The sequence below is a fragment of the Physcomitrium patens genome, chromosome 19 (assembly GCF_059467195.1).
Source record: "Physcomitrium patens ecotype Gransden chromosome 19, ASM5946719v1, whole genome shotgun sequence".
NCBI lineage: Eukaryota > Viridiplantae > Streptophyta > Bryopsida > Funariales > Funariaceae > Physcomitrium > Physcomitrium patens.
This window is the reverse complement of record NC_143428.1, coordinates 14,024,128-14,094,326: the sequence shown is the minus strand read 5'-3', so window position 1 is coordinate 14,094,326 and position 70,199 is coordinate 14,024,128. Positions and strand designations below refer to the sequence as shown.

The window sequence follows — 70,199 nt, the reverse complement described above, 5'->3', positions numbered from 1 at the left end:
GTGGAACCAATCCTTTGTGCAACCACCAGGAGTTCCACCGTCTAAGGAGATTCAGAAGCTAGCTGCCATCCTGGACCAGATTTAACCCCTGGCCAAATATTGGACCTGGCTTACTCCAGTTGAGTATTTGCGTGCATGCATGACCACAATGACCTGCTCGAGTGGTTTCGTGCCATGGCTCCGCATCTGCTCTGCAAAAGCTGTGCTTGGCCTGCTCTGGTCTATCGGAAGCGACATATTTCAGCAGGCGACAGCACTGCGTCTTGCTTGGGAGTGATGATCCACAGGCTTTACAGCATGCGATGCGATGCTGGAGATTGATGATCTAATGCTGTTGTGCTGGCTCCATGTCTGTTGTCCGAGTGAATGTCAACATGGCAGGATCATAGCGTAAATTTGCTCGATCGTCATGGCTTCATTCTCGAAGTGCACATGACTGCAATCGCTGTCAAGAACACCCAAGCGCAAGGTTCCTCAACGAAATTCAGTGCACCCTTTTAAAGCTGCTTCAAATATACTGACATCTCTGCACACTCTGATGGGCACTACATCTCCTCTACAGACTAGCGCTACAATTCCTAGCCACCTAATTCCGACGAGGATGTGAAAAACTAGCTGCCTTGTGTACAGATTCAAGTCCAGCTTCAAGACGGATTCAACTGTTTTTACCGATGTATTACAAGCTGCCTGCGATATCGTCGACTGGCCTTCTACTGTACAGATAAAGTGGTTGTTCCGATATTTGTACTAGTTTCGGTGGACTGTTATTTTGGATCATATTTTCTAGATATTTGGCTTGTGATTAGAACGGGGGTGTCGTTTCGACTGCATTATGACCAAGTTACATGTGGTACGAATAAAAATCAGGTCTGTCTCGAATTGTGGTATTACGTTTCTCAAGCTTTGTTGCTTATTTTTGCTCGTTTTCTCTCTTAAATTATCAAGTTTGTAAATAGTTTCAGAAACCTGATGGTCCCATAAACTGGGTTGTTTCAGATCCTCAGCCGCAATTCAAACCCCTGTGGTGGTTCATTGTTCCTTTCAGCAGAAGTTTCGAAACCTGAAATGTACATTTTGAATCATATTCCATGTATGGTGATGGAAATAGTGTGACTTTGTTAATCATATTTGCCGAAAGCTTCTTTTGCTAGGGTTTGGACATTGGTGCAAAATTTTTGATTAGACTTGGGTAAGATTTTTTGATTTTAGATATTAAACATCAACAACAAATCTCATCAAATGTGATGAGAATGTTTATTGGTGCATGTAGTGGTCAAAACATTGTTTAGAGATAAAAATATTTAGTGTATAAATCAAAGTTATGTTAATGTTAGTGTGTTTAAAGATTATAGCCTCTCACCTTATCGATTAAGTTTAAAGACCTTTTCAGAGAGGCTTCTCAATTTCAACCAATCACAAACTTAAAGAGCTGTTGTTACTTAACTTCTCTCTATGCCTAAAAAAATCCTTACATTAAAAAAATATCTTGATATAATTAGGTGTAGGTGTAACTATAGCATAAAATCATTAATAAGAATTGTTGAAATTCATAAAAACATTTAATTTTTTTGTATTAATGATAATAAGGTTATTTTAACTATTATTATTTTAATATTATTTTATAAATTATATCCTATTTTCAGTCTATAAAATTTTATTCTTGTATGAAAATAAAATTTTAAAATTAAAAATAGAAAATTAATTTTTGAATAAAATACTATTAAATATAAATATAAATAGTAATAATATTAATGATACTAAGTTTTTTATCTTTATGAACAAGAAATTTAAATGGTATTTTATATTTAAATTTAAATAATATTTTTAGTTGTATATATATGTATAATAGATTGAGTTTTAGTTTTAATTTTTTTCATACATACAATGAGAAGTAAAGAAATTAATTAATCTTAGCATTTAAAGATTTGTAACAAATTAAAATAATTACTAAAAATTTACCTTATAAATTTTAAGATAGTGTATATATATATATATATATATCAAATTTTAAATAGAATAAAAACTTAAATAAAACCAATAATAGTTTTATGATTCTAAAAATGTATTGTATAAAATAAGTAATCTAATACGTTATAAAGGAGATGTTCTTTCTTTGATTTATAAGAGTAATATTATTATTATGTTCAGTAAACCATGACCTATTTCTAAAGTATTCAGATACAAAATATATATATATATATATATATATATATATCCTTTTATACTTATAAAATGCTTTTTAAAATAATTTATATAATTTATAATACTAGATAGTTCCACAAAAAAATATTATGCAAAATATTGCATATTATATGATTACATAGTAACTTTTATTACACTAAAAATTAAATTAATATATTAGTTTTAATGGCACCTATATCATGCATAAATAAAAACACTACTATTTATTTTTAAATTTGGATATATATATATATATATATATATATATATATAATTTTTTAAAATACATAATAATTATGCAAATGTTTTTTTAAATGCTATATGGTTAATAACTAAGTCACACTATTTCATCATTGGTTTTGAAGAGAATAGTCTATCATGCTTCTAATATAAGATCTAATAGCAATGAAGAATGGAATAATGAGGCCATATCTTATATCTGTTGGAATGTACAATAATGAATTTATCTATGTTGTGTATTTTATGGATTGAGCCACCCAAAGCAAGAATAAGTTATCTTTTAAAAATTCATTAGTAACATATTAATATGTTTTAATTATGAGTCATGTGCTTGGCAGCTATTGATTCAACAATCAATTTAAATATTTTAAAAAAATTATGACCAAATTTTTTTTGTTGTATCATTGAATATTATTGGTTTTCTTTTTCTTTTTACTTTTTTCTTTTTTTTTTCCATATTAAGAGTTTATCATAATTTTCTAATAAAATATGGCTATAAGCATGTTATCTTCTTTAGCACCAAATCAAACTTCTAAATAATTATAATAACAAGCAAATTAATACAATCTCTTCAGATTCCATAGTTTGAAATCAAGAATTATAATGTGGAATTCATTATGCATGAAGTAATGGTGATGTTTACTACAGACTGGTGAAATTTGCATTTGAACAACTGGTTGAACTTGCAGGAAAACACTTACAAAATGGGTGAAATCATCTAAATTATTTGTTGATTACCCCATTTTTGGTGGTCCAAAAAACCAGAAAATATTTCTAAAAAGAAATTAGTAACTTTAAAGAAATCATTATGGAATTTTAAGGTACACTTTAAGAAGTAAGATTTAGAAAATTTTGTGTGTAAAATATAATTTCAAAATTTTGTAATTGAAAGGGATGAAATTAATTGTGCTTTAGGATTATAATAAGCATTATCACTATCTTTGTTATAATAAATATTTCATCTACCATAATCTGCTAAAAAAACAATATCCCAATTTTTTTGAAAAGTTAAGAAGTTTGAAATGTTCACGGTTTCTACATGTCAACAATATGATCATATTCAAATCTTTAGAATAATTAAAAGTTTAAACTATTGCACATTCTAATAGCATGTAGAAATATACTTAATTTTTTTTTTTTGAATGCACAGAATTCTCATCAATAAAATATGATTTACAAAGGAAATTAAAAGAAGAAAAAAAATGAAAAAGAAGGAGACAAAAAATTTTAAAAAATAAAAATAAAAATAAAATCTTATTCAGAAATCAATCTGGTTTCGAAATTTTAGTAGAAAGATTGAATGTTTTCAAGGGCTGATTGAAAACGTTTTAAAATGAAACTTTGATTTTTTAAAGAAATGATTACAACAGCTTACATAAACATCATTAAATACTGGTTCAAGAAAAATATGAATGAATTTAAATGAGTTTAAATTATATATTCTATAGAGACCTTGATGTTCAACTCATACTAAACGAATAAATTTATATTTTTCAAAAATGTCTTTAGAATTTAAATAAATATCTACATGAATCTTCTTGGATATTATAACAAGTAATTCATTCAAAAACCTCAAACTAAAAGATTCAAATATTCCGCAATATAGAAATCTACAATTTCAATATTTTTAATCCAAAATTTAACATATGTCTTGATTTTCAGCTGGTTGTATTTAGCCAAAGTAGAATTTTAACACACAATTTATTTTTAGTATGTATTGTTGAAATATTTGCCTTCAAACGAAAAGCATTGTAAAAAAAAATCTTACGAATGCATAAACATAAAATTAGCATTCACACAATGCATGTTTTTAAGAAACATAGTGTAGTCAAAGTTCATGGATGAATGTGATTACCCACTTGAAGGGTATTGCAATGTCCATCCAAACGTACTTTGGGAGACACGGTGCATGCAAATCTCAAGTCATTCATCCATCACAGATATTTCCGAATTGGATGATTACGGCGACATCCATGGATGGAGACGATCATTCATCTTTATCCCCCTCCAGCTCAGGAGTGGGCACCGTTTCCCGACCAGCAGCACCGCTCAATGGACACCCGGACACGGATCGTGAGATCTAGAGGTCCTAAGTCCGCGTGCGATGGACGGCCCGATCCACACAAAGTAAAAGTCCCGTGCTGTAACTTGTGGCTCCGTCCCATGGACGATAAATTACGAACGAACAACAAACGAGGCACGGATATCGTCGTCGCCATGGGACGAGATGCATCCTCGGGACGAATCGATGGAGAGCGTCGACCATCGGATGAACAAGAACGAGAGATCGGGACCGTCGGTTGATGAATGAGGACGAGCGTTGCGGTTTTGGCGATGGCTGGAAGAAAGCTTCCGTGCGGGGAGAAAAGGTAGGCTTTGCTTTGGTCTCGTGGGGAATGTGCGTGTATGTTCGCACCGATCAGCGCAGACTTCAGCTGCAATCGAGCGTGCGAGGAGCTCTAGCCCAGGCAATTTGTGCAAACTGTGGAGGTTGTCTGTGTCTCTGTATTGGTTTTTTGGAAAAAACTTGACAGGTTTTTTCGCTGGAAGGTAGCGTAGGGTTTTGGTGAATTTTTTAGTGTTGGAGGGAACGGGAGGAAGAGCCAGAATCAGAGCCAGAGCCATGGCGACAGTCGATGTTGCGAGGGCAGAGATCGCCTTCCTGGTTATGTACCTCAACAAGGCGGAGACAAGAGATAAAATCTGTCGCGCGATCCAGTACGGGTCCAAGTTTATCAGCGCTGGTGAGCCTGGCGTTGCGTCGCAAGTCGATAAGACTACCAGCTTGGCACGCAAGGTTTTCCGTTTGGCCAAGGTGAGTTCACATTTCGGTGCCAGAACCTTTGGTCCATGGACCGTAGCTTTTCAAATTTTCCGTTCATTCTTAGAAGTGATGGTGATTTTCGTAGTGGATTTCATTGTATTCTTCTTTCTATTTTGCAATTTAATTTTCCTTCCTGATTTCATATTCTTTTGGTGGAGACCGTAGTTTTAGTGCAGCTATTAAATGCCTGTTTCATAAGACCTTGAAAGTATATTTAAATATATGTAGAGCTAGACATGGAGGATGTCTGCGGAGAAATTTTTGTACGTTTTTCTGGCCGACATGCCAAAGAGTATAAAACATAAATGACTTCTGACAAATATCGAAGTAGCATATTGATATGGAGCGTTTAAACTGAAGGGGTTTTATTATTATTTGGAGTTCTTTTAGTATACATTTGGGGGTTACGAACGTTTTACGGATGATATTGAGATTCTGTAATCTGCAAGTGTACCGCATTTAAGGACTACGACTTGGTGATTCCTTCTGGTCTTCTAGGGGCTCTATTGTTGGGAATAGTGTTTGGAGAAATGTGGCAGCTTTTTTTAAGGAAAAGAGAATGTCAATTTTACAAATTCAACTCCGAGAGTTGTATTCCAGGTGTCATTTGGCGATTGACTCAGTAGTGTTGAATGGTTGCTGCCTTAATAGACGTTGAATGAATTGCAAGCGCTGCTAACTCCCGCTCCCAAGACAACGCCATTGCCTATCGTCCTACTCGGCAAGGTAAGTGATCACTGAACTTTGTTTGTCCGTCTTTGTTTCATTCTAGGTATGTGTTAGAGTATACGAATTCTAATCTTTTCTTTCCATATAAACGTTTAGTCTTATTTTCTTACAACTCAATTGTGTAATTTTGAGGCTCCTTTTTTGTGGTGGGAAAGCTAGAAGTCAGTTGTGTTTGGGCAACTTTTTTCGTAGTAAATGCTCACTGATGTTATCTTGTTGATAAGGAAGAAAGCGTTGTAGGGAATCTTTTTGGTCTCTATATACTTCTTTTCATCAATCGCTTTACTTCCATCTATGCATGATTGTGTTCTTGTGTTCTCTTGGTTGGCCAGGCCAAAAATGCACTGGTGGGAACGTTCTTGTTTCTCGATCAAATCGTGTGGGCTGGGAGAACTGGCATTTATAAGGTATGATCTAAGCTTGAGCACTTCGTGTTTCATATTTTCCGCTTCTAACTTATGTGATGAGTCGTGGCTTGGTTGCTTAATATGTTGTTTGGTTGCTCAGGACGCGGAACGTCTGAATCTCATCTCGAGGATTTCCCTCTTTTGCTGGATGGCGGGTACAGCATGTACCGCTCTTGCCGAGGTTAGTTGCCTGTCAGAGCATCTTATGACGTTGTGAAATCTAACTACTGAATCGAATGTAATACGTTTTAGGAACTCTTATCTCAGAAATTTTCCACATGTTCTACTCAAGCAAGTAATTGGAATCCTCTGCTGCCGTTTTCTATTTGGTCGACTCGTTAGTATTAGTATTGTCCATCTTTTCATGCTTTTATACGTACGTATTAGGAAGGCCAAACATGTCAGCAGATGATATTTTACTTCAGTTCGTTGCGTCTTTCGAACATGGAAAAACTGTGCCAGAATGATGGATGCACCTTTATTAATATATGAGAGGCTTTTGGCTTCAGATCGCAGAAATCACTCGTTTGGGGACAATTTCAAATAAGGTTCAGAGGGATCTGAAGCTGGCTAGGGGTACTGGCAGTATTGAAGAAGCGAAGCTGGTAAGTCAAGTGCTCTATTGTTGATTAGTGTCCCACTAGCCAATGATGATCGAAACTCTCCTGGTTTTTTGAGGTTTTCGAGGTGACTTTCTACGTTTTGTGCAGAGGGAACAGCGCAGAGAAAACTTGAAAAAGTCGAGGGAAAGATCGCTGAACTTGATCAAGTCATTAATGGATATCGTAGTTGCTGCTGGGTTGCTTCAACTTGCCCCTCGCACCATCACACCGCGTGTCACTGGAGGCTTTGGATTTATCACTTCCGCGATTTCATGCTACCAGGTACTTCTCTCAAGCTAAACTAGATTACGTGCAATTACTACTTGCTTTAATTCATTCCTTGCATTATGCATGGAAGCGCGGTTGTCCTCAAGTTGATCCATTAAAACCTTGTTCCTGTGTTCCGTGTTTGAGCGTATTCTCTTCATGTCTACTCAGACAATCATACTTTGAAGTGACATTCATTCGGTCTAGTGCTCTAGGTGGGATGAACCACCAGTCTGCTGAATGGCTGCCTCATTGGTCGGACAATCTGAGGAGGTTTTTAGGCCAGTAATGATTGGATGTGTCGCTCAACTTGGCGACACAACTTTAACAGTATAGAGTGGAGCTCTTAGCAGTAACTGGCTATGGGGTTGTTCTTTTACTTTTCATTTTTTCTTGATTAAAAGTCTAGGATATAGTTGGCCATATACGTAACACGATTAATTCTGTAACTTCTACTGTGCTGTACACAAATATATGTTCACAAGTTAACCGATATACGTCCTGTGGCTTTTGTTGTGCGCAGTTGTTACCACCTGCATCAACCAAGGCTAAGGAGGTCTGAATGTCGAGTTGAAGAAAAACTTGCTGCATGCAATTTGTCAGAGTGAGTTGGATTCATGTAATTATTGTTAACCTCTTTGTGTTCCGAGCTTTTATGATTGGTAGCTTAGCGAGGTGTTGGTATGATACCAATCCCTGGTTTGCTTGTTCCTAATTGAGTTATGCTTGCACTCAAATCTAGGGGAGCGGTATTTTGGCTCACTCGCAATGCTTTCATGTACCCTTCCCGCATTATGAGTGCCACTTGGCTCCATGGTGTGATATATAAGTTTCTTCAACATTTCTACTGTGACTACCTTATTATGGTTGTGGCGTATTTATTATGTAATATTGCCGAATGTGAACCTGCTATGATGATGGTTTTTTTTCTTTTCTCTGCTCTCTTCATTTTTGGGGTTGTATATTATGACATATGTTCTATGGTACTTGTGCAATAAAAGGTTCAAAATAGATTTGGAATGCAGTTGTGCAGGTAGGTAATAGATGTTGTTGCTATCATGTAGTCAATTTATATTTTCAAAATTATTCTATTCAAAGTTGTTTGGTTAGTTATAAGAGTAATTTGCTTACGTCGTTAACATGTGGAGTACGTTATAAATGTAATGGTCTTTTGGTATTATTTCCATATATACTTAACATCAAAATGTGTATGTCCCTTTCGACTTCGGAATAGAAAACCATGTGGTTAGGTTACAATAAGCTAATTGCTTTTCTTAAAAACTCCATTTCCCAATATCATTTACAAGTTTTCAGGTCAATGCCCACTCGATTTCCTGTCGTATGAGCAAAGCGCACGTTTATAGGCAAGTAAGCATTCGTCCGCTCCACACATAAAAAACAGTTGCACAGAAATAACCAATGTGTAAAAATTCGAAGTACGCGAGGCAGTGATCTACGAGCTAACGGTCACGTTAGCAACAAAGTCTTTAACACGAGGAAGCGCCAGATCTTGGTTTTTGTCATGAAGATGATTAATATCAACAGTCCCTTCGGTGAGAAACCGGAATGTTTCTTGGTACAGACTTTGCCAGAATTGGTTTATACTTCCTTGACTAACCTGCACCAACGGCGAAACACTTGCATGTCAATTAACTCATTTGATCGACACATGGTAGACTATATGTGACTCAAATGAACCAGCGGAATATTTCTTATGGCATACCTCAAGTGGATGGACCATCGGGTGGGGTACTCTTTCGGCAGCAGTGTACAACGTAGAGAAATGTGGCGGCCCATGTGGACCTGCATTTGTATGAGCATTGCACGTTAGATGGAGAAAATTAGCGCATCATCAACAGAGCAACAAAGCTTGCGCAGGATGAGAAATGTCAATAAAAAAATCAATTTCGGGTGAGGCAGAAAGGCACCGCTCCGTTCTTCGATTTCTTTTATAATTCGGAGCCCAACTGTATGGTCAGCTGAATCATCGATTTCCGTCTGAACGATGAGGGTTGGCATCTTGGCCAGAGTGTCCAAATGCTTCTTTTGCCGCACGAAATGGCCATAAATATCCACAGCCACCATGAGACTCAAAGAGAACGGCATATCAGGGTACCAGCCTTTCTCTTTCGCTCCTAGAGGTCCAGTGAGCTTTGAAAACTGGACATTTTTCTCATTGACAATCTGAACAGAGAGACATATCAATTACACGTGCCATTCGTCGGAACATATGAGATATCACATGCATCCGATAGCATGTAGGAAAGTCTCAGATTTCTCTTACTTTTCTTATTATCAGGGAGAGCTTGGTGAATACGACAGCTGGGTACCGATTATAATTACCTTGAGGAGAGGTGCAAATACTGCTGTTCTTGCAACCTTGTCTGGGTGCGTAGCGGCGATTGAGAGTGCGGCAGCTCCACCCATTGACAAACCTACCGTCATGAGAGGACCTGGAAGAGATTCTACCTCCTTCAACCGCTGTTCCGCCTCATGAAAATAGTCGATATGATTAGATTTGTAGAATCTGTAGGCAGGAACGACCGCCAATCTCAGTGAACCCTACGTTACAATGAGATATCTGGAACAAATATTCATTCGACCTCTGGTCTCCTTGAAAGAATAACCATTTGCTGACTTTGAATTCATGATTCAGAATGACATGTACCATCATAGGACTAAATAGTTTACGAAGGTACATTAAGCTTGAGAGAAAAAGTGGAAAGGGTACTTTGAAAACGCAGTTGAGTACTCTTCGTCGCAAATTGCTTCATGCAGTTCTGGATACTCTTTCTCAATACAATTCAATGCCCCAATCGCCTGCAAATCAAGACGTTAGATTAGAGAACGTAAAGGAATTTGCTTCATGCAAGAATGAGACCAGATTGCAATGAAACCTCCTGTAGTCGAAGCGCAGACACATCCTCGTCTATTTTTAGCATGAAGAAGGAATACATGACAAACAAACGAATTTATCTTACATAGTCCGTAGGCAGCCCGGAGATGGATATGAAATTATCAACGTAAGCTTTCAGCTTAGGGTCGTTCAGGAGCTTCTTGACCAAATCCTTTTTGATGTCATCTTTGAAGTCTGCCTGCATGGTCACAGCCATTCTCCTTCAAATTTATTTTTCTAAAAATTGAAGTATATCAGCGATGTCCTGAAGCCATTCTAAAAATTTAATATCCTCTGACCTTTCGGAATTGCAAATATCGGAAACAAGAGTCTTAGAAGTGCACCTTAGGCCAGTATTGGTCTGGTTTATTAAAGTAGTGACCACAAAGAGCCGGCTGGTAAACGTTGAAGCCATTCTCATACAGGTATTGCGCAAGAAGGCTCATCTGAGTAGTCGTGGCCGAAAATCCATGGAAGATTATAACTGTTCCATACACAGAGTCGCCTTCGTTGTGCAGAAGGTAGTATGGTAAAGCATACTCCCGCTTATCCGGATGACCGGGACATTTTTGCACAAATTTGTCCATCTTACTTTTTGCCTGTCGAATTGAAATCACAAATATCGTGTGTGTCACGAATACCGAACTTAACAACAGCTCTTCACCACGAGCCAACCCATTTCTAAATCAAACATATAGTACGCGCATCTCAAGCATCCACAATAGTCAGAAAAATGAACAACGATAACCGACATTGTTCACTCCATAGCCGGATCAAATATTGCGATGCTTGTAACAAGAATACACCTCGACACATCAAACCATACACCCCAAACAATGCAATGAAGAGGCAGATGCTTGAACTAAAAGGTTCGCAGGTTGTTTCTGTCATCGTGATTTCAGTGCCTTCTAGTTCCTCGCAACAACAACCCGGCGACTCTTGGGTATTGTACTCTACAAAGCTTAAGAGAGAAAGCTATGGCGGATAGGAACAAACCTTCTCAATCTGACTCTTGGTGAGAACAACCTTCTCGAGCTTCGGGGGCGTCTTCTTAGCCGCCAAACCCGCCATGACTGTCACTCTCCTCACCCTTGGGAATGACACTCGCGAAGATGATTGTGGCAGCGTGGGATGGAACAACCGAAGTTCTTGTCGTCTGCAAAAACTAAGATCAACACCCTTGCTTGTGCAACTTGAGATCCTCAACGCAGCAGCCATGTTAATCCACTGGTCAAGACTAGCTCCTGATACCTCGACGACCTTTACGCTAGACAGAGATCTTTTCCTACAATGCAGCCTGCGACGACCTCGACGAAAACACTTCCAACAGATGCTTTAAGCATAAGTGAACGGATCGCACACGCGAAGCTCGTGTACCGAATAGATTTTTTCACTACGCGTCGCCCCACCTCTTCTGCTCACTCCCCGACCAGATCCCCATGTCTCATCAGGCATGGGATTGTGCATTGCAATCCAGACAACACTCGTGCGAGCTCAAGGATAGTCATGTCTGAACCTTGCAACCTCGTGCTCAGGCAGACCAGACGACGAAGATTCCCGTACCCAAAAGCAAACTGCCTCCATGAATGAGGAATCAAAAATATCTCCCAATACCCTTGGCCACATCTGGTATCGTCAACCAGACCCCAAACATGTTGCATGTGTTCTGTCCCACTTTTGAGTTCGTTCACCCAGTCAAACGTCTGTAATCACCTCCAGTCAAAATTGTGACACTAATTTACTCCGTTTTCAGGCCCCTGACTTTAGAAATTTGTAATTTGCCTGACAGTCGGCAGTTCGGTGTCACGCGAGGTGTTAAATTGGTACTGTTGTGAGGGGCATTGAGAATGACACAGAGGTTGGTAAATTCGATTGCACTCCGTGACTGCATCAGAACTCCTCTTTCCCTCCCTCTCTTCCTATTGATAACAATGGCGTGCGTGCAGTACTCAGAGCGGCGAGATCAAAATGCGCCGGAGCGTCGGGCGCCTAGACTCCCCATGGCTGCGGCGACGAAGCCATGGCTCGGATGAGGGTATGGGGTCGTGCCGCGCGTGTTTCACAACGCCCTGTTCGCGATTGATTTGCCTGTAGAAGCCTTTGTGCTATTTTATTCCTTTGAAAATGTTGAGAATGTTTAGAAAGATAAAAGAGTAATAGTAAGTAATACTAGTAGTAGTAAGTCATACACACAAGAGGGTTTCTAAGGAGAGAGAGCTTCACACATAAAAATTCTATTGGTCTGGTTGTGTCTTGTATACAAGAAGAGAAAAGGGGAGAGAATAAACAATACTTCTCCATTAGACTCTAAATACTATAGCTACAATATTTACTGTAGTCTACAGTAAATATTATGGAGAGCGCTTGCTACATTTAATGATCTCAACACTCCTCCTTGCTCATCATAATGTTTATATAATATAAAATTTGTATAGATTTATGATCTATACTTTTCTGTGATCTTACAAGATCAATAATTGTTGTCTCATTAAAACCTTATCTAGGAAAACCTTATTGTATTTAAGGACAAAACCATAGATGAAAGAAAAAGAGCACAACATCATTTTCTTTAATTATTTAAAGAACTCATTAACTTTCTTATTTAAGAAAAGCAAGTTGCTGCATATCAATGCCATAAGTAAGTCAACGATGGTTGCACAATGGGAGAGCTTTGGTAAAGAGATCATGAAGCTTATTTGTAGATTCAATTTTCTTAATTATAAGTGTTTGATCAATAATCAAGTTTTTAGGTATAACTAAAATACTTTGGATCAATATGCTTTGTCATGTCGCCTTTAATGAAACTAACTTGCATCTGTACAATACAAACACTGTTATCTTCATGCAAGATAGTTGGAGAATCATCATTTGAAAATCCATAGGTTGTTTGAATGAATTCATCAATTGATTGCAACCAAATACATTCTCGAGATGCTTAATGTAAGGCAATAATTTCTACATGGTTGGATGAAGTTGCAATTATTGTTTGTTTCACTGATTTTCATGATATTGCAGCTCCATGTCTTAAAAATACATATCCTGTTTGAGATTTAGTTGTTGCAATATCAAATTTATATCCTGCATCACAATATCCAACCAATTTTGGATTTACAGATTGTGTGTAGTATAATCCCAAGTCTTCAGTACCTTTTAAATAACGTAATAAATATTTGATGCCATTCCAATGTCGTAGTGTTGGACGTGCACTATCTCTTGCAAGAACACTAATTACAAATGCAATATCTGCTCTTATAGATGTAACTAAATATAAAAGTGCTCCAACCGTTGCAAGGTATGGATATTGATCTCCCAATATTTCCTCCTCCTCCTTGCATAGACGATATGGATCATGATCATCACGACCACGTCCAACCATTGGTGTGGACAATAAATAAGCATCAATCATATTAAATCTTCGCAAGATTTGTTTAATATTCATTAGTTGGTAGAGAAAAATGCTACCATCTGTTAGATGCATAATCTGAAGACTAATGCAGAAAGTTATTTTTCCTAACACTTTTATCTCAAATTCACATATAAGTAGGTTAGTAGCTACAACACATGCAGATGTAGTGCCCACTAGGTTAAGATCATCAATATATACACCAATAATCACAAAACCAATTTTATCTCATTTGATAAACAAACAAGGGATTAGTGGATCACTTATAAAATTATTTGTAATTAAATAATGTCGAAGACATTGATACTACTTGCGTCTGGATTGTTTTAAACCATACAAGGCCTTACATAATTTAATACCACAATATTGTCCTGCAGCGGGTCCATTTGGAGTTCTTATTTCTAAGCCAGGTAGAACTTTCATATAAATATTTGCATCAAGAGAACCATATAGATATGTAGTTACTACATCCATCAGATGCATCTCAAGGGTGGCATGAATTGTCATTCCAATAATATATCGAAATCTAATTGAATCCATGACTGGAAAATATGTGGATTCATAATCAATGCCAAATTATTGAGTAAATCTTTGAGCAACAAGACGAACTTTATAGCGGATTATTTGGCCTTGAGCATCTCGCTTGCATATTAATACCATCTTAGATCCCACAGGGCGAGATGTAAGAGTATCTACAATTGAACCAAAGACTTTCTTCTTATGCAAAGAGGCATACTCCTCCTCAATAGCAGTTTTTGATTTTGACCAATTAGAGCGATGCATCGCCTCCTCAATGGTTTGAGATTCAAGATTGTCTTCCTCACAAAAAAAGACTTTTACAATCATATATGCAAATGATTCATCTACCATAATAGATGGTTTGTCCCAAATATCATTTGTAGCATAATATAGAATAGTTAATTCTTTACTCAACTTATTCTTATTCCTTCCAATTTCAAGATTGTTTTTCATAGGAATTGAAGGTACATTATGCATGGATATATCATCATGAATTAGTAGTCCTGCAAGATGAGTGGTAATTTCTTGAGAAATAATACCAGGATTAGTCAATTTTATAGCTTTCTTCTTATGTGGTTGCTTATCTGGTCCACGAATTCTTTTAGTTGTTGTTGTTGTTATAACTTGAGGTATTGTAATTAATGGCACTGCAATCTGAGCAAGTGCATTCTGAGCCTCATTAATAGGAACTCTTGTAATTCTAGGTGCATCATTGAAGCCATTACGTATTTCATTTGCAATCCGTTTTAGATGCAAAATCTTAGCAACTTGAATTTCTGCCAAAGATGTCCAAGAATCGGAATTCATTACAAACATTTTTGGTGCTTCAAATATGAGTACTTTATTTCTTTGTTGATTGGATACTCCTCTTTCAAGAGATGGAAATACATTTTCTTCAAAACGGAAATTTTACAAATGTCCATATAATAATGTGCCAATTGATGGATCAATAATACGAATAATGCTTGGTGAATCAAAACCAACATATATGCTTCCTTGTTGATGAGTTCCAATAGTACGTCATTGAGGTTTTGGTACTGGAATCCAAGCACGACAACCAAATACTCGTAAGTGAGATACATTTGGAACATGACCCGAAATGAGCTCATGTGGTGAAACAATTTCAAGAAAAGAAGGGCGGAGGCATATTAATGCTATAACATGTAAAATTGCATGACCCCACATAGATGTAGGTAAATTTGCGTGAAGGAGGAGTGGCCGGGTAATGAATTGTATACGCTTTATAAATGACTTTGCAAGTCCATTTTGAGCATGTTCATATAAAACACAATATGTTAACTCAATTCTTGTTGCAGTACAATAGTCTTCAAAAGACTTTAATGTGAATTCTTTTGCATTATCTATACGCAATGTTTTTATAGGATAATCAAGAAAATGTGCCCAAAAATGAATAAGCATAGATATAAGATTGGCAAATACCATGTTTTGAATTGATAATAATCAAATATGTGATTGTTTACCTGATGCATTAACAAGGACTAAAAAATAACGAAATGGTCCTGATATTGGATTAATAGGACTACAAATATTACCATGCAATCTTTCAAGGATTGGTGGTAATTCTTGTAGAAGTTTTCAAATTGAAGGCTGAGTAATCATTTTACCTCGCACACATATATGACATAATTCCATAGAGTCTACCTACGCAAGATAGTATGTATTATTACAGAATCAATGAGTGCATCATTTGATTCATCATTAGAGGTTTTGTCATTCATATAAGCCTCTAAGTTATCAACACTAATTGAATCCATGAACGCATCCATGGTATGAACTTCATGAACCTCAGCTTGTAGTTTCTTATTTTTTTAGAATATTTTAATAAAATATTCTGAAGTACGGCAAGCATGTACTAAATGTCCAATCATTCCACACTTATGGCAAGAACGCATCTCTGATTTTTGTTTTCTACTATAATTAATAGTAGAATATTTGTTCTTTCCATATAGGTAGAAATGGTCATGACTATGACTACCTTGATACTTATAAGCACATTTTCCATGTTTACATAATTTTTTCTTAGATTTTAAAATATTAAGTGCATGAGATTCTGGAACTGTAGTTCCAATAGGACGAGTTTCCGCATTGTACAAGAGTAGCTCATTTTGCTTCTCCGCAAGAAGTAGATAGGACATGAGATCAGAATGACTCTAAAATTTCATGTTTCTATATTGTTGTGCAAGCACAGTAGATATAAGAAGAAATGTAGAAAGAATTTTCTCAATCATTTCTTCTTCAGAGATATTTTGTCCACATAATCATAATTGTGAGACAATACTATATATTTCACTATTGAAAGCATTTAAATTTGGAAAATCCAAGATACGTAAATGTGTCCAATTATGACATGTGTGTGGAAGGAAAATAGTCTTTTGATGATCAAACCTAGATTTAAGATTCTTCCAAAGTTCTGTAGGATCTTCCATTTCCAAGTATTGATGTTGTAATGTAGGTATAAGATGACAACGAAGGAGAAGAAGTGCTTTCCAACGAATAGCAAGACAAATAAAAATACTTATTATAAGAAATTCTTCAAATATAATGACATCCAAGAGTTGTTCTGCAAATAAATTTGCTTTTGCCATTTTTGCCTATAATAGATAATTTTTTCCATCCACATTCAATAGTAGAAATAATAGAGCTTAAAAATATTGGAATATACTAGTAATAATTAGAACCATAGTAGAAGTAGTTGAAGATGTTGAAACACTCATTATAAATAAATCTGTAAAGAAAATATAAAATCAAGTAGAAAAGTTGAGTAAAATATACCTTAAAATATAAAGTCAAATAAAATAATAAACTTGAATTTGCAAAACAAAATTATTATCATTATTATTATTATAAAGAGAGATTGTGGATTAAGGCAGAAGAACAGCAATAGGACTTCGGCAGGAGGCAGCCGCAATAAAAAGGGAGCGGCGGGCAACAGCGATAGCGACGGCATAGTAGGCGGCAGCAGCAACATCAGTGGCGGCAACATTAGCAGCAACAAGGTAGGTGGCAGCAATAGGGTGGGCGGTAGCAGTAGTGTCAAGAGGGGCAGAGTGGGTAGCAGCAGTAGCGTTGGCATCAACGACGACAGGATAAGCAATAGTGGTAAAGTCAGCGGCGGCAAGATGGACAGTAGGGTGGGCGGCAGTGGCAGCGTGGCAGTAGTTTGGCGGTAGTTTGGCGGCTAGCACGGGACGGAGGAGGAGTAACATGAAGCTGAGCTGGATCAAATATTCTAAGCAAACATGGTAGAGAGTGGAAGAAGTGCTCTAAGCAAGTAGCTAATGTGTAAGGGGCTAGCGAGAAGATTAGCAAGATCATGAGGCAGACACTGAGCAAGAATAGCAAGAAAAGTCAAGACTAGAGCAAAAAAAATTGTGATAGTATGTAGAAGAGAGTCGTGCTCATAACATGTTGAGAATGTTTAGAAAGATACAAGAATAATAATAAGTAATACACACATACAAGAGTAGTAGTAAGTCATATATAGAAGAGGGTTTTTAAGGAGAGAGAGCTTCTCACATAAAAATTCTATTGATCCACTTGTGTCTCATATACAAGAAGAGAAAAGAGGAGATGATAAATAGTACTTCTCTATTAGGCTCTAAATATTGTAGCTATAATATTTATTATAGTCTATAGTAAATATTATGGAGAACGCCAACTAAATTTAATGATCTCAATAGAAAACAAGCAAAACAATGTGGGATTGCTTGACATAGCATCAATAAATTTTTACTATTTCTTTTTTTTTCTTATCTTTATAGTTTTATTATAGGGGAATGTTAAATAGACCCATGTTTTTATTGACATGCTTTTACTGAGTAATAAAATGATTGAAAATATAGTAATTATGATAAATGTGGTTGGTTTATTTGGTTACAGATTTAGATATAGGAGAATATTAAATATGATGAATGTGGTTGATTTTTTTGGTCATAGATTCATATATAATAGAATGTCAAACAAACCCAAGTTTTTACTAAATTGATCTAATCATTATGAAAAATAAAAATAACCTCTAGATTCATTTCTCTACTAATGAATCCAAAACCAATCAAAATCAACCACATTCAACATGATTACCGTATTCTTCATCATGGATAGATCAATTTTGTTATAAATTTTTTCCTAATATGAGTAGGGTTTATCTCTTTGTTGTTGAATTACATCTTTTAAGTCAACATTGAGATTGAATAAGGAAATAAGATATGCACATCTTTGAGATTGATAACTATTCTACATAATATTATTTTTTTATTTTTATAATATCTAGTATTTAAATTTTTATAAATATTTATGTAAAAAAGAAACTAAGTATGAATATAATAATTTTATTTTTAATTTTTTTATTCTAAAAAAATAAATTAATACTTAGAAAAAAAACTTGAAATAAAAAACCTTGGCTTATTTGATGATTTGAATTGAGGTTGAAAAAATAAAAATTTAAAATAGTTGTTTATTTTTTATAAAGAAGAATTATCCGCTTTTTTTAAGAAAGATATAAGTATTAGAAAACTAAATAGTTTATTTAAAGGTGGATAATGTGTAACCTTTAAAATACAATAATAAAAGTGAGATAATTTAATTACTTCTAAAAAAAATTAAAACAATAAATTTATATTCTTATCAAATTATCAAGGACATAAACCTTATATCACGGACATATATTTATTGTAATTGTTACCTAGGTGATATGAATAGGTAGTAGTAAATAAAAGTAGATTAATTTCATAATATCTTCTAGAAAAGCTTCCTAGAAGCTTTATAGATGTTGCTTTGACTTTACATATGTTAATACTTGATTGATAGGTTAGAAACTTGGTCAACAAGTTAACCACGTGCCACACATATTGGTAGCTTGTGCAACAAGCTAATTATGTGGTGCCCACATAGAAAACTTACCTTAAAAGTTAAGATATGTGTTGTACAAAGTCAACATATTTTTGGAGGTCCTATAGAATGTCACCACCTAGCTCCTAGGTAGATAGTATTTAGAGAAGAAAGAGTGAAGCCTTCTTCACTCTTGTCAACTCTTTTCTTGCTTCTTATCTAATTTTAAGGGTCTCTAGTTTTCTTGTCTTTTGGCAATAGCCATTCCAATTTCTTTTTTAATATACATATTTAGTTATTTCTATTTTTTCATCTTTCTTTGAGAAAAGTCTCACTTGTTTATTTATTTCTATCAAATTCTTATCCTTGATAGATTGAGAAGAGTGCACTTACAATATCAGAGCTTTGTCTAATCTTGATTAAAAAAGGATTACCCTTTTTTCTTCATAAGACATAAGCATATTAGAAGTTGCGGATCATCCTCTTCTAAACTGATATTGTTCTTAGTATTTTCTTTGTTCTCAAGTCTTCTCTTCTATTTATTTTAGGTGATATTAGACATCTTCTCTTTCTAGGTATTATCATCGTAGAACTTGCTGAAATAAAGAGTATAATGGCACAAATGCAAGAGCAATTGATAGAGTTAATACTTATGATGCATCAACTCAATTTACGACCACAAGGAGCAACAAGATTGGCAAGAAGTGAAGATATAGAAATGATTGGAGCTACTTCAACATCTACACCAAATGATGTCCCTTCTCCTATGGTAGAACATCCTTTCAGTGTTTGTGAACCAAGAATTGCCCTACTCGAGAAGTTTGATGGCACCAGATCAAAATTTAGAGAATTTATCAATCAAGTACAACTTCTGATTGAACTTCAATACCAAAGCTATCCAACTCTAGAATTGCAAGTTAGATTCATTCGTATGCTTCTTTTAGGTTCAGTATCATCATGATTTTCATCTTTTTTTGAATCACAAGATCCAATATTAGATAATTTGGAGACTTTTTTGTTAGTGTTTTGATCCATATATAGAAAATATGATGTTATTAGCCAATTTTTCTATAGATTTTAATATGAGATAAAAAAATTAATACTCAACTTACCTAATCTTCAAATATTGAGTCAAAGAATTGACTTTGTTGTGAAGTGCGACAATTGTCTTTTTGAATTTTGATCTGAGAAGCATACAAGTGAACCTCAACATTACTATAATTCAATAGCAATAATAACATCTCTTCAATTCATGAATTTGCAAGTAGAGGATATGCAAATTGATATGGTATGTTTTAAACTACTTATTAAGCAAGAAAAGACTCATTGTAATAAAAAAAGATTGTGCTTATATTGTGGAGAACCTAAGTATACTATTCAACATTATCCAAAGAAGTGACTCAACCATAAAATGAGAGGTACAGCTATCAAAAAAGATAGTATGTCGAAAAATAAGTTTGTCCAACTATAATAGGGACCATACCGTTGAAACCTTGTACAACATCTAATGAAGGTCTTATTCTCTCCTCAGAATCTTCTCCTTCTTTTATGATAAATGTTATTTTAGGACCTAAACATTACAAAGCCTCTATCTTATTAGATTTAAGAGCCTCAGTATGTTTCTTAGATGAAGAATTTGTTAAAAGATATAGTATACTTTTAGTGAAGAAAACTAAAATTATTCATGTAGAAGTCATAGATGGTCATCCGTTATCTTCAAGAGATGTCATTCATGAAACTCTTCCTATAGAAGTAGCAACTAATGGTCATAGTAACTTTGTAATATTTAATATCATTAAATCTCCCTCTAATCCAATCATTTTAGGTTTATCATGGCTAAAAATATATAATCCTAAAATAAATTGGACTTCTCGTAGTCTTGACTTTTCTAAAAGTATAACTAAAAACATAGTTAATCAAGTAGAAAGTCATAAGTCTAGTATAATTAAACATGTATTTGTAGGTGCAAGAGCTTTTTTATATGTTGAAAAAGAAGGACCATCTTGTATTATTTATATTACACCTGTTTCTACTGGTAGAAATACTTTAAGTGGCATTCCAAGCCAATATCAAGATTTTCAAGATGTATTTGAGAACAAGAATGTGGATACTTTTTCAAAACATCATTCCTATGAGTGCTCAATTGACCTTTAAAAAAAAGCATAATTACCATTTGGATCAATTTACAATTTATCACAAAATGAATTGGCTAAACTTAAGGAATATATTAAAGAGAATTTGGCCAAGAACTTCATACGCTATTCCAAATCTCCAGCAGCAGCTCCAATTTTATTTGTGAAGAAAAAAGATGGATCATTGCGGATGTGTATCGATTATAAAGGACTCAACAAAATCACCATCAAGAATAGGTACCTGCTACTTTTGATATATGGATTCTTTGGTCAGTTGAATCAAGGTAAGATCTATACAAAAATAGATCTACAAAGAGCATAAAATCTAGTACACATCAAAGAACGAGATGAATGGAAGACTATGTTTTGAACAAGGTATGGATATTTTGAATATAACGTCATGCGTTTTGGACTTACAAATGTACCAGCAACATTCCAACATCTAATGAATGATATCTTTTAAGAGTTTTTAAATGATTTTATTGTTTGTTATCTAGACAACATCTTAATCTATTCTAAGAACACATAAGAACATGAATTTCATGTTTGTCGTGTATTACAAAAATTAAGAGATACGGGACTCTATGCCAAGATAGAAAAGTATGTATTTCACACTACTCAAGTCGACTTCTTAGGATACATCATTTCAAATGATGGACTTATGATAGATCCTAAGAAGTTCAAGCTATTATGGATTGGAAGATCCCAAAAACAATAAGAGTTGTCCAATATTTTTTGAGATTTGCCAACTACTATCGGATCTTCATCAAAGACTTCTCTTAAGTTGCAGCTCCACTTACATATTTGACTTGTAAAGACAAACTTCAATAGAATCAAGAAGCGGAAGTAGCATTTGGAGCTTTAAAGATAACCTTTGTTTTTGCACAAATCTTGTATTGCATTGATTTTTCTAAGCCATTTTTTATAGAAATAAATGCATTAGACTTTGCCTTAGGTGCCATATTATCTTAAATGGAAACAAATGATAAACTTCATTGAGTAGCTTTTCATTCCAAAAATATTTCTGCAATCGAGATCAACTACAAGATCCATGACAAAGAACTTTTTACAATCGTGGATTCATTTCAAAAATGGGGCCATTAACTAGAAGGTACTCCTAATCCAATCATTGTGTATATAGATCACAAGAACTTTAAATATTTTATGCCAGCACATGTTTTGAATCATCGCCAAGCCTGTTGGAGTATGTTTTTGTTAAGATTCGAATTCAAGATTACTTATCACTTGAAAAAACAACAAGGCTTGTCAGATGCATTCTTTAGACAACCTTACCTTGCACCAAAGAAAAAAGATGTTGCTTTTGATCAACAACAAACATTCTCTTGAAGCTAGAGCATCTTCATCTTTGAGTAATGAAATCAACAATAATTATTGATTCAACTTTCATTAAATAAATTCAATCAAATATGTCTTCTGATCTTCTTATTTGTGATATTAAGGAAAATCCTTTCAAAATCTCATGATACTTTCAAGTTTGAATTCAAGAACAATGTACTACATTTGAAAGGACGCCTATATATTCCAAAAGATGAATCTCAATTATCTGTTTTTCAAGCTCATCATGACTTTCCAGTAGTAGGACATTTTGGGTACAATAAAACTTTGGAACTAATATCTAGGGATTTTTGGTGGCCTCAAATGTGGAAGGCATTCAAAGTTTTTGTACAATCTTGCAATCTTATGATATTTTCTCAAGATCAAAAACTCCTCGTTATCGACCTTACAAACTTCTTCAGCCATTACTCATTCCAGAATAACCATAGTCTTTTGTCTCTATGGATTTCATCATGGATCTTCCAATCGCAAGTTCTTATGACTCTATATTCATGATAGTAGATCATTTTACCAAGATGGCATATTTTTTACCACATACAAAATATATCACAAGTGAAGAAATAAATAAGTTCTTTCTTGTCAATATCTATTGCTATCATGGATTATTCAAGGATATTATATCAAATAAGAAAATTCAATTTGTATCAAGATTTTTGAAGAATCTTTTTAAGATTCTAAAAGTGGATATAAAACTATCTTTGATATTCTATCTTCAAACTAATGGATAAACAAAGCATATTAATCAAATTTTAGAACAATATTTAAGACGTAATATCAACTACCAACAAGATGATTGGACAACTCTTTTGGCATTGGCAGAGTTTGCTTATAATAACACGATACATACTTCTACAAAACAAACACCTTTCTTTGGCAATTATGGTTATCATCTACGACTTAATACTTTTGACTTTTCAAAACTTAATAATCATGCTACAAAAGATTTGACAATTCATTTGTCAAAGCTACATACAATAATCAAGGCGTACTTAAAAGAAGCTCAAGAACAACAAAAGTTTAATGCAGATGTCTATCGAAAGGAACAACCACCATTTTATATGGGTGACAAGGTATGGTAACTTTGTCGCAATATCAAGACCACTCGTCCTTATAACAAGTTGGACTATCGAAGGCTTGGACTATTTTTTATTTCTGCACAAATCAATCTAGTTGCATATCATTTATACCTATCGGAGTCAATAAAAATCCATGCAGTATTCCATGTGTCTCTTTTTGAACCATACAAGATAGTAGACATACCAAAAAGAAGACAAGCTCCACCTCTTTCTATAAAAGTGGACAATAATAAAGAGTTCGAAGTGGAAGAAGTCTTAGATTCAAGGTGGTGCCAAAATAAATTGAAATATCTTGTCCAGTGGCACAGATACAATATTAGTGAATGCACATGGAAGCTAGTAAAGAATCTTGTAAATGCAGCAAAGGCAGTGGAGGCTTTTTTTTGACGACATCCATCAAAATCAAGATGAAAACCTTCCTTATAAAAGAAACAAGATCTAAGCAAGATAACATTCTACTTTCAATCTTTGTTTGTAGCTTCTTTGTAGTTGTGATATTGAAGAGATGGAAAATCAACAATCAGCGGATTTGACTTAAGAGCCTTCATTTGTTGACTTGTCGGATGAGACATTACGATTGTCACAACCTTTAAGACAATACAATCAAGATGAAGATCTTCAAAAATGACATGTTCTTCCTCGAATAGATGGCGAGATACAATGTATTTGATATCACGACCTTGGACGAAAATCTCAATGTTTGGTGATTTTACTAGAGGTAGCAACAACTCCTGAGAGTATTCCAAATGTTTTATTTGAAGGAAGTTATGAAGGCCTCAACAACGATCAAATAACTGGGTGGTCTTTTCGTCTTAGTATGGGACACTAACAATAGTTGAGAGGCCCTATCAATCATCTTCAAAGAGAATAAAGATCAAAGTATGTGGCAAATATAATTTGCTGCATCTTAGACTTCCTCGACATGTGATCACCGCTCCTCATGGAACTTGTCCCTAGAAGCGGGGATAATGTCACAGACATATATTTACTGTAATTATTACCTAGGTAATATGAATAGGTAGAAATAAGTAAAAGTAGATTAATTTCATAATATATTCTAGAGAAGCTTTCTAAAATTTTATAGGCACCGTTTTGACTTTATATATGTTTATACTTCATTTGTAGCTTAGAAACTTGATCAACAAGTTAACCATGCACCACACATGTTGGTAGTTTGTAGAACAAGTTAATTATGTGGCGCCCATCGTCATATGGCATGACTTCCTATCTAGGAATATACTAGCTATCTAGCTATAGAGAGTGTAGGTTAAACCTTTATATGAATCTTGTCTTAGCTTCCAAAACTCCTTTATTTTGCATAAAACTCAAAATATAACAAAATCCCTTCAAAACATATTTTTCTCTCGAAGTGTATTCTCTTTCCAAAATTTAGAAATTCATAACTCTTGATCTAAATATTTAATTTATCTCAAATTTATAGAATAAATAGAATTCATCCTTGACTTTTATCAAAAAAAAAAATAACTACAAATTCACTTCCGATCTTTTGGAATCTAAGAAATCCTAGCAGATGCTCTAAACCCTAATTTATAAATACCTGAGCACTATTTTCTTAATATCTTATAAACTCAATATTCAAATGTCATCAAACTAATGTACAAAGTTTATTAAAATGAATGTATACATTCTCTGAAATTTTGAGCCAAAACCTTGTCAAATTGCTCAAGATATGGTTCAAGACACAACCACTAGTAAATTGGGTCACTTACTACCCTTAGATTGCATGTGCTAACTTCAATCTTCTTTTATTTTAACTTGGAAACCAGCAAGCACTATACAAAAAGTGTAGCCGAAAAAGTGCTCTCTCTATTAGCAATTGCCGATTTTCAATTGCTATCCATATGCGTGCATTATGCCAAAAAGACTGACAGTAGCTTCCAAATCAATACCTTAACTTTGAGCGCCTATATCTCCTTCATATAAACTCCAAATCATACAAAATTTGCACCAAAACCATAGCCAAAAACCTAAACTTGCTGATCTTAGCCTTCAAAGGTCAAATGGTCTAGAGAAACTAACCCTAATCCCTAATACGGCCTCAGACGGCCTTCTCAAAGTCCATTGGTCATGATTTTTGACCAATAGGAATGGAGATTTTCATCATCTATCTCCATTATCTATATTGGTGCCCTAATTACTCCGTTTGCTATCAATATCCTTCTTCAATCTTTTTTCTTATAAGATTTACATAATTTATGCTCTAAACACCAAATAAAAAAACCAAAATAAGTTTCAAATGACACCAATGTCTAACAAAGGTGACTCTAAATATTTAGAAGTTACTATCAACCAAAACCAAACTTAAAATCTACTATCAAAAAGGCAATTAAAGTTATACAAATTCCATAGTAATCTTTTTAAACAACCTCTTTTCAAGGTAATAATCAAATTATATTCTACAACCAATTAAGATCTACTAACATGGCTCTTACTATATTATTTAGTAAATTATATATTAAGTACATAATTATATTATTTTCATATAGTAGCTGAACCACAACATGACACTACATAAAAAACTTGCCTTATAAATTAAGATATATGTTGTGCAAAGTCAATACGTTTTTGGAAGTCCTATAGAACATCGCCACATAGCTTCTAGATAGATAGTATATATAGAGGGAAGAATGAAGCCTTCTTCACTCTTTTCAACTCCTTTCTTGCTTCTAGTCTAGTTTCAAGGGTCTCTAGTTTTCTTGTCCTTTGGCAATAGCCATTCCAATTTCTTTTTAATATTCATATTTAGTTATTTCTATTTTGTCATCTTTTTTTGAAAAAAGTTTCACTTGTTTATTTTTTTTATCAAGTTCTTGTCCTTGACACCTTAAATAATTAAAAGATCAATACACTCTTTTGTTACTCAAAAAGACTAAAAAATCAATCAACGATGATATAGTATTAAATTAGATTAACTATTTTTAAAGACAAAAAGACTAAAAAGTCTTAAAACAAGATTAAATACTAAAAAGGCATTGACAAGAATGAAGAAGGCTTCATTCTTGCCTCCATATATACTATCTAATTAAAAACTATGTGGTGATATTCTACATGACCTCTAAAACGTGTTGACTTTGTAAGACATGTGTCTTAATTTGCAAAGCAAGTTTTTTACATGTACACCACATAGTTAGCTTATTTTATAAGCTATCAATACGTGGTTAAATTTTTGACCAACTTTTTAACCTATCAATTAACTATAAAAATATATAAAGTCAAAGAAGCATCTATGAAGCTTTAAAGAAGCTTTTCTAAAAAATATTATGAAATTAATCTACTTTTATCTACTTCTATTTAAATATATAGATAAATATTAAAGTAAATATATATATATATATATATATATATATATATACATCCGTGATAGTTGGTATTTAGCTTTCAACAAAGATAGCTACTTTTTGGTTATTGCATCAAGTAGTATCTTTAAGAAAGATGAAAAAATTTAAAAAAAAAATAAATTTTTATTTATAGTGATTTTTTATTTTCACATTTTAATATTTAATTTAATTGCAACTTGAATGTCATAGTAGTCATGAACTAGATAAATATTCAACTTCTTATAAAATATTTGACTCCCTTAAATCCATTTGATTTGATATTATATTTATCCAAGAATAATCTTATAAAACTATTTGTGCAAAGTGTTTGCAAAATAAAATTGAAACTTATAAAGAAAAGGGCACAATAAAGGTGTGTATATTATAGAATAAGTAAAGAAGTTTTCTAGCTTCTAAATATTAGTTAACACAACTTTGAGTTCTAGACAAGATCTAATTGCAAAGACTTTTCTATTATGATACATTCAAATTTCAAAAAAAATAGTATTTTAGAGAGGAACAAATCTTCAAAACTTGTTCTTTTATATTTTTATAAATTGTTACTTCTAAAATAATGATTTCTTATAAAATCAATAAAATTTAGAAATTCTTGTTATAAAATTATTTTATTAAAAAAAAGATTCTATAGAATTAAGAAGATTTTTTAAAAGTCACTCAAAGTATTATATTATATACAATCTATTGTAAGAAATATAAACATATAAAATATAGTTTGCATTATAGGTTTTGAGTCTTTAAATGTTACTTATGTATTTTTCTACATTTTTTTTAGTATATATTTTATTGAAATTTGAGATTGTTGACATGTTTGTGCATGTATCTTAAATATGATATTTGCAAAAATGATGCAACTTTGGCATGCTTTTTTATTGATTAAGAAAACATTGTTGTAACTTAACATAGATTGAATTAGAATTGATGGATTTGATGCTAGAAAGAAAGCTATGAAAAATAATTATGAAATTATTTATGAAATCATTAAGAAAAAATATGGATGAAGAAGATGTAATTGTGAAGTTTACCTCATACTATTTACTTGAAAACTATAATTACAATAATTGCTTCTTATATCAGCTTTCGTCATTGTTCTTGACATGCATATGTTTTAGACTATTATTGAAAATTGTCATGTAACTCCTAAAATCATATTAATGCACAACCAAATAAACATAAGAAGAGATGCATTAAAAGAAGAATATGTAGAATAGATTTTTTATCTATTCAATGTTTTATGATTTTGTTTTAAATGCAATATTTTAAATATCAATATTTTTTAACAATAATATCACAAGCAATGTGCAACTATAGTGAAAGGAGATGGAAATTTTAAAGTAATTTTATTTTTAATATTTTGGTACAATTTCTTATATCAAATGAATTTAAAATGAACAAAAAATTTAGATTACGAAAAACCAAAAATAATTTAAATAATATTATTTTTATTAATATGTGAATGTATATATAATTTTTTCTTCAATTTTATGCTAATAAAATCAAATAATATAATGATAGTGTAAATATCTTCTTATTTTTTAATTTATTAATCATAAATAAATAATTAAATTAACTATACTTATAATATTTGATTTACAATAGCCTTCAAAATATATCTTAAAAGTTCTTCTAAAATAGATAAATACTTTTCATTAAAGATATTAGAATATAAAAAATGAAATATAACCTTGAATAAAAGAAATTGTGGGATCAAGAATAAGAAGTGCCTTCATTCATCTACAAAATTAAGTAATTAAACTTCTTGATCCTTGTGAAAACAATATTATTGTAATATCTACAAATATATATATATATATATATATATTTTTTTTTTTATCTTATTGATTACATTGTACTTGTTTTACACCACATAGTTCTCATCAGAACCTTTTTATACTTGTGAAGATGATATTAGATAAGTTCTTGCTTTCATAAATATTATAAAGATTCTTTCATGCTTCTACTAATCTTTTGCAAGAGATAATGTGAAAAAAGTTGGCTTCATCCTAATTCAAAGCAATTGTACCAAAAGCCTACTTTTTTCAACTTTTGAAATCTTTTTTTTTTTTTTTTTTTTTTTTTTTTTCATATGAGCATAAGTACTAGAAAAAAAAATTCTTTCATTTATAGTAGCCTAAAAATCTAATAAAGCTAACAAAAGTTATATTTTTACCTTTCAATGGTAGAAATTATCTCTTTTGAACTTCTCAATGATCCTAAAACTTTTATCCTCACTTGAAACCATGTCTAAATAAGAGATATATAAAACAATATTAAAAAAAGAAGTCAAAGCTTTCAAAATTAATAAGAGGGCATTATTACTTCATAATCTCAAAAATCTTCTTTATGAATAAACTATTTTTTTTACTCTAAAAATATACTCAACTTCACTTTTAAGATTTTTTACAAATATTATAAATAATATAATTTTTTCAAATTATATTTGCCACTTTTAGATCACTTCTATACTTACAAATCATATCTTAGTACCATGAGAGGTCTTTTAAGCACTTTAAGCTTCTATTACATAAAAAACTACAAAGTCAGTCTACTAAAGATCTTACTTACTAAGAAAATATAATATTAGTATTCTAAAATAATACTTTTAGTTGTAAAAGAAATACCAAAATCAAAATACACTTAACTACAAGTAAGTACGAATCAAAATCTATATCTAGATTTTAATTTGAAAGTTAGGAGATTCCAAACTCTAATATCAATAAAAATAATATGATCTACTCTTTACAAGAAAAAAGACCTCATAAAATATCAATAATTATAAACAAATGTGCAAAGGTCCAAAAACTATTGGAAAAATATATATATATATATATATATATATTTATATATATATCTTAATACTTAACATGAATAAGATTGCACAAAAAGAAAAGTATGGAATAGAATGGTTCTCACTTCTAATATACTTTCTTTCAAGGTAAAGGTACATGTCATAATAGACAACTTCCATTACATTACTTTTTCATCCATCATTAGATACCCCTAAAATAACTTTTGGAATAAGGATTTTAATAACAAGATGAATTTGATTCAAGAATTAAACATATTAAGACAAGATTTGTTTTGTCACGTTGAGAAGGACCCTCTCTACAAAAATTAAACATATTAGGACAGGATTTGTTTTGTCACGTTTCTTCAACGATTCTCACATGATGATATTTATCTTGCAACCAACCACTTCGATCCAGTAGACGGAGGTGTACCAGCGGTGCTAAAACAACGTCACCTGATTGCAATGAAGAAACATGATTCTTATGGTACTGCAGCAGAAAATGATCAGAGAATCACTTGAATTTGATCTGCATCATTCATTACAGGGCAAGGTGACCTCAGAATCGTTGAAGGAACTACTTTCTACAGCTACTTTTGAAACAAGTGCGTCGCCACTAAAAGTGCAGTGGAGAAAGAAATGTACAAGAAGGCCTAGCGTGGGAATCAGAGGTGTGTTTCCAGCACCTTTGACTACAACTCCTAGATTGCAATTATCAAGTTCACAATCTTCTTCCAATCCTAATTGTGAAGAATTGAGCAAATTCAAGACATTTGAAATAGAGAAGCAGGCGGAGCATGTATCAGATGCAGAGAGCAGCCGTAGTTCAGAGATTGAGGAGGCACTTTCAACATCTTCTCAGGAGCAAACTTCCAACCCAAAAGTAGCAGCAGGGTTCTCAGCAGCGAGGGAAGTGGAGGCAGCCCTGAGAAATTCTCAACTTCGACCAACCAATCCCTTTTAGCCTCGAGCTTGTAGGATCGTCAAATGAGGCAACCATTGTCGTTTTGCATTTTTATATGATGTCTCGCAAGCTATTTTCTTGCAATTGAAGAAGCAATGTGCACAGATTCCCCATTAGGACGTAAAAAATTCAGGACTTACATGGGTTCAATTCAGATTTATTTCATTGGTGATATGAATCCATTGTCACTCTTACACATCCACTTAATGATCCAGCTTGCATCTTTTATATATATATATATATATATACCCTTACACATACTTCGCAGAATTGAGTCTAATTTAATATTATTTTTACTTTCATTCAATAAAACTTGATTTGGATTTTGAGATTTCATCCTTCAGGTTAAGATCTAGTATTTCATTTGCAAAGATTATGATTTTATATTAGGACATAAAAATCCATCCGTAAAGTTTTTGATTGATTTTGAGGGTTAGAATTTAATTAGAATTAGATCTATGAAACTAAACATCTTTAAGTTCATGATTTTTCTCGTAGTTAAATTAGAACTAATGAATAAGTTATTGAAGATGATTCAACCGCAGCTGGTAAATCCAGCACAATGAATCTGACATGAACACAGTACCCACTTCTGTCTCCAGCATAACAGTAATAATCGAGTATATTCAGCCGGTGTTGAAACTCTCTCAGCGCAATAGAACGTACTCGATGCGATCAGCATGCATAAAATTACTGCTCCTACATGGCTACATTCTGTTTACTATGTACATTGCAGACAGACTGTCTGTGTGGTAGAAACAAACTACACTCGATAATTTTTTTAGTTACAATGGCCAGGATTGGAAAGAGCTTGTACACAATCACCAGAAACATGAGAGAAATTGCACCAGTTGCTTGTCCACAGTGGAACATTCTAGTCTTCAGATTTGGTGACCCCTGGATGACAAGAGACTTAAAGAGCACCCTGTATAGAACGTAGCAACATGTACACTCTTTAAAGTTTTTAAACATCGGATAGCCCCTTCACAGTGGGCACCATTTAATAAAGTACCTGCCAATATGGTGCCCCTTAGATTCGCATTTAAGAAATTGGAACCTCTGAAGCTTAAGACAAGTTTGCATCCGTAAGAAGGGCGTTCTGTAAATTAGCACCGCGAAAGTCATCACCACGTAAGCCTGCATTGCAAAAATTTGCATTCATAAAGCATGTATCAGCCAGATTTGCTCTCTGCAAGTTTGCACCACGTAAGATCGGCGTTCCGTAAGTCAGCGCCACGTAAGTCTGCGTTGCAAAAACTTGCATTCACAAGACATGCATCAGCCAGATTTCCATTCTGCAAGTTTGCACCAGCAAGAGCCACTCCAACCATCCCCGCAACTGAGATACATTCCCGTAAGCATTACAGCTCTAAATTTGAACATGCATAGTAAAAATAGATCATAATTGAAAAAACAGAAGCTATCAGCAAAGCCTAAAGTGCAATAACAGAAGCAGATTTGAAAACTTATCCGAGGCTGGCTTCAACCGATTGAATCCTCTCTGCTGGAGACAAAACAATTCTATTGATTCTTCGACCAGTATGAATCCGACATTATTCACTTATTTCCTTAACTGATACGAATTCCATACACTGAACGATATGACTTAACATTCCTTCGCCCCCATCGAAGGCAGGACCACACAAGCACATGCAAATCACGCCGGCGTAAAGAACTAACTTGCAACTCTTCGGCAGTTATTCATACACACAGTAAATGCCTTTTTACAGACCAACAATTGGTATCTGAAAATTCAGAACATAAAAGATTTGCGTAGTGATAATTGGTCCCATTTGCCTCGCTCCCTGTGAAATCGGCTGCCAACAGATCTGCCCATGAGAAATTAGTACAGATCAAATGCAAATGGCTAAGTTTAACAAAGTTTCGATAGATTCATCCCCTGCAGCCTCAGTCGCTCAAATTGGAGACACTTGATGACTTCTCAATGGCTCGTCTCCTGTTTCGTGTTGTCATCTTCATCTTTCTTAGACAGCAAAGGTGAAATGTTCTCCACCAACCCCTTGATCTGGTAGTACTCTGGCTCTCGGAGAAGCTCCTGGTATACGGGGATTTCCAACATTGGAATCACTCCTTCAAGTAACCAATTCAAGATGTGCCTGAAGTGGGATCCATCTCGATCGATCGATCGATCTTTCTGGAAAAATATATTCATCGGGGGCCAACCGAACACGACAACAAGCATAGAGTCTGGGTCCCTTCGGATGAGAGTGTCCACCGTGGTCGCAATCATTGTTCCTCCACTGTTCAGATGCACCACAGATTGTATCTCGAAATTCTCCATTGCAAAGCTAGTGTCAGGCATTTGCGTCTACGTGCTCAGCTGAACCGAGCGAGCTGATGCTCCTCGATATGCAGACGCGCCGGCAATTGCAGTCAGCGAAGAGAAGACCATCAGGTGGACCATGCTCTATTTGTGTTAGTGAGTAAAACTGTGACGAAAAACAGGCTTTTGCACTGGAATTATGAGACACAGGCCATCAAGTAAACAAATCTAAATTGCAACCAGTTACAGTAACCCTTACAGAGGTACATCTCGTATCATATCCGGGAAGAAAAATTATTAACTTGAAGAAGAAAAATCAAATTAATTAACTGTAAGAATACGAGGTGTCTCTTATGTTAAATAATATCATCTGTTGTACCAAAAAGTATCCAATACCAAAGGTTGTTATTCATTATAGGTGGCACATTACAAGTAGTAGGAAAAAAGTATTAATTATCAAAAACTATTCATCATTAGAAGTGGCTTATTGAAAATAGGATGAAAATCATCTTTGTTATGGTTCTACAATCTAGACTATTTAATTGTGCATGAGCAACCACATGGTCGTGCATTGCCCAACAAAGTATAGTCATGTACCCAACATGGCTACATGGCATTTTTAAATTATTATCAATGAGAAGAACTTGAAGAATGTAATTAAATAAATGAGATCTATTTCAAAGAAAGATGTCATAAAGGAAATGAAAAAAATATGTATATTCAAGAAGAAATTAAAATAATTATGTCAAAAATAAAAAAAATAAAAACTATGAACTCTTGAAAATAGACTAAAAGTAAGAGAGGAATTGACAAGAGTCACAAATACCTCACTCTTGCATCTATATGTGTGTGTATATATATATATATATATATATATATATATAATCCAATAAAAATATTGCATAGCAATATTCTGTAGGTCATCTGATACATATCCAACTTATAAAATACTTGTATAATTTGCAATACAAGTTTTCAACATGTGTGACACATGTCCAACTTGTAAAGCAAGTGGTCAACATGTACAACATGTGGCCAACTTATTAACCAAGTTTTTAACCTACCAATCACCTATAAATACTTTGGAAGTCAAATCTGAGTTTATAAAGTTTCACAAAATCTTTTTCATAATATATTATCAAATTCACATATTTCTATCTATCTCATCTTATCTAAATAAATACTAATATTAGATTATATATATATGTATATATGTATATATATTTTTTAAAGTTACACCTCAACTTTGTTAAAGCTACACCTCTTATACCATGTAATGTTTCATTTAGTTCTATCTCATTTTATCATAATATTCCATCATCATCCTCCATGATACATCATATTCTTTGTGTTAGATCTTCTTATCTATCCAAGATGCTATCTAAAGTAGCCTCCTTTAGATTGCTTGAAAGTATAGAAGGCTTGTTGTATAGCTACTAAAACCCACTAGGTTGGAGCATCAAGATAGTTTGTTTTCTTAGTACCAAGGAAGATTGGAATGAAAATTGTAATGGTAATTCTAATACTATTAAATGACCAAAAAAATTATGTATTTTATTTTTAATTATGTTTTAAATTATAAAGAGATAAACATGTAAGAAAAAATAAATAAATAAATAAATAATTGATCTTAAGAGATGGAGATTATAATGGAACCAATAGCAGAAGAGCTTTGAGAGATAATCAAAGCATATGAGAATAAAAAAGGTTGTGCAGTACCAAGCTATTAAAGACTTGAAAGCAATTAGTTAAAGTTGGATATAGCTCTTGCCAAAGATTGAAGTAAAGATGTACCTCTAAATTATAACTCTACTTCTTGAACACATTGAGAATATCATCCATGCCAAATTGCATCTCAAACAAGTAATAGGTGGTTGATGTTGATGTTCACTATTTTTTGTGAATTATATTCTTTTTAATTTCATAAAACTTGTAAATATAATCATAGAAGTTAGATTTGTAATGCAGATGTTTTTAGATATTATTTGTGGTATTTTAAGTGATGTTTAAGCTAAAATGAATTAGAACTTTAATTCAACCTAGTCTTCTTTATGAATTTTTAATATTTCTATTTCAAGAATAGGAACTTGTACTAACCTTAAAATTATATATGAATTGAGGCTCTTGTATATGAATTATTTAAATTAATTAATTAGTGGCAATCATTATAGTTAGTAATTTTTTTAAAAAATGAGGTTTGTATGTACTTGATTTGTTGTATTGCATGTCAATTTAAGTTGTTTATGATTGTTAGATTTTTTTGTTTTTTTCTTGAGCAAACTTCTAGAGACAAATGAAGATGACTATCTAACAAATCTAATTTAAAGTTGTCATTTTTTTAAGATAAAGGATATTTTTTACTATAGCAATAATACTAAATAAATTGTTGGAATTGCAATGATAATGTTTTGAAAAAAATGCTATTGATATCTTTGTAAGTCCAAGTAATTTATAGATTATTGTCTTTTTAGACACATAAGTAAAATATATATCACTTATCTAAAGAATTAATTAGTCCTATCTAGGCATGCTTTATTTTGGCTGCACAAATTATTATTAAATCAAAATAGACCTTGAAAAAAAAGATTGGAGCTTCTTACAAATACAAAAACTAGATATGTATTCAAATATAGATATTAAGAAAAGTGCTCATCTTTTATATTGAAGAATTGATCAACTTCTACATTAATCTTATTCATCTTGGATTGCAATTGTGGTTTAAATTCTTTTGTGTAGTGTAATTGTAGCAAGATTCATAGCACTAGAAAATAATTTTTTTTGATGAAGCTTGGTTTTAGAATTAAGTTGGAAGGACTATGGACTGCAATTTTATACTACAACTTACAAAAGCCCTAATTATTGAAAATGATTAAATTAGAGCATTACAATTATTAATAAGTAGCTCTAGATTAGCAATTGCTATAAATCAATCTCAATTTGATGTAAGTTCTTTGTTGATATCTTGTCAATCAATGGCTTTTTGCTTAGTTATATAAAAGTTTTTTCATTAAAGCTCAAGATCTTAAAAATTTGTTAATTTAGTGAATAGTATTTTCTATTGCTAGATTTTACATTCAATTAATGTGATGATTGGAGCTTCTAGTTATAGAACAAAGTCTTATTTTATATAATCAGTTGTTTGACAAAATTCTAGAATATCTAATATATTTAATTATTTATATGATTTTTACTAATTTTAGATATGTATATTATTTCATGTTAATATTTTGTAAAGAAGAACTTTTAAATGTGGTTTTTACTTCAGTGAAGAGTTTTTTTGATTTTGTCAATCTAGTTTCTTGTGGCACAAAGTCCATACAATTTTTGTCTATTTTTAATAGATACTTTAGTATGTGTCAATGTCAATGATGTCTAATAAATAATTTAATTTCTTTAGTTATAAGTCTAATGTTCTTAGCTTCAAATTTTTGCTAGTTTTGATTTAATATTTTTTATTTTACTTATTTAGAAGTTTATTTACATAAATGCATTGAGTTATATAGCCTCGACATTTACTAGATTTTATAAAAATATTCGCATGCATATCTATGTATTTAGAAAGAATTTCTTTATATTTTTTTGCGTCAGGCGGGCATATGAATACAAGGAACTATTAGATTGTATTATTGATTTGGATACAATATTAAAACAATTGAGACATGTATTTGTATTGCAACAATAAGTAATTCATCTTTTTATTTATCAAGAGCTTCAAAACCTTCTTGACTTATTGATTAAAGAACTATAACTTAGAAGTACCTTGCCGTAATCGACTGTAAATTTACATTATTATTTTGGTTGCAAAAATTAAAGTTATAACTGTAACAGTATATGGTTAACTTATTGACCAAGTTTCTAACTTATTAATCAACTACAAACACATGTTAAGTCAAAGCAACATCTATGAAGCTTTTAGAAAGCTTTTCTAGAAAGTATTATGAAATTAATCTACTTTTATTTACTTTTATATACTTCTATCTAATCATATAGGTATTTATTAGAGTACATATGTATATTCGTGACAATATCTAAATAATAAGTCATTCTACATTACCAAGACTAATTTTACAAAGAGCTTTCTACTTCAACTTCACTTGTGTGAATTGATTTAATGTATCTTGTTGAATGGAGTCTATCATAACACACTTTTGGCAATCTTAGAACCAATTAAAAAAGAAATGTTGTGACTTGTGGCCCACATCCTCACAAAAGTAGAACGTCAAATTTCAAAGTCATCATTGTCATTATTAAGCATAAGGCAAAATTTATGGTGATGAAGATTTTTCATGAATAATTAAAAAAGTGAATATATGTATTTTTTTTTATAAAGATAGAAACATGCATACACAATTTTATCAACGTAACAACAATAAGCAAATCAAAATTCAATTTCAATTGACAAGCTCTCTATAGTCTTAGGTAGTCTAGTCAAGGCTGCCCGCCACAGTCTTGGGCTTGTGAGAAGGTCGAGAACAAATGATAAGCTACCTTATTGAGAATAATGACAAAGTATGGAGATAGAATGACATAGGACTAAATGAATCATTATATGATTTGAAAGGTGTGGCTTTAACAAAGTTGAAATGTGGCTTTAATAAATTCTTAATGTATATGTATATATTTCATTATAGTAATGTCAAAACATTATTAAAATCTTGACATAAAAAAATGATGTATATGCATATATATATATATATATATATCATGATTCTTATGTAAAAACATGGTCAATAAATTTTTTCTATTTTTGGAATATCACAAGGATCTTACTTGTGATTAATTAATATTTTCTTTGTTCTTGTTAATTGCTTTGAAGATTCAACCTAAATCTCCAACATCTAAAGATATTACACAAATTAAGTTTGTTGTTATTTTAGTTAGTTAAAGATAATATTAGAAGCACATTATTTACATTTTGGTCGTTAGTAAAGTAATAATCTAATAGAAGTCTATTAAGGAAATAGCCTTGGTGGTAGTTAATTTCCATGGGCAAGCTTTGAAGCAACTAAATAAACATGATAAGACCAATGACTTTAAATTTTTCTAAGAATAGCCACGTGAATTTTTGTATAAGACAGAAATTGCCTTTTACTTCCATTTTTCAATTAGAAGGGAGCTGACGTCTTAGTAAATTTGGACGATGCACTAAACATCGAATCACAGATTCATGCAACGATAACTTTTAATGAGGCGAAGTAAACGAAAGTTTTCATATTTTTGCAAGTTCAATCTAAAACTACGTCGAAGCCGTTATTCGCGAATTGTAGGAGGTACTTCAAAATTCTGCACTCATGAACTAATTTCAGTTTTAATTGAGTTCAATGAAGGGTAACGTCTCCGAGGGAAACCAATATTGAGTGGTGATTAAACCAAGCTTAGTGCTAGTAGTCGGTCATCAATGTGAAGCCGCCAAAGACAGCACAAGTGCTGGCTGCGGGTTTAAGTCAGCGGTACAATGGATTCGGCAACTTCTCATTTTTCAAAAACGGCTTCTTGTGTAAAGTGGGCGTTTCCTACGAAGCCAGTGTCAGCCAAACTTTAGGGAACCAGAACAGTGAAAGCCTGTACAAGCCCTTGTATTTTGTACTGTAGTGCGAAGAGGAATGGTGCTCATGAATGTCGTAGAATTACGACTTATTCATATATATATATATATATATTGTTTGTTTAGGGTCTATGAAATATTGAATGAATGTCAGAATGGAGTTTGAGTAAATATTAATCCTGTAAGAAACTTCAAGTGCTTTGATTGTGGCCAATATCTTTCCACTTGAAGTAATAAATATATAAATATAGTTAACACAGCTAACTTTTACAAACATCTAAAATCGTGCATGTACATGTATACACACAAACACACAATATTGACCTTCCTATTAGCATATTGACCTTTTTCTGTATATATTTATATTTTTGGTCAGAATGCTTCATTTTTTAAAATAAGATTTTACAATAATAGTATAAATTATAATGTGAATATTTATGTAACGGATGCTTTCAAACAATGGAAAAGTTCATAGTAGCTTGTAGCTTTCTGTAAAAATTACGTCCTTCCTTCAAAATTGATTTGCTTCAGTATCAAAATGTGCAATAGTTTAATTATTCCAAACATTGTAACTACTGTTAGAATTCTCTAAATAATTATTAGAATTCCCTAACTAATATATATTCTGCGTGTACCTCCAGTCTTTTAATAGAAACGAAGCTCACCACGCTCTGTTCCGCGAAAAGCTAGAACGAGAATATAAAAAAAGAATAAAGAGAGAAAAATAAGAAGAAGCGTGGCTATGTGCGCATGGTGGCTCTGTGATCGCGTCGCGTCACCATCCCCAGGACTGGCGCCAGCGAAGACGCGCGGACGCAGCAGGGAAGGGGTGGGGTTCGAATTTTGAAGAAAGAGAGGCTGGTGAGCGAGAGGGCAGTTAAGTTGGCGGTGGCGGGCCTTCTGATGTCACGTCTGCGCGGCTGGAGGCTCACGAATTCGGGCCATAGCCCACTCGCACCTGGCACACACTCCGTCGGCTTCGTAAATTTCTGTGCGTGTATCGTCATTTCGCAGCGACAGTGTTTGCAGAGTAACTCGTAGGGTTTTTTCTCTCTTAGTTAGTTAGTTTGCTAGTTTGTTTGTTTGTTTGTTAGTTTGTTTTTTGATTTTTGATTTATTTATTTTCCTTTCTCGTTTATCCTCGTTTATCTGTTCTTTCAGCTAGATCCACGCTGTCTTTCTTCCGCACGCAAATTCATTGCAAGACGGTGTGTTCTTGGATCCGTTTTGGTCTCTTTGAATCGATTCTTCGTGCTATGTGTTTCGAAACGTCGAGAAGCTCTTGTTTGAGTTGACATCGTTTGTGTTGATTGGAACTCGTATTTGTCTTCTGAACGCATTTCTTGCTTCGCGACTCTCGTTTCGCGCGCGCAGTGACTTAGTGGCATCAATGCTGGAGTTCGATTGCCCTGGTTCTTGAATTTCTCCTGTGATGGTCACTTGGAAGGAACGTATTCTTTGTCCCGTAGGTTGCAGCAAGGTATGCGCTTTGCTGATCTCGTGTTTGTTTTGACAGGTGGGAGTGATGTAGTTGACGTCATGGAAGTTGGACGTTAAGAGTGTGTAAATATTGTTTTGGTAGACTACAACTGAAATATCGCAAGCTCTAATGTACGGAATCGATGCTTCGAATTTAGATTTTGTTTTTGATTCTCGAGGTTTCTGATTTTACCTTCAGCGATTATCGATGAAGCTGCTTCTTGAGTGGCGGTCAGGCTGATTTTGGTGCCCATCATGCGGCGAGATTTGTGAACGTATACGATGGACGGTTCGGAGTCTCGTGATACTAGTGGTCGTCCACGACCACCTCCAGTTTCAGAGGGAGCTCCAGGGCATCCTAGGGTTGGAGCTAACCAAGTGCGGCCATCTCAACCCGGACCTAGTGGACAACATTTGCAGGGCCGTAGCGGAGGTAGTGACAGTGTTGCTTTGGCTCTACCTGTAGCGTGTGTCCCGAGTAAGACAACTAGACCAAGCTTTGGGAGAGCGGGACGGCTCACACAGTTGTGTGTGAATCACTTCAAGACCGAACTGGTGAAGTGGGACGACGTGTACCATTACAATGTGAGGTCCATTACATCATTTCTCTGCCAGCGATATGTGTTTTGAATTTCATTATCTTTATTGTCTCGCGTTTTACTGGTGTATGTTGCCGGCATTAAATGAGTGTGTTTTACTGTGCCTGTAGGTGTCGATGGAACCGGAAGTAACGAATAAGAAAATATGTCGTGATATCATGACGAAGCTCCGCGACACATTTGGGGAATCCGAATGCGGTGGTAAGCAAGGGGCTTACGATGGAGGAAAATCTTTGTTTACGAGTGGGAGTTTATCGTTCAACTCTAAGGAGTTTCCAGTGTTCCTGGATGACCGCAAAACTCCCTCTTTCAGACCTGGTGATCGGGGAGGAAAATTTGGAGATGATCCTTCTACACGCAGCCCAGGTAGAAAGCGATACTTGCATGCGTTAAGTTGTGTGCGATCTTCAGTTGTCGATCGACGTGCACTGGACGTTAATTATTCATCTCTGTAAGTTGCATCTTGACTTGTGTGTAGGTTTTCCTAGGGAAGAAGCCATCACGAAGAGGAGGAGGACTGCTGCGAGAGGGAGGGATTTCATTGTTAAGATTGAATTTGCTGGAAAGATTCGGATGAAAGCAATTCACGGGATACTAAAGAGAGTTATGGGTATGGGCGATCTAGAGCAGGAAGTGCGTGCAATAGATGCTCTACGTGTTCTAGATATAGTGCTTCGGGAGAGTGCTTCAAGAAGGTAAAGTATGCTATGACTCTTACCCGCAGATCTTCATCGGGATTCTCTGCTGCTCTTGGTATCACGTCTTTTTTGTCTACACTACGTAGCTTGGCCTTATATTCTTAATGTGCTTGTACAGAGGGTACCTTCTTGTGAGGGATAATTTCTTTCATCCGAGCTTGGGTCCGGTTGGCAACTTGGGAGAGGGAGTTGAGGCTTGGAGGGGTTATCACTCAAGTGTGAGGCCTACTGGGTTGGGCTTGACTTTGAATCTCGGTAAGTGGAGCTCATTCCTTCTCTCTCCCATTCTGAGCTATGGTATTTGTTGGGTGTTGTTGCGGAGTGCACTCGCATTCGCACCTTGCGCTTCATTTTATAATTGTTGTCGTCTTTAGTGAATTGGAGTCACTTGAGCAAGGCACTGACTGGTGCCTCCGATTGTGACAGACATGACTATGACAACGATGTTGAAGCCCATCCTTGTAGAGGAATTTCTGATGGAAAGGTTCAACGTAAGAGACCTGAATTGTTTGCAAGGCAGGGACTGGGTTAAAGCCAATAGCGTGTTGAAAGGAGTTAGGATCGAAACGATTCACATGGAAGTGTCTCGATCTCACAAGATTGCGGGGTTCAGTCCGCGGCCCATTAAAGACCTAAAGTGAGCTAAATTATTTTGCGAAATCACTTCTTCATCTGCAGTGATGACATGTTATCTATCTAACCTAGTTTCACAGTCCTTGTAGATTAGTCACCAGTTATGTTAATAATACAGTTTTGATGTTTTTGTAGATTCACTAAGAGGATCAAAGACGGCGAAGGTAATGCGCGAGAGGAGGAGATGTTAGTGGAGCAATACTACTTCGATGTGTACTCGTACACCCTTAAATACCCAGGTCTTCCAGCAATAGATGTTGGGAACAAGAAGAAGCCCACATTCTTGCCGTTAGAGGTATATTCTGGGTTTCTGTGCTTCGCTCTGGTTCATTTGGTTAACCTTTCTTTCAGATTTTGGTGATTGTCATATATACATATGTCGTATTCTCACGAGTCCCATTTTGCTTTTCTCAACTGCGGTGGTTCTGGTTCTTTTGACCGCAGTTGTGCAAGATAGTTGCGGGACAGCGTTACTCGAAGTCGCTGTCTAGCAGGCAGAGGACTGCCCAGATTGCTGCATGCAAGCAGGGACCGCAAGAGCGGCAAAGAATCTGTGAGAACGTGAGTAAAATAATAGAATCAGATCATTTATGTTTTATGTTTTTATTTCTTAGTTTTGAACTTAGCATGGTCTCTGATTTCTTTCGTGATTCATGTTCAGGCGATTACTGTGAGCAACTACAACTCTGACAGAATAATCTCAGAGTTCGGTCTTCGATTTGAGAACAAGCTCGCTTCCATCGAAGGCAGAATGCTACCTGCCCCTCAGGTATTGTTGTACACATTTCGCTCTGCTTTTTCACCTTAAATCAGTGACCGCGCTTTGCACCAGGATGCAACGTACAATTTACATTACTGATTAGCAATTTCTTGTGTGAGGACAGCTCGAATTCGGAAATGGGAAGACCGAGGAACCTAGAGAGGGGCGGTGGAATTTTAATAACAAGGTACTCTGGGTGCTCGTCTGAAGGGTTTGTAGTAGTACTATATGCGTAGTTTGCCTACTTTTAACATTGGATTCTTAAGTCGACTACATAAATTTCGCTGATCATCTGTGCGAATTCAGACCGTAAGGAAGGGAGTCAAAATAGACCCCTGGGCTGTCGCTGTGTTTGATCCCCGCTGCAATGACGGAGGTCGCATCGGAGATCAGCTGGTGGAGAGTTGCTGCAGACGTGGTATGATGATGCGAAGACCGGCTGTGGTGCAAAAAGAGTTGCCTGATGCATTGAACCGTTCACCCGAGCAGCGGGTGGAGTGGATGCTTATGTCACTTAAGAAGTATACGCCTGTATTCATTCTGGTCATACTATCAGACAAAGACAGCCCAATTTACGGTAACTTGATCCTTTCCTGGTCTTTTACTGAATAGTGTAACCTCTCGAAAGTAGAAGCTGTATTCCATCTCCGAGACTAACAGACTGATTTTTTGCGACAGCTCCATTCAAGAGGTTTTGTGAGATGAAAATAGGAATTATCTCGCAGTGCATGGTTAAGCCTAGGCAGATCAACGATCAGTATCTTGGAAATCTTGCGCTGAAGATAAATTTGAAGGTGTGAGCTGTTACATGTTCAAGCATGAGTAACTATTTTCAGTGAAGATTTTTGTATCCATCTTCGAGTGTAAATGTTATAACATATTGATTCTGTGTATAGATGGGAGGGTTTAATTCCCCATTGAGCCGGCGGATGCTCACCTGCCTTGGTGAGTCAACCATAATATTTGGGATGGATGTGTCGCATGGATCCCCTGGAGATTTGAGTGTTCCTTCGATTGCAGCTGTGGTTGCCACCAAAAACTGGCCGGAAGTGTTCCATTATTCGACGCAAGTTAGAACACAGCCACCCAAGATGGAGATGATAACTGGTCTTTATGAGCCTAAGGGTGGCATGGTGAGGTGAGTGTCTTCCTTCCATGAGATGTGGCTGTAGGGAACCGTTAGAACATTGGATTACGTGGTAAGATTTTTGCTCCACGGTGATTAATGTTTTTTTTGTTTTCTTTTTGTGTGTATGCCAGAGAATTGCTTTTGACATATTACAACACATGCGCCAGAGGCACAAATCCTAAACCAAGTCAAATTATCATCTACAGGTACATTCCTGTAATTGCAAAGCAGCTTCCTCCTGGAAGCATTTATTCCTGTGAGATGGTAACCTCGGTGCCCAGTTCGTTCAACTGATTCTTTTTGCATTCCATTTGAACTAGTCGGAACGTTTGATCTGGAATTCAGGGATGGAGTCAGCGAAAGCCAGTTCGCGGAATGTTTGGAGGTAGAATTTATGGCGTTCAAAAGGGTACGATCCGTAGCTTTGTATCTGTTTGCTAGAACTGAAGGATATTTATTCTTCTTTGTTTTACCTTCGGATCCTTCCGGATGAGATGTTAATTCACATTTACTTTTACAGGCGTGTGCGGAACTGGAAGAAGGCTATAATCCTGGGATAACCTTCATTGTCGCTCAGAAACGTCACAACACACGTTTCTTTCCTCAGAACCGAGATTCGTTGAAGAATGGAAACGTTCTGCCAGGTTTTGGTCATCCTTTCTAATTATGGAACTGGTTTTCAAGTTTTGTCGTATGCTACAAGATAATGGTTTAGTTCCAACCTACTAGCAGAATGGGTTTGCCAATACAGCTCAAGCGTGCTGTTGCGTAAGTCCTGAAGTGCTGTGCAGGTACTGTTGTCGATAAGGATGTGTGCCATCCTCACAACTTTGACTTCTTCCTCGTCTCTCAAGCTGGACTCATTGTAATCCTTCGTACCCCTGAACTCTTAGAACTAGGCATTTATTGTACAATTTAGAAATCATAGCAAGTCATTGCACATGCCACAGTCCTATTGGTTACGTACTACGCCAATTTATTTGTTCTTCAACGCCTATGGAGGGCAATCGTGAACTTGAAGATTTGCATCCGGCTTGACTGCAGGGTACATCTCGTCCGACTCACTATCATGTGCTGGTGAATGAAAACAAACTTGGGCCGGATGACATCCAGATGTTGACCAACAACCTCTGTTACACGTAAGTGTATGGTTGGAGACGTTTTGTGGTGTTGTGCAAGTTCCTTGCTGTTTTCATGTTCCAGAATGTTTTCTTGTTTTCCTGATGTGGCTTCGGATGTGCTTTCGATTTGTAGGTTTGGACGCTGTTCGACGTCAATTTCGATGGGTGAGTTCAAATTTTGAAGGATGATATTGAATGTTTCTGCAACTATTGTTAGTTATCATGGTTGAAGTTATCTTCTAACGTATGTGTGGTGGCCTTATTTTATTTTATTTTATTTTATTTTCGTGCTTGCAGCGGCTCCTGCGGCATATGCCCATGTTGTGGCAGGAAGGTATCGGAAGTTGCTTGACACATGGGGAAGAGGATCTGATACCTCTTCCTTGAGGAGTTCCAAAGAAGGAGGGGTTGACTCAATGCCTTTACCAGAACTTCCGGCTCTCAAGATCAAGCCCGAATATTCGATGTTTTTTTGTTGAACTAACAGATTGTACTTCCCTCTCTTATCTGGCCGGAAACTGAGGAGGTGGTTGTGGCGTTTTTGTACATAACTGCGACTTCAGGGTTAGTAATCAATTCTTCTCAAGACCGAGAGCACTGTCCCATCCATTCCTGTTAAACTGCGCTGAACCCGTGTGGGTTTATTTTGGAATAGCTTACAGAAAGAGTTGGCTGGCTAAGATTTACACACATACCGCTACTAAATACTTAAACTTTATACAGATAGAATAAAGAACTTTGTCTAAAAGATTGGTAACAAAGTATCCCCGTAAGATAATATAAAATTTTTAAGTCTTATTTTTACACTAATAAACATGACGCCTTTGAATAAGATAATTTAGGTCTTATCTTTGTCTTTTTTACAATTTCTAGATGGTTGTCCTTACTAATCTATGAATGTAAGTTAATTTTGAAGATATTCTGTGCATATGAATTAATTTTCATTATTTTCAATATAGGTAATGGTCAAGTTTAGTATTTTTCTTATAGAGCATGAACTTAGAAGTCTATATTGTTATATTTCTATGTTTTTTAATACTGAGATGACAAAATATTCTCATCTTACAGCCAAGTTTACTACTTCATCTACTATTATTTCTAACATGGTATTCTGTTTTGGCTTGATCTAAATAAAGACATTATATAGATTAGAGAATAAAATCAAATTATGCTTTATAGAAACAAATCACTTCAATTTTAGCCTTCCTATTACATAAACCTTCTATCTCAAATATAAATAGCTTTAGTTGACTAAAACCAATAGTTTATTGCATTCATTTTTGTGTTATTTTTAATGTCTGTAATTTAGTTTTATTCAAAATTGTTCTATGATTTCATCTTTATTTTTTAATGGGCAGAACATCTAACATACTATCTTTCTTATTGTAAATATAATATGCATAGTTTGAACCTTACTTCTGTAAGTGAGGTATTCAGTAGACCTTTAATTAATTGGAACTAAGCAAGAGGTTTTATATACAATCAATAAGTTGATTGAATCTATTCATATACTATATAATACTGTGTAAGAAAGAAAGTGTTAGAATTTGAGACTAAATAGATGAAAAATCATTAGTATATTAATATAAATAATGGTCATAAAAATAAAAACTACAGAAATAAATAATGGATTTTTATTTGTATCCTAATGTTCTTGGAGGACTAAGAAATTTAACAAATCTAAAATTCATAAATTATTTCAATAAATAAGTGTTAATTGATAAATTTAGAAGAACTAAGTTATTATAAAAATTCAAAGAAGATACTAGAATTATCCAGAAATCTTCCATTATACAGTAGATTTTTTTAGAATATCCTAAAAACTTAGTAGAAGTATGTTTTAGATACCTTAGAAGTTGAGCTACATGAGATAGCTTTCTAAAAAGCTTTTAGAATAGTTTAGAAATGAAGCCATGCAATTTAACTTGAAGTGTAAGTTGTTTAGGAAGCTTCTTAAGACTTGGTTGATAAGTCATTGGACTCTAAGCCTTTGGTCTTTAAGTAATACAAGTAGAGACAAGATTAAGATCCTTCTTAATCTTATCAATTTATAGTTTTTGATTCAATTCTTCTTGATACTTTTAGGTCTTTTTATTTCTTGATATTAACCATTGATTGTTGTTCTCTTATTTGTTTTTTCTTTTTTATACATGTCTTAGTATGTAATACTTAAAAAATCCTTATTTCTTTAAGAAAGAATCAATTAAAAAAGAAATTGTCTTCTTCTTAATATGTTTATTATTTTATATAGCTCAAGAAAAGACACATAGAACATGGAATGAATCTTAATAAACTCTAGTAGGTATATTTCATAAGCAATTGGATTGATTTATTTACAAATAAGAAATGTATATCTACAATAATTCAAATAGGAAATAGCCAATAATCTACAATAATTTTCAAAGGCAATCAGTCATGATGTTACAACAAAGTAATTATATTTTGTTGACCACATAGAATTGAAGTTTTTCTTTACAATAGTCATCTATATTGATCTTTTGTTGTTTTCAATTTTTTCTTAATTGTGCCTTTATTGTTACATTTAGCTTTGATAAACGATTTACCAAATATTTTGCAAGAAGATTGTGAAATTTTGTGAAGACAAAAGTATTGGATCTTTGATGATAACCATAATTAGCAAAAAAAGATATTTATTGAATAAAAAAATATATTATACTATTTTAAGTAAATTTTAGTAATGATAAAGAATTATTCAATCATCTTGATGGTAGTTGATGATACATCTCCAATATTGCTTTAAAACTTAATTCACTTGTCTTATTTATCTATTTGTTTGAGGATTGAAAGCCAAAGAGTGTTTTATGCCTATCTTTAATATTTCTACAAGAATTTTCTAAAATCCTGATACAAATTGATTTTTTCTATTTGATATAATATCTCATAGCAATTCATAATAATAATAAATATTTCTAAAAAAATATTTAGCTATTTTTTGCTTCTAATAGATTTTGTATATGATACAAAATATATCATCTTAATGAAATGATCTATTATCACAAATATAGAGTCATATGACCTTGAAATTGAATAACATATGATAAAATCCAAAGAAACAAAAGTCCATAGTTATTTTAGTATTTCTAATGTGTGAAGAAGTCCATAAGATCGATGATAAAGAGTTTTTGATCTTGAATAAATATCACACAATTATATAAAGACTTTAATTTCCTTCCATATTTGAAGCCACAAAAAATCTCTTAATATTATCTCTAAGCTCTTGTTTTATCCAAAATATCTTGCAATTTAATAATTATGATAAGTTTGAAGAGCATTTAATTTTGCTTTTTCAATTGGAATATTTAAGCATCTCTCAAAATGAAGTAGATTGTTCTTGAAGTCAAACTTAAAAATATTTTGAGTTTTGAGATGTTTATTTTTATTATTATGAATAATAGGATCTAAAGATATACTTAAATGAATTTTTTTAAGAAATGTTGAATTAAAAATCAATGTTGATTTTATTATTTAATGATGAAATTATTCAAACTTCAATTGAATCATTTGTTGTTGATCAAAAGTTGCATCTCTTTCTTTGTGCACAATATAAGAACGTCTAAAAATGTTGTTTGAAAAATCTTCTTGTTTTTCTAGTTGATAAGTTATCTTAAAATCAAATTTTGACAAAGACATGCTCAAATAAGCTTGAAAAAAATTTAGATTATGTATTGATATAAAATAATTAAGGTACTTGTAATCCATGTACATGGTGATTCCACTAAAAGCATCTTCGAGATAATGACCCTATTCTTGAAGTGAATCCATAATTGCAAGAAATTCTTTGTTGTAAATCTTGTAATTGATCTCGACAATTGAAAACTTTCTTAAATAAAAAGCTATGAGATGAATTTTTTTATCTACTTCAATTGATGAAGAAGTCTTGAAATCAAAAGTAGAAGATACATATTCTTGATGATGATCTTATTGAATCATTAATAATCCATATACATCTATAGTGATTTGTATTTTTTCATCACAAATAAGATAAGATCCCTTTTTAGATACTTGGAATGATAAATAAAATTCTTAGCTTAATTCTTGTCAATGTATTTTTTGAATGTAATCAACTTTTTTTGCAATAAATTATAGATTGATCCAAATGGCAGTTGAGCATCTTTTTGAAGATTAATTGAATAATCATAGGAACAATACTTTTGAATAATATCTAAATTCTTCTTCTTAAAAAAATCTAAAATTTTTAAAAAATCTACAATTTAAATTAAAAAAGAGTAATTTAAAACCTCTAATATCAAATAAAAATTTCTAAAAAAAATAGATAATTCTTTTTTTTTAAAAAAAAGAATCAATGTTAAAAGTTTTAAAAAATATTAGTTTAAAGATATGTAGTCTATAATACTTAAAGCACAATAAAAGAAGTATGATAACCTAATCAATTTTAAAATAAAAATAAAAACAATGAATCAATACTCTTATCAAATTATTCAAGACATAAATCATAAAGAACCAAAAGATCAATATGCTCATATCATTGAAAAAGAATAGATAATCAGTTAATGATGGTATAATATTAAAACTAGAATGGCTATGGCTAAAGGCAAGAAGAATAGAGACTTGTGAAATAAGACTAGATATTAGTAAGAGTAAAGAAGGCTTCACTATTATCTCTATATATACTATCTAACTAAGAACTATGTAACAATGCTCTATAGAACCTTCAAGATGTGTCCAACTTGTAAGACAAGTTTTTTTACATGTGTGTTATATGGCCAACTTGTATCAAAATTTGCCAATATGTGCAACATGTGGATAACTTATTGGCTAAGTTTTCAACCTACCAATCAACTACAAACACATATAAAGCCAATTCTATATCCATGAAGCTCTTAAGAAGCTTCTTCATAAAATATTATCAAATCTACTTTCATTTATCTTCTACTTAATATTTCTTATCTAAGTAATTATATATGTTCCTGGTATTAACATAATATAAGTATACAACAGACCTAAATAAAAGCAACTTATGTCTTTAATATATATATTTTTTAATTTTATTGAAATTCTATGTTTTATTTAAATTGATTATTTTTAGATCTAATTTAAAACTATTATTATTTACTATTTTTTTATTATATTAATCAAAGTGGATTTGTCTTAATCCAACTTGTAATTGTAATTAATAGAATTTTTTTCAAATTCAGATTTATTCAACTCATTATTTTAGTAGAGATTAATTAAATTGAGATTATTTAAAGTTTATGTTAATTTAAGTCTAATTTATTTAAAACTTCTTAAATATAATTTTTTAATCCTAATCAAATTATTTTAAGAATTTTTGATAACTCCAAACTAACAAATTTCAAATTTACTAAAGTCTATAGTGCCAAAGTGTAGACTAAAGGCTAGTCAAGTAATTTTCTAAGCTTTGGATTGAAAAAGATCTATGGTACCAAAGTTCAAACTAAAGATCTATTAGATAGATGTCAAAGTTCCAAATTGGGAGATACTTATAAAGCTAAAGTCAAAATTGAGAATCTTCTAAAGAAATATTTAGAATCTTGACCAAGAGATATTTATTTCTTTTGGTATATTTTCTTTGATTTTATTTCTTCTAAATTTGGTGGTTATTTTAGACAGAATATTTTCTTCACTAATGTAAAAATCAAGATTAACACTGATTTAAACTAATTTTTAATTTCTGCCATCTTTCAAGCTTCTATCATTATGTTTTTATCAATATAAATCAATTAATAATACAAAAAATATTTGTTAAATATATATATATATATATATATATGAGTCGAGGAACATAATGGGTCCTATGGTTTCAGAGGCTCCCAGGATTTCTGCAAAATTATCTCTCGCTACGCACTCACTTTGGGGTGTATCAACAGAGTTTGCATTCGGTGATAGTCGATTGCAATGCTTCAAGTTCTAAAAAAAATTCATTCTCTATTCTAGTTTCCTGCTACCCTGCTCATGGTTTGAATAAGTCATCACTAAAATTAGAAGGGAACTCATATTTTTTTTCCCAATCTAATCTCCTGCGCTGCTACTGTCCCCCCCCCCCCCCCCCCCCCCATGAACTGCCCATAGTATTTATGGTTTATCACTTCGGTGACCCATGACTGTTACCACTTCAGCCACGGAAGCAGTTGACGTGGACAATGCCAAAAAGCGTGTTTTTCGGTGCAGATTGTCCGCGTTATGAAGAGTTTCGGGGAAGGTCTCAGACCTTTGAGTCAGTCGGTAGAGGCATGTTGCTCCTATAAGTCGGTCTGCATTTGCTTCAGTGGTGCGGGACGTAGAATAGGAATTCCGTTGAAGGGAAATGCGAAGCGGCAGGGCGTTAGGGTAAAGATAGGCGGAGTGGAGTGGAGGTGGGGGTTTGGGGGTCGTGTCTGTGTGAGGTGGAGTTCTAGAATGACCGAAGCGAATTTGGAACTGTGCACTGGTAACCCCGTAGCGTTTTGAGGTAAGTTAACACATGGAGAGACTTCGGTTCACTCGATGATTTGGAACTGAAACATAATGGGTCCGTACGCTTGGATTTAGATGTGTTGTTGTGTTGTGTTGTGTTGTGTTGTTTTTTTTTTTTTTTTTTTTTTTTGTCTGGCTCCTCGTCATCGTTCCATGTTTCGGCAGACTTTTGCTAGGGTGGACTTGACTTGGATTTTTGAGGATTATAGGTTTTTGCATTTCTGTACAAGGAGAAATTTGAATGTGGAGAAATTGTGTGGATTGCAATCGAGTATTTTAATCCTGTAGCTCCAAGTTCGATAATTGGTTTTTAACTTGATCAGTTAAGCCGGTGCTTATTCAACAAAACTAGTTTAAGCCGCCTCGAGATTAATTCGAGAAGATTTGGTAAATATTTTTTTTTGTAAGCATTTGACATATAGTATAGTTAGAATCATTTTAGAGATGTTTGTAATCTTACGTTTTGCTCACTGTCATTTTGTGTTTTTTCCTTGCATGCAAGGCTTTTCAGGCAGAATACTGGGACAATTCAAGGACATCTCCGGGAGTCAAAAGGATAAAACTATTTTCAATGTCCATGTTTCAACAATCGCACAAGATTGTTTCTGATTGATAGGGCTGCGCGCAGTGTTGCATTATTTCGTTCACCGTTGTGAATCAAATTTAGGTAGTGACATCCGACCTGCTTACGAGCTGTCAACCTTCAATCATGACTAACCGTCCTTTCAACAGGTAAGCATGAGTATTACTGATACATCACACATCAGATTCGATTTAGAAATGCTGCAACAAATGCAATCCATCGTGTTGTATCCATAAGCGAAGTTGGTCATTGGGAACCCTGCTTCACCTGATTGAGCGGAGACTAGTTCCCAGTCTTCTAACTAGGTACTTGAGCAGAACAATGAAGTGCTGAAGCATGATCAAATTGTGCTGAACATCGACACTTTCATAAAGCAGAGTGAAGTTCTTGCGAGACGTTGGATGTGATTATGTTCTACTCTTGGGAAATAAGCTTTGCCAATAAATGCTGCATTACAAGAGTGGCTGGTCTTTATTATCAACTCTGGAGTTTATTTTTCTCGAGCTTAGTTATCATTCTTAGCCTCGTAGGGCATTACATACTATTATAACTGACAATTTTATTGTTGGCTATCTGTGCAGTTCCTCTGGAGCAGTCAATTCTGATACCAGAAAGCAATCAAAAAGGTTCAAAGGTATCCTTGAACCTAAGGGTCGAGTGAAAGGGTTCAGAGTGGAGATTCGTCCGTCCAACTCCAAGTCGAAAATTTGGGTTGGGACTTTTGACACGCGAGACAAAGCCATGCGAGCGTATGATGCAGCTTTGTATTATATCGGGAAGGACCCGCACTACTACTCATACCCTAAAGGCTACTTTAGAAAGTGTTCACAGAAGCCGTCCAAAGAAGTTGTAGTTAGCGAGGCCAAGAGATTCGCAGAGAAGACTGATTTCCTTCTGAAGAATATGTCAGATCTTGAAATCGTGGATGAAATCTTGAACGAATTGCCGGCTCGAGCTGTACTATTTGATGCGCCTTCTCAAGATCTTCAAGTGGCCGAGCCATTATTATGGCCTGAACTGCCCAATCAATTGCCTTTGAAAGCATCTTCGGACGACCTTCAAGCGGACGATTCATTTTGGTCTGAACTGCATAATGAATGGCCGCATTTTGATGTATTCCCTCACGACCCTCGAATGGACGAAATATTATGGCCTGAATTGCCTATTGAATCTCCCTTGGAAGGACCTTCTCAAGACTCTCAAGTGGACGAAACATTATGGTCTGAACTGCCCAATGAGCCTCCTTTGGAAGCATCTTCTCACGACTTTCAGGTGTGCGAAGGATTGTTGCTTGGATTTAACAATGCATTGCGTAAACCTTCGAATGAATCACCTGAACTTCCCAATGAATTGCCTTTGGTAGCATCTTCTCACGACATTCAAGTGGAAGAAGCATTATTGGCTGATCTGATCGAGAAAACATCTTCGGAAGCACTTTCTTATGCCCGTCCAAAATGCCAAGAACCTTACGATTGGCCCTGTTATTGATCCAATGAATGTCGTGTTGCCTGCGGGTTATGACGATCCTTCTTCAGACAAATTTACATCTATTGGGTCGTTCCAGGGCGACGACAGATCTGAAGGTTTGTGGGGGATGGATTTGCCGATTATGAATTTGGATTGCTTATGTTGGGATGACTTAATCGTATCGACCATCACAATGTGTAGTTTACGACCTTGTTATTGTGATAATTCTACGAAGCGGTTGAAGAATTTGTATTGTAAGCTTGGTTGACGGCGAGAGACAACACTGACGACATCTATGAAAGCAGTTGTTACCCTCCAAAGCCTTCGAAACGGTGCTGTGTTCTTTTTTCAAATGTATACAAACCATGCGCAGGGTTTTTTTTGCTGGGTCAAAGTAGTGATTTAAAAAAAATAAAAAATAAAAAAAATGTAATTTTTTTACGTTTACAATTCGATCTATATGCTCCTTCATATTATGTAATGTCTAGGATTCCACAATACGTTGTGTGTGCACAGACTCGGCAGTTGTGTGTGCATGGACTTGTTTTGTAATACTAAATTGGGATGGCTTTTAAATATCGGATGAGGAATTTTGGGTACGTTTTTGACAAGTCACTAAGTTGAAACCATATGATATGCATGATTTATGAATATGTATGGAAGGTATTTCATTTCTGAACACAAGTGCATAATTGTGATTCTAGAAATTCCGGATTGCTAGAAATATAGCATCTTTGAGTATGTAGGAAGAAATTTGATTATGTCAGAATTTGACTGTGTTAGAACTTGAGTCTGTATAAAATTGAGTGGCTATTATTTACGAAATTATTGATTTTAAATTACCACTGTTCTATGCAATTGAGGATGTTATGAGATTACTTGACAAACTAAAATGAGATTATTTGGTTTGTAAATTATTACTTTTTAAGTTTAATAGTTTTTAGTAATTTGTCTTCTTCAACATGTCTTTTTAAAGGTTTTTTTTTAGTAGTAGTGTTTCATTTCTTGCATATTATTTTAATTAAAGCCACTAATTAATTTTTTAAAAATATATAAAAAATACTTAATATCAACTTATAAGATGCATATTATTGAACAACAATTAGAACTTGAATAGATTTTGTAGAAAATATAGAAATCATAATAATGATAATAATAATAATAATAATTTTAATTTTAAAATTTTAAAATATATAGATATTTACTATATTTTAAAATTTTAATTATGAATTTAAAAATCTAAAAACAAATGGAGACATAAAGACGAAGTCAAAACAATAAAATATATATATATATATATATATATATCTTTTCTAAAGAATGAAATCTTCACATTATTTGTATAGTTAAAAGTTGCTTTCATGAAAGATGTCTAAACGAAGGAATTTATATGTATATATATATATATATATGATATGTTTGGTGATTGTGAGGGATGTGAAACTTCGTAGAAATTGCAAAGAATATAAGTGCTTGTCTCTAAGTTGTAAGCTAGTATGATGATAATTTAGTTTATATATGCTCCTTCAAGCTCAAAGACCACTTGAGCAGTGTTTCATAACTAACATGGATCATCTTAGTTAGTAATCATTAGTGTTAAGAATAAGAGATTTGTGTTTGAAAAGAAGAAGATTGAAGTTGAGTGATTTGTATTAGGTGCTAGCAATGAGAAGTTTGAGCCATTCTTTTCTTGTTACTCATTACAACAAAGTTGGGATTAAGTATTATGTGCTTGTTTTGACAACTTGTCATTTTTTACATGTCAAATTAGACAAAATATTTAGTGTATGGTAAAAAATCATATTATAGGAGAATAAAAGAATTATCAAAGAGATAGATTTGATTTACTTTAGAAATACTTGGAATTTCCTTTATACCATGTTACAAAAGTACATTGCTTCACAACAATAATATTTAAATCTGATATAGAATTAGCATTTTCAATTAACATTATCTCCATAACCAACATTGATTTTTAAAAATGCAAGAATCAACTATTTTCCAAAAGAGAATCATAAGATGCCTTTTTGAATGTTTTGTCAAATATTCTATTTTATTTTATTTCTTGGTTGCATGTTTCAATTTAATTCACAACCAATTCATGATTCAAAGATTTTCTTAAAGTATTATAGTGAGCATTGGCTGTAATAAAGCTTGTAAAATGGAGTCAATGCTTTTTTATTTTTAGGAAGTCTCTTAATCAAGGCCTAGCCAAACTTACATATAGAAAATAGATAACAAGCATATAACAAGAGAAGCATGGCCCCATACTAGACCCATTGTAGATGATAATATGTTGAGTATTATTTATTGCAATTATTATTGAGAATTTCCCTTCACAACTAAGCTTAAAAGAACATAATGGTGTAATTCTATATATTGAAGTTTGCAAATAATTAGCATTTTTTTGCTCCATTTTTCTCATAATATCCATTTCTAGTTTGTTTTTGAAGAATTCTTCTCTCACACATAATCTCAACAGACACTACATAGTTCTCAAAACCTTTTCTTCTTTATACCCACATACTTATTATGACTGACACAAGTTTAGATTATTACTCTGTTTTTATTCATGTACTTAACAAATGTGAGGACATATTAGACAGAAATTAATTGCTCATATCATGAGTTTTTGGTGTGGAATTCATGTGTATTTTGTTTTTGATTTCATGATTTGTATATATCTCAATACATTGACAAATGTTAGTGCTCTGTTTAAACAACTAAAACATAGTCTAAGATGAAAAACATTATGTATACATACATACATACATACATACTTACATACACACCTTTAAAGGATTTTTTATTTCAAAATATTGTAAAATAAATAAATAAAATTGTTCAGACATTATTTGATTTTTGAAAAAAATAAATCATATAATATTTAAAGAAAATTGTATTTCAAAGTGGAGAATTAAATTGAGGGTGTTGGATTTCTGAGAACTGCAATGCTACCAATATCAACACCTACAAAGCCTTACACTTAGAGCACTTGGAATAATGTATAAAGTAACATGTAAGGATCCATTTTCCTTGACATCAAACTGATTTTCCACAACTTAATCTATTCATTAAAACTGTACTAACGTGGCTAATCTGGTACCTTAACATTGCGTCCGGTTTACAAGAACAAATTGGTTGCCCCCCAAAAAAAAAATTCTCCACACTTCAGATGGGTACTTGGTCGATTTCCAGATTAAAATGGTGCTTTCACATGATTATTCGTTTTAAACCAACGAATAGCTGACGGTAAAACCCGTGTTCATCCAGTGTGGTACAGTGCGTTGGTATACACCCCATGTTACACCACACATTACATCATACTTCACTCTACTCACAGGACAAAAATTCGCGATAAAAATTGAGATGAATAGTTGAATTTCTTTCCTATCAACTCTGATTTGTGACCTACTGTGGAAAAGTTTCAACACATGGGCATGAAATCAATCAACATTCAAATCCAAACGTTCTCAAACAAAAGAATAAAACTTGAATTAATAAATGTCTAAAAAGGCCAATGAGGACTGTTAAATAAACTTATAAATTTTATCCAAGAATCACATACGGCTCTACACCTCTAAAATTTCCATACGTAACACCCTACAAGCTGTTAATCACCCCAAGAAGGCGTGCTGTGTAGATATCAGAACCAAGCAGGTTCTAGTTTCTAGCTTTTACCTCTAACACTGTCTCATACGTTTTTTTTACTCCTAGAAACCCGCTGTGTTCGACTGGAAGCGAAACTTGGTACCCTCAGATAGCTGCAGAACAAGTTCAGACCTCTAGCAGGAGGATATTGAACACACCCTTGAACTTCTTACCTCGACAAGGTTTGCAAATGCCAAGACATGTAAGGAGAAGGGGAAAAAATGACAGCAATCAACACTCCGCAGTATTTAACATGCTGAACAACAAAACTCGACTCTTTCCTTCCGAAACAACTGAAAGGGAATCTAAGACCATCTATCCTGGCCAAACGAGGGAAAAAAATGTATTGACCTCTTGCTCAATTGGAGACCAACACATGACAATCACCTCTGGAAGATTAAGATGCGCTTCTGCAATTAATATCGACAGTAGATGCTCTTTGGTCAAAAGCTCGCCTTTCATAAAACAGTAGATAGGCTTCACTCTGCAATACATCGTCTAGGCTTGTCTTACGAACATGTGAATCACTGATGTAGTACCATGTGGATTTACCCTCAGTGGAGTCTTCCGATTCTCCTTTGACATACGCGACATAGTGACCACCTCGCATTGTTCCGGAGTGCTCCACAGTACCAATCAATTGGTACACACCATCTTGTTTAATGCTATCCCTGCAACCAATTTAAAGGACATCATCAGCATTCTTTTAAAACTTTCCTGCGAGGTTAAAAGAAGTTATAATGATTCTCAGTGCTGTAACTTGAGGACCAGAATACAATGCTCGTACCAACCTTTGGTCAATAAATGGACCCAGGTCAAGCTCCTCATGGAAGGTAATATGTCCACCCAGCTTGCTCAATCGCCCATATGTGTCTTGGGCAAACCTTTTCAAGTGCACTGTGAGAACGAGTGGGGCTTTACTGATCAGGAGCCTTTTAGTTGCATCCCTTTTGACGCTGACCATCTTCGTGACATCCTTTTCCAATTTCTTCTTACCGATTTCCTCCTGGGGACTACGAGAAACTGCTTTAAGAGCAGCATTTGCAGAAGCCTTCCCATTTATGTCTGGCTTATGAGCCCTGTCAGCTGGACTAACTGCACTCTTACTAATAATTGATGCAATATTTTCATCCCTTTCATCTGCATTTGCAAACGACTTTCCCACTATTACATGGGGTTCTTCTCCATCCTCTTTCGCATTGAAAGGCTGAGGTTCTTCAGTACCATCAACAGTACGGAGCTCCGCTAAACTTGACCCAGCTCTTCTATCTACTATTTCAGCATTATTCAACTGAACATCCAATTGACTAAATTCATCCTTGGAAATAGCTCCAACCATGCCCCAATCACTTTGATCTACTTTTTTTACGGACTCGACTGTTTCTTGAGTAGATACTACTATCATGCTCATGGAATTGGTTGAGCCAATCAAATCCTCTACACTACCCTCACGATGTACAAGACTCACCGACTCCCACCCTCCTTCACCAGAATTGTCAGTGTCTGAAATTGGTCTGATTTCAACACTGCACTCTTCAGCTTCTGACAATTTATCTAAACAATTTGTCTCTTGTTCTCTTTCACGTAAACTCAATTGATCAAGTTCTTGTCGGCCATGCGCAATACGAGTGCAATTCTCACAAGCCCAGGCATTCTCTCCTGACAGAACTTCAGTCTTAGTGAAGGCCTGCAAACAGCCTTCAAGTGACATAGTGGGATAAATATCTTCTTCACAAAAATCCCTAACGGATCCAGACCTACCATCAGAAATAACAAGAGCGTCCATACTATTGAAGCTACCAAAATCAATGGAATTCAAAACTTGAGACTCAGGTGCTGTGTCGTTCCTTGAAGGCGAATTGCAATCAATATCATCAAAGAGACCACCTATACCGACATCGACTTCTCCTTCTTCGACAGAAACAAAAGACCCCAACTGGCCCTCGCTGGTCAACGTGGATCCTTGATTCATGCTGGATTGATCTCCAGCTAATGGTTTTTCAGAGCAGCCAACGACGGTCTGCATTTCCACCTCTAAAGACGGATTACAAGGCGGGAGGAGAGGCAGGGCCATACACTGGTCCTCGGCACAACCATAGCCTTCAAATGGAAGATGGGGACCAAAGGGGACAACAGTTTCTTCCAGCTGGAAGACAGCAAGTGACTCATCAGTTTGGGAGGCCTCAACACCCTGCGTTGAAATAATCCCTCGAGAAGGGTTCTGATCAGCCTCCTCGCCATACTTAGTGGAAGGCTCTTCTTGAGAATTAACCTCGACATCTCTTGATTGGTTAGCATGAGATGCTCTGCTCGCAGCTTCCGGAGCATCAGAACCAATTCGTTGAGCGTCTATTAATACTTTACCACCACCCTCTACAGCAGTCTCTTTGATAGGCTTGTCCACATTTTCACTCCATAAATTGGTACTGTTGGTTTTACCACAAGAAACAAATGCTTCAGCTAAAGATTCACAGGGAAGGGGAGTAGCAGGTGGACGAACTACTTTTCCGACGTGATCCTTGCCAACAATCGTAGCATTTCTCTTGTCCTCAGATCTCGAATAATTCCCATTCGAGTTCTCAGAATCCACAGTATCGCCAGCAGAAATATTTCGCTCCAAATTAAACCCAACGATGGGAGGAGGTACTTCCACTTTTTTCTGATCCTTAATGGCAGTAGGTACATCATCAGCTGGTCCGGAAACAAATGGTGAAATTTGTGCCGCTTTCAAGCTTAGAATTCCATTACCAGATGGATTCTCTCTTTTACTTCGAGGTGCAAACAATTTCGGCACTCCAATAGGCTCCGCAGTCTTCCCGAAAGATTGCTTCGACGGAATTGGCAAAGACAAGTCTAAAAAGGGCTCATACACAACCGAAGAGTGACCACACTCGCAACAAGTCACAGTACTTGAATACTGCCCGCCAAACATGTACTCTACCAATGTGTCGGGCTTCTTAGGGGCTTTTTCGAGGCTGCCGTCCTCGTCTTTGGAATTTGAATCAGCGCCTGATTCAACTTTTTTATCCATACCGAATTGGGCCTTCCGTATGCTTTCTTCCTCCATGTGCAATCCATCCAGTAAACACCGCAAGAGTTCATGACTGTCTTGCTGTTGAAAACCCCTAAACCTTGGAGCTTTCTTACAAATCTCAGAGAAGAGTATTTTCGGACTTACAGCGCTACCCACATTGCCGATTCCAAACGAGCAAGTCCTGATTGATCTCTCGACTACATCGACCCCAGCTAATTTCTGAACAGGGTTAGAGTCCATTTCCTGGAAAAAGTTTCTGAGAGACGATTTCAATACACCTTCTTGTGCAATTGTTTCTTTACCGAAATGCTCCCGGAGCATCCTCACACCAACGAGGTTCTGCATCACCGAATTGAAAAAGCAAGTGTTGCCCAAGTTCATCAACCCTTTCATCACCGACCTGGTAGCGAACGACCTAGCTGGTTTGACTTCTATTGTATGATTACTGGATGACCTAGAATCACCTTCGTCGACTTTAGCAACTTGATCGGACTCCATTTGAGCGTCCTTCTCCTTTGAGAAGGTCGGATGACGAGTTCTATTTTCATGCAATAAAGTTGCTGCTTGCTGTAGTAACAACTCACGTTTACTTGCTTCATTTGAGCTCTCGTCCCCAACAGCAAAAGCTTGTCCAGGAACACTTGGGTACTTGAGCTGCAAATTACACTCGAGACAACGGCAGTCTAAAGATTCGTTCCACCGCATGACCACGGAGTGATTCGACTGACTTGCGTGTGTTTCTAAATGAGAGACACTAGTTGGTCCACTATTGTTCTGATCTACGTCCTTAGCTTCCGGTATTTGAAAGCCGCATCCAGTCTGACCACAAGCAAGACATGTCCACAGAGGTTTCTCCGCTACTGGTGCTGTTGCTACTTTATCTGTTTTACCCAACATGCACTCATGACACTCCATCGGAGGTTTTGTGGCAAACTGAGAGCGCAATTTATCTAGATTAACACCATTCTCGACATGTTGACAGCAACTCGTGTCCTCGAAGTTTAGAAGATGAAAGTCAGAAGAGGAATCGTCCACACTAGTCCCTCCCGATGACATTGGAAAAGGCGTCATAATCGATGTAGGTGATGAAGCAGCTTGCTTGGATGCGTTCGCTCGCTGCACCTGTCGGATATTCCTACTGGTTCGCGCCTGTTTCTTCTTCTGCCTCTTGCCCATGTCCCTCCTCTACCCTTAATCTGCAAATTGCAACGAGGGAACAGAAGCAGCACCCAATTACTTTGAAAGGTGATTTTCGAGTAGCCCGATCGAATTCAACCATAAACAAAGTTTTTTCTTTATTCTTTAGTCTTTTTCTTATTTTTTTTTTTTTTACAGTGCGATTCCAACACGAAGTATGAAAAATATGACGAGCAAACCAAACGCCCTGCCATGATCGCTCGCAAAAACAAGCAATGATTTCAAAGTGCCAGATCTGGAACAAACAAAATGGATTTCGCAAACACGACAGATGTTGAGGTTGAGTACACAAACTGCAAGGGACCGTCGAGTTCAGGCGGTGGAGTTGACACACTGGAACCTAATCCCCAACGTAAACATCGTAAAATCAAATCCATGCGAGGGATCAAAACAAGACCATACCCTAGAGCTTGGAGAAGCAAGGTTCCGGTCACAGCAGATCACGGAGACGTGGAAAAGTCTACACAAAACCCCCACGGATCATACAACCAGACTCCGCGATTTTCTCCAAGATTGTGCGGCTCGAGGACTAGGCTAACGTTAGATCACCTGCAGACGAAATACTGATGCTAAAATAATGCCCAACGCATATTTTTCAATCTTGCCAACTTTGAAATAAAGGTGACAACGAGGTACAACTCGTTCTCCAACTTAACAGTAGATGCTGCTGTTCGTCGAAACAGCCTCCACGAAAGCGTGTGCCTAAAGGATGCGTGTGTAACCTAAAACTAGGCTTCCACCGAGCTGCAGCGGTAAGCACCATCGAGCCAACTCCTCTACGGCTAACGATGACGCGTTGACACCTCGCTCCGCGACATTATCAAGCGCACACACACACACCGAAGTCGAAAGGTAGGATTGGCACACACGACCCTGCCAGACACTCTCGAACGGTAGAAACCCCTGCTCACGGTAATGAGACTCCGAACCCTAACCTAATACTGTCATTGTTCCCCACTGTAACTGTTCCCAAATATCACTACACATGTTGAAACGAGGACCCCCCGCTCCAATCGATGATACAATATGTTCGGAACTTGTTCAAGTGCAGATCTATATTTGAAGCACCGCGAGGCGAGGTAGCCTACCTTTTACATACTGGTGTGGTTGTCGGAGAACATATGGGAGCTGCAAATGGTTGCGTTATCACCGCATTGCACGCATTGAGGCAGCACGGATTTCACGAACGTAGTTGTTCTTGCCCTGCGTTGTTGCTGGTTGCTGCAGGCCAGTAAGATAAACGAGAGACATTGATGATTGATTTGAGAGGAGAGAAGCATGTCCAAGTGCACTGCCCACGTGTAATGGAGCAAAAATGGTTCAACGAATGGTCTACAGTCGGAGCTTTTTGCATATTTCTGCAAACATTGTTGCGCCCATGTGTTGATCACGGGTAACGAGTGAAATCCAGCTCATTATTTTAGGGTCGTGATTGCCACGATGTCATCTATGTGATGATTTGCGTTCGAATTTCATTTTTGAATTATTTTAGGTTGCGATTGTTTGTTTAGAGAGGACTTCCGAGGTTTTGGTTTTAGTGTCCTCATGTTACTGACAGTTGGTTGGGGAGACGCTGTGCCAGTATTGAAGGCTTTTGTATGGACTTGCGTTGGTCATCTGATTGTAGGGTTTTATTGCGCAGAAGAAAGGACACCTCATCAATCTACACCACTCTCTTCCAATACTTAAATGTAATTTTCTGCATGTGAAGGTGACTAAAATGCACGCATTCGAAACGTAGTTTGAAGCTTGCTTTCGAATTTCACTTGAGCACGGTGAAACATAATGTAGATCTGTCCTCGTCTTTGAGTTACTGTCGACGAGACGTTACTGTTAAAATGGTGCCCGCAGATACCCTGCTGCAGAAAATGCCTGAGGAAAACCGATGAAGCACACATATTGAATCGATAACAAGCAGTTCAGCCATTTTATTGTTTTCGGAGCTGGCAAATACTTGGTCAAGAGGTGCCTACATTTCTCTTCAAATCTCTTCGAGAATAAGTCTCCAGACTGTTTCAAATTGCGGGCCTTATTTCTCTCAATTGCAAAGGCAACTTATGTGCTATTCTCACTCATGCAGTATGTGTAGTGATGCAGAGGCGTAGGGAACGTGGTGTACGATGGCTGTGGCTTTTTCGTTTGTTATCTATGAGAGCAAAACTTGGAAACTGCTTCTTACTCGTCCGTGACAAAGCGGTGCTCTTAGTTCTGTTGCTCATCTTTATAACTGGAAGTCAAGCTGGAAGTGAAAGCTTTCAGGATGCTCAAGTACCACCGTGTGCATTACAATTAGATGGCGGCTTAGTCCACTCAGCCATAGAAGTTGGATATCCTGCACAACGTTCCTAAGTTGCACTTACGTTTGTCTGATTAAGAGAAATAGAATATCCCTAATTTGCACGTCGATGACATGGATTATCCTTCTTAAGTTTAGGAATCTTCTCTAATCGACGATGTCTGGGTTGTATGATGAGGTTAAGCTTGTGCATTCAATGGAGAAACTGTTGACAGGAGTGTACGTACAGGTTTAAATGCTGGTGAAATCCTGGTAACTGTGGCTGCACCTGTAGCACGCGGTGAAGCAAACAACGAGCTGCTCGAGTTTAAGGGGAAGGTAACTTACACTCTTCCAATATTGTTAAAAGCTCATTAGAATTTTGTGCAGTAGCAACATTGTGTGCAGCGATGTAATAGTATGCCTTCTTTCTTTGCTTGCTGCTGCCAATTAGCTCAATACTGATATTTTTATATGCACTTAAGCGCTTACTTCAATAGAGTTGGATCTAGTTTTCTTGAGTATTGCAAATTGGGTTTTAATAATGGCCGGCATTCACCAGTCACAGGTGCTGGGACTAAGATCGACAGTAATGGTTTTGCTACGAGGTTATAATAGTAAATCTAAGCTTTTTTTGGTAAAATCCTATACTGACACTCCTGATTTATGTAGAACACAGTGCATTTGCTAAACATGGATGATGTGTCGCAGGTCAATAGTTGTGGATTGAGAATTGGAAAACCTGGTGAAAGACCTCATTGTATAGGAAGCTCCTTGCAGTTATATATGTTGCCTTCAGTATTCATTGATTTTGGTTATTTCTTTATGTACGTGTTGGATGTTATTATACAATACGACTTGAGATTGTCCACGAGATTATAATGTTTTTGAGAAGGAAAAACTAATTCATGAAGAATTCTTGTTGACATTCAGAAAGACATCAGTTTTTTTTAAGGAGTGAAGTTTATCAACTGTGCAACGTTCAATACATTTGTTTAGTCATATGTTTGCAAAAAATACTAGAGTACAACATACACGTAAAACAATTGGGAAAACTGTGACTTGGGAGTGGATTGAATCACATCACAAAACTTTTTTCATTTTGGAGTACTTTCGATGTATTCAATATAATGTTATGGACTTTTAAAAGTAAAAATTTTAAACTTGTCCGAATAAGTATGGAATAGTTCATGCTATGAATTTTTAATTGGCCAAGCTTTGTTATTATATATGTATAATGTATTTTTTGTTTGAAAACAATACAAAACTTCAAATTAGATACAGTAAATTATTAAGATCCAACTTAGGCCTTACACTAAAGGCTACACTAAATGCTAGATTAATAGAAATTTTAATTAATTAATTAATTTAATAAATGACAATTTGAGAAAGATTTTAGATTATTAGATCTGGAATGAATTAGAAAAGAATCGATTATATGGTGAGTAAATAATCTATCTAGCAATGACATTTTAGAATTAAAAATACTTATTTTATTTTTATAAATTGCACCATAAATAAATAATGAAACATTTTCACAAGTTGACTTCTTTTAAACTAATGTATTGGTTGCCAATTAGTATATTATAATACTTGGTATTATATATATTCTAACATAAATTAGTTATTTTTTCTATCAAATATATTTATTATGTATTAAATATAATATAATATAAATATAATATTTTAGCTTGATAATTAAATTTATATATATAACTTATCACATTAAAATAGTAATTATAGTTTTAAATTTTTATTTATACTTACTTGGAGGCACAATTCAAGCTCAATTATTTTAATATATAAAATTATTATTATTATTATAAATATAAACTATAAACTTGGAGGTAAGAATTGTGCTTGAATTTTTAGTTCCAGGTTGAATTATGCCTCCAAGTAAGTATAAATATTTTATTATATCACAATATAATAATTATAGTTTTAAATTAAACTATAATTAAAAATTGAGTCATAAATTGAGTTACTATTTTATGAATATAATCTAGATAAAATTTGCAAAAAGATAAGCATTGGAGAAAATTAACATAATAGTTAAATTTTTGCTTACTAATTAAATAATAGAATTTAGATATTTTTAGTGAAATTATTCCACATCTTTCATCCTCAAAGATTCAAAGAATGCAATGCTTGCAAATAGATTTGAGAAAACAAATAATTTTCATCATTATCAAAATTTAATTGATTTACATAAAATCTAAATTTTGATAATGCCTATAAATCCATATGCCTCAAATACTCAGATATCTATAATTTAGGACAATTTCTACAATAAAAACATCTAGAAAAATATCACTATTTATATGTTATTAAAAAACATTTAATATATATGTGTTATTATGTGTGTATATATATATATATATATATACATGAATAAGTCATGAATAGGATATATACAATGTTGATATATATATATATATATACATGAATAAATCATGAATAGGATATATACAATGTTGATATATATATATATATATATATATATAAAGATATGTTAACACATGCACACAAATTACAAATCAAACCATAATATTTAAGTACTTAATTTTATTAGTGCATCATAATAATACATATAATTTTTTTTAAATATTTTATTATGCTCATGATGTAATTTTTTCTACTTGATGCGACACTAAAAATACACACGCACACACACACACAGATATATATATATATATATATATAGTACTCCTTATAAATAAAATAAAATTAAAAATAATTATTTTGTAACTTTGGTAAATTTAATGGAGTCAATCATAAAATGGGTTGACTAAAACATGGACCACATTGTATGTAACATTCAAGTCTAATTTACTTGCTGAATAATAATCAATGATTATAATTGATTTAACTTCTTTGATGGTCTTTTCTTTGATAATTCTAAATTTGGCTAGCTTTATTTGAAAAAAGGATATATGCAAGTGCTACCAATCTTGTTATTTTTATGTTCCAACAGAATATAAATAAACAATTAAATAAACCTTCCACCATTGAACTCTACTTTTGTAAATTCATTACATACAATAACAATCAATTCAATTAACAGTCAAAGTTACCAAGTCTAGAATCAACTACAAAATACATTTTGTATTGAAGAGAATCAGAAGAACCAGTTGCATACTGTGATTGTAGCACCCAAAGCATGCAATATTGGACAAAGACATCAATCACAACATGATGGTGGACATGGCAGAATGCAATTTGAACATAAGATGCAAATTAGGCAAGATGCAAATCAACACAGAAAGTGTATCTGACAGGTGTTGAAGACACTTACAACAAGAGTCTAAACTTGGGGAACTCAAAAAACATGTTCCAAAAGCCCATGTCTTGGCAATTGAACCTTATTTTCCATCCCAAGGTCTTGTAGCCACTGCTACATCCCAGTGATCAAAACAGAAACTTTTTCCCTGGTCAAATGCATAGTATTATATAGATGAGAATATTTGCAGCCACTAGACTAGGCGAAGCAAGAGTGCAGAATAATCTACTCGTTGTGGGGCGCAGCAGCGACGTGGGCACTGGAGCTGCAGCCAGGCTGATTCCAGAAACCGAAACAACTAAAAGAAGCCATCTATGCAATAACGACACTTAGCAGAAGTACAACAAAGATGCCGAAAGGCTCTGACACACAGAGTTGGACGCTTCGGACATGGAGCACACGTATATGTCAAATGCATGAGCTCAGCTACGATACCTCTGGTCGGGATTTATCCAGTGAGCTGATGAGTAAACAAGTGCAGTTCCTGAGAGAAGAGATGGTGAAAAATAGGAATTTATCTTGGATTACAAGCATACAACTGTACAAGTTGGTCATGGGAAAAGGGTGTAATCTGCAGAACTTTCTTTCAAGATGTAAGGCGAGCAGAAGCATGAACTACAACTTTTATACTGTACAACGGTAAAAAAAAAAAATAGCCTTTAACACCTTATTGTAACGAATAGCATTGGATTCCTCCATTGTTCGAGGAATCCAAGGCTACAGTTAATGGAGTCGAAGAGGCCAGGGGCTGAAACCACGAGAATTGTGAAGGGGCTAGTTCTTCGGTCTCCACCGTGTTCTTCCCCGTACTATTTCAGTTCCATCACTCTCCATACGCAGCAAGTGTACAAATCGCAAGTCGCCTGCATCTGTGTCTTTGATCTCATGCATCCTCGTCGGCGGCGCTGTTGCGTGAGGGAAGCCATTCGAGGTCCCCTTAGATCCCGTGCTCGAGGCTCCGTTACATTCCCCGTTAGATGGCCCATTGGACTCCGAGGAGGAGGCTGTGCCCTGAGACTGGTCCGAGGTGGAAGACTCAAGACTGGTCAGGGATTGAACCATATCAGACTGTCCACATTCTCGCCTGTACTCTAGCGTCATGGTAGCCAATTCATACCTATCCAACACGGCAGGCGGAACAGTCTGCACACAAGCAGACTCACTCAGCGTCGACATTTATCATCATTCACGAAGATGGTGATGGTCAGAGAAAATTAACAGTTGAACACAAGTGGAAAGGTATTGATAACTTGGTGTATGCTCACCTCCAACATCCAACCAATGTACTTCACATTATTCACATGCTGGTTCATGTCCAAATCACTGCGTCTCGGCTGTGCCACAAACACGGAGAAACATGCAGGGCTCATCAAAACTTTGGTGCTTTCAATGGCAATACAGCTAGAGTGAGTATAATCCCACGGGAGACGCATGTAAAATGAGATAAAAAAATTAAAAAATAAAAAGCCAAAGCTCAGGCACAGGAAGGAAGGAAAATATTCGCACCATTAGGCCTGAGTGGACATATTCGGCAGAGCCATTGATCTTGGAGATCCTCTGCGTTACTTCACTCTGGTCATTCATCGCGGATCTCTCATGAAAATGGGGAGAGATCTCGGCCCTTACTTCCTCAGGCATCTTGGAAAGCTTCCTTGTTTCTTTGTTCATTGTCACCCATGTGCTGCAATAACGACGTTGCACCTTCAGCTAATGATTTAACCGCACCTGCTCCAGTGATTTGCTTGTATAAATTTGATTCAAGAACAATTTATGTACGTGTGGGAACAATGTACCTGGTAGCTCGAGCTAAAATCTGTCCTGTTTTCAGATCTCGGACAAGCCAATCTCGACGCATTCCATTCTTCTTAGAGGCTCCCACCCATGTGTCCATCTCAACGACATTCCCCCTGTTCACATAAATAGCCCCAATCAGTGTCATAAACTCTGAGTACCCAGCTTGGTTACGAAACGATATAGTAGGAAACTCCGACCACTGCATTGCATGCTTTGCTTAATAACCCTGGAGATTCTCTGAGAATCGACACATCAAAGCGAGCATCCTGCCACATGAAGAGCGTACCAAACAGGATATTGCTCAACGTGAACTTGCATCCGAGTGACGACCCAGATCAGATTATTTCTTGACATCGCGTGTGTTGCACCGAAGCCATCTCCCGCAAGACCCGACATCCATACGTGATTCAAGGCAGTCTCCTGCGTAACGCCCGAAACGCACCACGCGACACGGAATTAATACTTGATCAACAAGTCAACAGTCTCGTTCAGTGTTATCACGAGGCTGAATTCTCTGCCACATTCTACAGAGAGGTATTGCATGAGCCTTGACATTCATGAATTCAACAGCTGACAACTTGCTAGAATGTCGGTGCAGACGGACCAAAGGTGGTTAGATACCTGGAAATGGTTCATCATAGCCTCAATAGATGCGGTTCTATCAGCTCCAATCTCATACGAGCGAATCACGAACGTTTGCCGATACACTAGCCTGCTCTCCACAAGACGCCCTTGTCGAAGGGCGTCCAAGGGAACTTCGGTCTTTTCGCGACGTCTCTGCTTCTCTGCCGCAAGTGCCACACTGGCAATGGCAGCCAGGATCACCCTAAACACTGCGCTGTCTTTCTCCGATTGAAAAGGTGGCACGACTCTTGAGAGCGCCTCGCTTATATCCTCCGTCCTATTCCCGCCAGTGAAGGCGCCATTCCCCGTTGCTATGGTAGCATTGACACGTCTCGCTGCACACCACCCTGCAGAAGTCTTGCGAGGGAATTGTCTCACTGAGCTCGATTTGAGTAAATGAAACGTAGTTCCGAGTGAGATCTTCAACAAGGACGAGCGAGCTTCAAGGCAGCAATTCTGACAGGAGGTAGACACTGTAGTACCTCCGCACATCCCCAATTCCATCCTGCCAAAGTAGTTGCCCCTACCCAAACCTGCTCCAGCGACAATCCCCATCGATTCTAACGCCTTTATTTCATATGCAAGGCGGAGTGATCTTCGCTTCGCTCAAAGATCCACTTCGCCTTCAGAGCTCAGATCTACGCACCCGCAACGCTTCCACTCCCGATCCCATCCAGCTGCATCTTTTCACCTCCCGCGAAACACTATTCGGTGATCGCACTCTACAATGTCAAGGCACGCTCACCATTCTTCACACAGAGGGGAAAAAAAACAAACAAAACAAAATAAACAACAACAACAACAACATGAAACCTACATTCAACTCAACGCCACCATGTGATGATGGAACAAACTGAACCAACGATTCACTCGTCACTACAGACTCCAGTCCTCCCTGCTAAACAATCAACCAATCTCCCCATGTTGGACCATCACCACCACTGTGCTCAAGTTCCAGCATCAAAAACCAACACATCCAGAGCCGACCATCCAGGCCACGCG

The 70,199-nt window shown here is 35.0% G+C and overlaps 7 protein-coding genes, 1 long non-coding RNA gene and 1 pseudogene across 34 annotated transcripts in view; 5 read left to right on the top strand and 4 right to left on the bottom strand.

The window, feature by feature from the left end:
* The window catches only part of LOC112296039 (myb-related protein 315), a 4,778-nt gene extending 3,685 nt beyond the window's left edge, over positions 1–1,093 (top strand). For 13 of the 14 annotated variants that reach the window (XM_024548123.3, XM_024548133.3, XM_024548126.3 and 10 more), the window contains exon 4: positions 1–1,093. This exon is cut by the window's left edge and continues 717 nt beyond it. In XM_024548123.3, the coding sequence (XP_024403891.1) occupies positions 1–85 (85 nt within the window). In that variant the 3' untranslated portion in view covers positions 86–1,093. The other variant, XR_016498732.1, reaches the window with a different exon arrangement.
* A 3,732-nt stretch (positions 1,094–4,825) lies between these two features.
* On the top strand, positions 4,826–8,095 carry LOC112296041 (peroxisomal membrane protein 11D). The gene is made up of 7 exons (XM_024548134.3): positions 4,826–5,236; positions 5,897–5,971; positions 6,307–6,381; positions 6,482–6,562; positions 6,891–6,986; positions 7,092–7,265; positions 7,774–8,095. Exons 1-7 carry the CDS (start codon positions 5,045–5,047, stop codon positions 7,810–7,812), a joined length of 732 nt encoding a protein of 243 aa, XP_024403902.1. The 5' UTR covers positions 4,826–5,044; the 3' UTR covers positions 7,813–8,095.
* Positions 8,096–8,496: 401 nt separating this feature from the next.
* Positions 8,497–11,642, bottom strand: LOC112296038 (uncharacterized). Of its 2 annotated transcripts, none has more exons than XM_024548122.3 (9): positions 11,507–11,642; positions 11,143–11,302; positions 10,491–10,745; positions 10,232–10,345; positions 9,982–10,070; positions 9,594–9,777; positions 9,179–9,434; positions 8,974–9,053; positions 8,497–8,868 (listed from the first exon to the last, which is right to left on the bottom strand). In XM_024548122.3, exons 1-9 carry the CDS (start codon positions 11,611–11,613, stop codon positions 8,704–8,706), a joined length of 1,410 nt encoding a protein of 469 aa, XP_024403890.1. In that variant the 5' UTR covers positions 11,614–11,642; the 3' UTR covers positions 8,497–8,703. The 2 variants fall into 2 exon arrangements, with proteins under 2 accessions (XP_024403890.1, XP_073384925.1); XM_073528824.2 differs by having other exon boundaries at positions 11,524–11,642.
* Positions 11,643–31,047: 19,405 nt separating this feature from the next.
* On the bottom strand, positions 31,048–33,611 carry LOC112296024 (uncharacterized; annotated as a pseudogene).
* A 5,607-nt stretch (positions 33,612–39,218) lies between these two features.
* LOC112272811 (protein argonaute 16) lies at positions 39,219–45,908 on the top strand. 5 transcript variants are annotated; one of them, XM_024500942.3, is made up of 22 exons: positions 39,285–39,408; positions 39,579–39,625; positions 39,792–39,897; positions 40,096–40,481; positions 40,606–40,861; positions 40,974–41,190; positions 41,312–41,448; positions 41,620–41,830; positions 41,962–42,121; positions 42,271–42,387; positions 42,488–42,595; positions 42,711–42,773; positions 42,893–43,163; positions 43,265–43,380; positions 43,483–43,724; positions 43,847–43,921; positions 44,061–44,124; positions 44,236–44,359; positions 44,507–44,580; positions 44,760–44,854; positions 44,970–45,001; positions 45,134–45,908. In XM_024500942.3, the coding sequence occupies exons 4-22, from the start codon at positions 40,179–40,181 to the stop codon at positions 45,313–45,315; spliced, it is 2,847 nt and encodes a 948-aa protein (XP_024356710.1). In that variant the 5' UTR covers positions 39,285–39,408; positions 39,579–39,625; positions 39,792–39,897; positions 40,096–40,178; the 3' UTR covers positions 45,316–45,908. The 5 variants fall into 5 exon arrangements, with proteins under 5 accessions (XP_090100821.1, XP_024356712.1, XP_090100820.1 ...); XM_024500944.3 differs by lacking the exon at positions 39,579–39,625 and having other exon boundaries at positions 39,271–39,408; XM_024500941.2 differs by lacking the exon at positions 39,579–39,625 and having other exon boundaries at positions 39,324–39,454.
* Positions 45,909–51,123: 5,215 nt separating this feature from the next.
* Positions 51,124–53,920, top strand: LOC112272684 (uncharacterized). 2 transcript variants are annotated; one of them, XM_024500690.3, is made up of 3 exons: positions 51,124–51,287; positions 51,804–52,024; positions 52,457–53,920. In XM_024500690.3, exons 2-3 carry the CDS (start codon positions 52,002–52,004, stop codon positions 53,361–53,363), a joined length of 930 nt encoding a protein of 309 aa, XP_024356458.1. In that variant the 5' UTR covers positions 51,124–51,287; positions 51,804–52,001; the 3' UTR covers positions 53,364–53,920. The 2 variants fall into 2 exon arrangements, with proteins under 2 accessions (XP_024356458.1, XP_024356457.1); XM_024500689.3 differs by having other exon boundaries at positions 51,795–52,024.
* Positions 53,921–56,812: 2,892 nt separating this feature from the next.
* On the bottom strand, positions 56,813–62,454 carry LOC112295996 (ubiquitin carboxyl-terminal hydrolase 2). 4 transcript variants are annotated; one of them, XM_090244622.1, is made up of 3 exons: positions 62,313–62,454; positions 57,785–61,223; positions 56,813–57,664 (listed from the first exon to the last, which is right to left on the bottom strand). In XM_090244622.1, the coding sequence occupies exons 2-3, from the start codon at positions 61,201–61,203 to the stop codon at positions 57,391–57,393; spliced, it is 3,693 nt and encodes a 1,230-aa protein (XP_090100748.1). In that variant the 5' UTR covers positions 61,204–61,223; positions 62,313–62,454; the 3' UTR covers positions 56,813–57,390. The 4 variants fall into 4 exon arrangements, with proteins under 4 accessions (XP_090100748.1, XP_024403844.1, XP_090100747.1 ...); XM_024548076.3 differs by lacking the exon at positions 62,313–62,454 and adding an exon at positions 61,627–62,196; XM_090244621.1 differs by lacking the exon at positions 62,313–62,454 and adding an exon at positions 61,513–61,796.
* Positions 61,998–64,435, top strand: LOC112295997 (uncharacterized). 5 transcript variants are annotated; one of them, XR_016498531.1, is made up of 5 exons: positions 61,998–62,136; positions 62,276–62,617; positions 62,867–62,935; positions 63,076–63,189; positions 63,314–63,628. It is a non-coding gene; the product is annotated as an uncharacterized LOC112295997 (long non-coding RNA). The 5 variants fall into 5 exon arrangements; XR_016498532.1 differs by lacking the exon at positions 61,998–62,136 and adding an exon at positions 64,211–64,435 and having other exon boundaries at positions 62,477–62,617; positions 63,322–63,838; XR_016498530.1 differs by lacking the exon at positions 61,998–62,136 and adding an exon at positions 64,211–64,435 and having other exon boundaries at positions 62,478–62,617; positions 62,867–62,915; positions 63,314–63,838.
* Positions 64,436–67,276: 2,841 nt separating this feature from the next.
* LOC112272686 (palmitoyl-acyl carrier protein thioesterase, chloroplastic) overlaps positions 67,277–70,199 on the bottom strand; it is a 3,080-nt gene continuing 157 nt past the window's right edge. Inside the window, exons 1-6 of the mRNA XM_024500692.3 lie at positions 69,195–70,199; positions 68,860–68,993; positions 68,573–68,686; positions 68,286–68,460; positions 68,045–68,113; positions 67,277–67,922 (exon numbers count right to left, since the gene is read on the bottom strand). The exon at positions 69,195–70,199 is cut by the window's right edge and continues 157 nt beyond it. Coding sequence (XP_024356460.1) covers positions 67,554–67,922; positions 68,045–68,113; positions 68,286–68,460; positions 68,573–68,686; positions 68,860–68,993; positions 69,195–69,752 — 1,419 coding nt within the window. The 5' untranslated portion in view covers positions 69,753–70,199 and the 3' untranslated portion in view covers positions 67,277–67,553. The remainder of the gene's footprint in view (positions 67,923–68,044; positions 68,114–68,285; positions 68,461–68,572; positions 68,687–68,859; positions 68,994–69,194) is intronic.

What these genes read in the sequence shown, in the direction of transcription:
- LOC112272811 (XM_090244695.1), top strand. Translation starts at nt 40,179, where the DNA reads ATGGACGGTTCGGAGTCTCGTGATACTAGTGGTCGTCCACGACCACCT. An exon ending in TCCTTCTACACGCAGCCCAG is followed by an intron (nt 40,862 to 40,973) that starts GTAGAAAGCGAT and finishes ACTTGTGTGTAG; the next exon opens with GTTTTCCTAGGGAAGAAGCC. An exon ending in CGGCCCATTAAAGACCTAAA is followed by an intron (nt 41,831 to 41,961) that starts GTGAGCTAAATT and finishes ATGTTTTTGTAG; the next exon opens with ATTCACTAAGAGGATCAAAG.
- LOC112272684 (XM_024500690.3), top strand. Translation starts at nt 52,002, where the DNA reads ATGACTAACCGTCCTTTCAACAG. An exon ending in ACTAACCGTCCTTTCAACAG is followed by an intron (nt 52,025 to 52,456) that starts GTAAGCATGAGT and finishes CTATCTGTGCAG; the next exon opens with TTCCTCTGGAGCAGTCAATT.
- LOC112295996 (XM_090244622.1), bottom strand. Translation starts at nt 61,203, where the DNA reads ATGGGCAAGAGGCAGAAGAAGAAACAGGCGCGAACCAGTAGGAATATC. An exon ending in GGTCCATTTATTGACCAAAG is followed by an intron (nt 57,665 to 57,784) that starts GTTGGTACGAGC and finishes AATTGGTTGCAG; the next exon opens with GGATAGCATTAAACAAGATG.
- LOC112296041 (XM_024548134.3), top strand. Translation starts at nt 5,045, where the DNA reads ATGGCGACAGTCGATGTTGCGAGGGCAGAGATCGCCTTCCTGGTTATG. An exon ending in AGGTTTTCCGTTTGGCCAAG is followed by an intron (nt 5,237 to 5,896) that starts GTGAGTTCACAT and finishes CTGCCTTAATAG; the next exon opens with ACGTTGAATGAATTGCAAGC. An exon ending in CATGTACCGCTCTTGCCGAG is followed by an intron (nt 6,563 to 6,890) that starts GTTAGTTGCCTG and finishes TTTTGGCTTCAG; the next exon opens with ATCGCAGAAATCACTCGTTT.
- LOC112296038 (XM_024548122.3), bottom strand. Translation starts at nt 11,613, where the DNA reads ATGCACAATCCCATGCCTGATGAGACATGGGGATCTGGTCGGGGAGTG. An exon ending in TATTTGCACCTCTCCTCAAG is followed by an intron (nt 9,435 to 9,593) that starts GTAATTATAATC and finishes CTCTCTGTTCAG; the next exon opens with ATTGTCAATGAGAAAAATGT. An exon ending in CGATGGTCCATCCACTTGAG is followed by an intron (nt 8,869 to 8,973) that starts GTATGCCATAAG and finishes CCGTTGGTGCAG; the next exon opens with GTTAGTCAAGGAAGTATAAA.